Raw genomic sequence first — 68,168 nt, 5'->3', positions numbered from 1 at the left:
AAAAGGTGTAGTTCCTGTTAAAAGGGTGTAGTTCATGTAGGAAAGGGTGTAGTCTTCCTGTAGAATAGAAAAGGGAATAGAAAAGGGTGTAGTTCCTGTAGAAAGGGTGTAGTTCCTGTAGAAAAAGGGTGTAGTTCCTGTTGGTCTGGGTGTAGTAGGAAAGGGTGTAGTTCCTGTAGAAAGGGTGTAGTTCCTGTAGAAAGGGAGTAGCTCCTGTAGGAAAGGGTGTATTAGGAAAAGGTGTAGTTCCTGTAGGAAAGGGTGTACTTCCTGTAGAAAGGGTGTAGTTCCTGTAGGAAAAGGTGTCGTTCCTGTTAAAAGGGTGTAGTTCATGTAGGAAAGGGTGTAGTCTTCCTGTAGAATAGAAAAGGGTGTAGTTCCTGTAGAAAAAGGGTGTAGTTCCTGTTGGTCAGGGTGTAGTAGGAAAGGGTGTAGTTCCTGTAGAAAGGGTGCAGTTCCTGTAGGAAAGGGTGTAGCTCCTGTAGGAAAGGGTGTAGTAGGGAAGGTGTAGCTCCTGTAGGAAAGGGTGTACTTCCTGTAGGAAAGGTTGTAGTTCCTGTAGAATAGAAAAGGGAGTTCCTGTAGAAAAGGTGTAATTCCTGTACAAAAGGGTGTAGTTCCTGTAGAATAGACAAGGGTGTAGTTCCTGTAGAAAAGGCGTAGTTCCTGTAGGAAAAGGTGTAGTTCCTGTAGAAAGGGTGCAGTTCCTGTAGGAAAAGGGTGTAGTTCCTGTTGGTCTGGGTGTAGTAGGAAAGGGTGCAGTTCCTGTAGGAAAGGTTGTAGTCTACCTGTAGAATAGAAAAGGGTGTAGTTCCTGTAGAAAGGGTGTCACTCCTGTACAAAAGGGTGTAGTTCCTGTAGGAAAAGGGTGTAGTTCCTGTAGAAAATGGTGTAGTTCCTGTAGGAAAAGGGTGTAGTTCCTGTAGGAAAGGATGTAGTAGGAAAGGGTGTAGTTCCTGTAGGAAAGGGTGTAGTTCCTGTAGGAAAGGGTGCAGTTCCTGTAGGAAAGGGTGTAGTAGAAAGGGTGTAGTTCCTGTAGGAAAGGGTGTAGTTCCTGTAGGAAAGGGTGTAGTAGAAAGGGTGTAGTTCCTGTAGGAAAGGGTGTAGTTCCTGTAGGAAAGGTTGTAGTAGAAAGGGTGTAGTTCCTGTAGGAAAGGGTGCAGTCTTCCTGCAGCGGAAGAGGCAGCTGTTCCTCTGGGAAATCCAGTGCAGGAAAAGCCGTGCCGGTGTCCCAAAACCCCAGATTATACCCAGGTAGGAATGCTTGGCTCCTCCCTCTGGGCCGAGCATCTCCCAGTGGGACGTTACAGCTCTTATCAGTCAGGCAGTGACACTCAGTAGCCCGTTATCAGCAGATGTCTCCCCTGAGGGAGGACTGATTGTGGAAGAGATAAGGAAAACTGCCCACGAGACAACTTCCGCACAGGTGGCAAATGGATACATCTTGTTTTTCAGTCTGGGACATCTCCATGGGAAGCAGCAGCCGGGCTCAGCCCCCACCCCCGGCCCTCAGGTGACATCCACAGGTGATTCCTCAGGTGACACTCTCAGGTGACGCCCTCAGGTGATTCCTCAGGTGGTTCCCCTCAAGTGACACCCTCAGGTGACATCCTTGGGTGACATCCTCAGGTGGTTCCTTCAGGTGATTCCTCAGGTGATTCCTCAGGTGATTCCCCTCAAGTGACACCCTCAGGTGACATCCTTGGGTGATTCCTCAGGTGATTCCTCAGGTGATTCCTCAGGTGACATCCTCAGGTGACGTCCTTTGGTAATTCCTCAGGTGATTCCCCTCGTGACATCCTCAGGTGACATCCTCAGGTGACGTCCTTGGGTGATTCCTCAGGTGATTCCTCAGGTGATTCCTCAGGTGACATCCTCAGGTGGTTCCTCAGGTGGTTCCTCAGGTGATTCCTCAGGTGATTCCTCAGGTGATTCCTCAGGTGACATCCTCAGGTGACATCCTCAGGTGACATCCTCAGGTGATTCCTCAGGTGATTCCTCAGGTGACGCCCTTGAGCTGCAAAGTCCCCGGGATGTCCCCTCCTCCCCAGCCCCAATTCCTCACCCAAAACCCAAATAAAAACCCTGAATTCCCATCACAGCTTCGCTCCCAAATCCCGGGAAAAAAGGAGCCAAAAAAGGCGGCAAAAATGACGGCATTCTAAGGAAAAAAAAATCAATTTTTTACAATTGGATTTCTCCCATCTGTGCCAGACAAATCCTGGGAAAAAGGAGGGAAAACGACAGCATTCCGGGCAAAAAAAATCATTTTTTTATAGCTGGATTTCTCCTGTCCATGCCAGACAAATCCCAGGAAAAAAGGAGGGAAAAATTATGGCATTCCAAGGAAAAAAAACCTCATTTTTTACAACCCGATTTCTCCCGTCCATGCCAGACAAAGCACCAGCTCCTCTCCCAGGTATTTCTTGGAAGCTGGAAATGCTCCCAGCTGCCAGATTGGGCTGTTTGGCCCCAAAAAATTCCCGTATCCACAATTTGGGAAGGTGAAATCTGGGAGAGGCCCCCAGATTCTAATGCTAATTCTAATTCTAATTCTAATTCTAATTCTAATTCTAATTCTAATTTCTTCTCGTTTCTCAGCTTAATGAACAGGTTGCCTGAGAACATATTTTATTCATTTTCCCGGGGAAAATTGAGTTTTCCTGACCTCTTTTTTTTGGCAAGAATGACAATTTCAGCAAATTGGGGAGAAATTGAAAGCATCTGCGGCGGGAAAAAAAAAAACCAACAACTTTGGGACAAAAGGACAGTGGAGCTGGGCAAGCAAGAAATGGGAATTTTCAGCAGTGGGAGATGCCCCAAATTGATTTTTTTCTCCTCAAAATAAACAGTGGATGAAGGTGCCTCCTAATGGGCTCATTTTGGGTGGATTTAAGTGGATGGAAATCAGCTTTTCTTTCCATTTGGGTGCATTGACAATCAAGGAGCCAGGGAATTATTTAGAATAGGAAAGGGAAAAAAAAAACCCTAAAAAGGGGAAAAAATGCATTTCTGTTAGAAATAACACACCGAGCAGAAACTGAATTTAATTCCTATTTAATGCGGGACAGTGTCCTTGGGGAAAATAATTCAAACACGCTCCAAATTAGGTGCATTTATTCCATAAAACTTGAGTTGTAGGAATGGGATTTTCACGATTTTTCCATGAGAATCAGGATATTAAAGGAAAAAAGTCTCAATTCTACATCAAAATGTGAAAAAACTTGATAAGAAATGCAGTTTTGATGGGGTTCCCATGGGATTTCCCACAGTTCTGCCCTGGTTCCTGAAGGTCCTGTTGGCACAGCTTTGGGGTCGGGGCATTTTGGGGTTGGGCACGGCATCACAAATCCCAAATCCTGCATTCCGAATCCCGAATCCCACATCCTGCATCCCACACCCCAAATCCTGCACCCCAAATCACACATCCTAAATCCCGTATCCCAAATCCCAAATCTTAAATCCCGAACCCCGAACCCCAAATTCTAAATCCTGCATTCCAAATCCCACACCCCAAATCCCACATCCCAAATTCCACATCCCTTCTCCTGCGTCCTGCATCCCGCACCCCAAACCCCTCATCCCAAATCTCACACCCCAAATCCCACACACCAAATCCCTCATCCTGCACCCCAGATCCCAAATCCCTCACCCCAAATCCCTGATCCGAAATCGTGCATCCCACACCCCAAATCCTTCACCCCAAATCCCACATCCTCATCCCACACCCCAAATCTCAATCCCGCACCCCAAATCCCACGGCCCACACCCCAAATCCCAAACCCCTCACCCCATATCCCACACCTGCACCCCGAATCCCACACCGCAAATCCCAAACCCCTCACCCCAAATCCCACACCCCAAATCCCAATCCCCTCACCCCATATCCCACACCCCAAATCCCAATCCCCTCACCCCAAATCCCACACCCCAAATCCCAAACCCCTCACCCCATATCCCACACCCGCACCCCAAATCCCACACCGCAAATCCCAAACCCCTCACCCCAAATCCCACACCCCAAATCCCAAACCCCTCACACCATATCCCACACCTGCACCCCGAATCCCACACCGCAAATCCCAAACCCCTCACCCCATATCCCACACCCCAAATCCCAATCCCCTCACCCCATATCCCACACCCTGCACCCCAAACCCCTCACCCCATATCCCACACCCCAAATCCCAAACCCCTCACCCCATATCCCACACCCGCACCCCAAATCCCACACCACAAATCCCAAACCCCTCACCCCAAATCCCACACCCCAAATCCCAAACCCCTCACCCCAAATCCCACACCCCAAATCCCAATCCCCTCACCCCATATCCCACACCCCAAATCCCAATCCCCTCACCCCATATCCCACACCCGCACCCCGAATCCCACACCGCAGATCCCAAACCCCTCACCCCAAATCCCACACCCCAAATCCCAAACCCCTCACCCCGCACCCGCCGTTCCCGCAGCTCTGGCGCTCATTAGCGGCTCCTCATTTCCATGAATCCCGGGAACAGGGCTCAAACCAGCCCCGGCTCGGAGCGATCAAAACAAATCCGCGCGACATGAAAGCGCCGGGGTTGAGGCAGAGGTGAGCAGCTCCAGGAGCGATTCCCACACTTTCATCCCTGTTTTTTCCCTTCCTCTCCAGCATTTCTCGCCAAGCGGTGGAGCTCAGGCGGGGATTTGATGGCTCGGAGATCTGAGGGCTCGGCTGTCAGGGGATGCTCCGCGTTTAGCATCGGTAATCAACCCCGGCGCTGCCGCTTTTCCCATCGCAGAGAGCCCAGAATCCCTCCCAAAGCAATCTCCCAAAGCAATCCCAAAATCCCACCCAAAGCAATCCCAAAATCCATCCCAAAGCAAACCCAAAATCCATCCCAATGTCTATCCCAAAGCAAACCCAAAATCCCACCCAAAGCAAACCCAAAACCCATCCCAAAATCCATCCCAATATCCATCCCAAAGCAATCTCAAAATCCCACCCAAAGCAATCCCAAAGCAAACTCAAAATCCATCCCAAAGCAATCCCAAAATCCATCCCAAAGCAAACCCAAAATCCATCCCAATATCCATCCCAAAGCAATCTCGAAATCCCTCCCAAAGCAATCCCAAAACAATCCCAAAATCCCTCCCAAAGCAATCCCAAAACAATCCCAAAATCCACCCAAAGCAATCCCAAAACCCATCCCAAACTCCATCCCAATATGCATCCCAAAGCAAACCCAAAATCCATCCCAATATCCATCCCAAAGCAATCTCGAAATCCCTCCTAAAGCAATCCCAAAATTGGTCCCAAAGCAATCCCAAAATCCTTCCCAAAGCAATCCCAAAATATATCCCAAAGCAAACCCAAAATCCATCCCAAAATCCCTCCCAAAGCAATCTCAAAATCCCTCCCAAAATTCCTCCCAAAGCAATCCCAAAATTGGTCCCAAAGCAATCCCAAAATTGGTCCCAAAGCAATCCCAAAATTGGTTGATTTCCAGGTTGAGAAAAAGGGTTGGGAAGGGCTGGTATTTGGGATTTGCCAGATCCCGGGAAAAGCCAAAGCAAGATGCTGACTCAGCAGGGATTGGCCTCTTTTGGGTGGGAATTCCATGCTGGGAAAAGCCCAATATTCCCTGCAATTTTTCTTTTCTCGGCGGTCAAACCTTTCTCCAGTGGTTTAAATCCCAGGAAGAGATTTTTGAACATTTCTACCGATCAAAAAATGTCCATTCCCCCTCTGCTGCTTGGATTGTTTCCGTGAGTTACACCCACGGAAGTTTTTCCCACCAGGAGCTCTGCTGGGACAGAAAAGCCGGGAAAGGGAAAGAAGGAACAGCAGGAATATTTCGTTACAGAATTCCAGACTGGTTTGGGTGGGAAGGGACCTTAAAGTCACCTCGTTCCAGCCCTGCCATGCACAGCCACACTTTCCACCATCCCAGGGACACTTGCAGGGACGGGGCAGCCACGGCTCCCCTGGGAATTCCATCCCAGACAGGAATTCCACCCCAAAATCCCAGCGAAATCTCCATATTCCAGCTCCAACCCGTTAAAGCTGGAATTTTAAGCTCGAATCCTTCCCTGCTCGCAACTCCGAGATCCCAAAGCGCCTCTTGGCTGCGGGGGGAGTTTTATGGAGCTGGAATCCCGTTTATGGCTGGAATTGCCATTGAGGCTTTGATGAGGACGGCTGACGGACGGGGGACCTTTCCTTAATTTCCTTAATTCTGCTTAATTGGCCGTGGCTTCATTGTGCCCTGTGCAGCGAGAGCTCGTTAGGGCACTAACAAAGAAAGGGAGGGAGGAAATCAGAGCAGAGCCAAGGAAGGGATGCGTGGAGAGGCTCCGGGAGCCGAGATCGGCACCTGGGCGCTCGTTCCCGCTCGGAAAACGCCAGGAATGATGGATGGAGGCACTTACGAGCACACTGACAGCAATCAAGGGGGCGATCCATCCCGGCGCTGGCGGAATTCCAGCGGCTCGGCCTCGCGCTGCGCCGCGGGAAAGGCTCCGAGGGATCTGGGGAGCGCGGTGGGAAGTGTGAGCCCAAAGGACTGGATTCTGCTCCCGTTGGACACATTCCATGGGATGGAAGCTGTGGATTCTGCTCCTGTTGGACACATTCCATGGGATGGAAGTTCTGGATTCTGCTCCTGTTGGACACATTCCATGGGATGGAAGTTCTGGATTCTGCTCCCATTTGACACATTCCATGGGGTGGAAGTTCTGGATTCTGCTCCCGTTGGACACATTCCATGGGATGGAAGTTCTGGATTCTGCTCCCGTTGGAGCCGTTCCATGGGACGGAAGTTCTGGATTCTGCTCCCATTGGACACATTCCGTGGGATGGAAGTTCTGGATTCTGCTCCCGTTGGACACATTCCATGGGATGGAAGTTCTGGATTCTGCTCCCGTTGGACACATTCCATGGGATGGAAGTTCTGGATTCTGCTCCCGTTGGACACATTCCATGGGATGGAAGTTCTGGATTCTGCTCCCGTTGGACACATTCCATGGGATGGAAGTTCTGGATTCTGCTCCCGTTGGAGCCGTTCCATGGGATGGAAGTTCTGGATTCTGCTCCCATTGGACACATTCCATGGGATGGAAGTTCTGGATTCTGCTCCCGTTGGACACGTTCCATGGGATGGAAGTTCTGGATTCTGCTCCCGTTGGAGCCGTTCCATGGGATGGAAGTTCTGGATTTTGCTCCCGTTGGACACATTCCATGGGATGGAAGTTCTGGATTCTGCTCCCGTTGGACACATTCCATGGGATGGAAGTTCTGGATTCTGCTCCCGTTGGACACATTCCATGGGATGGAAGTTCTGGATTCTGCTCCCGTTGGACACATTCCATGGGATGGAAGTTCTGGATTCTGCTCCCGTTGGACACATTCCATGGGATGGAAGTTCTGGATTCTGCTCCCGTTGGACACATTCCATGGGATGGAAGTTCTGGATTCTGCTCCCGTTGGACACATTCCATGGGATGGAAGTTCTGGATTCTGCTCCCGTTGGACACATTCCATGGGATGGAAGTTCTGGATTCTGCTCCCGTTGGAGCCGTTCCATGGGATGGAAGTTCTGGATTCTGCTCCCATTGGACACATTCCATGGGATGGAAGTTCTGGATTCTGCTCCCGTTGGACACGTTCCATGGGATGGAAGTTCTGGATTCTGCTCCCGTTGGACACATTCCATGGGATGGAAGTTCTGGATTCTGCTCCCGTTGGAGCCATTCCATGGGATGGAAGTTCTGGATTCTGCTCCCGTTGGAGCCGTTCCATGGGATGGAAGTTCTGGATTCTGCTCCCGTTGGACACATTCCATGGGATGGAATTTCTGAATTCTGCTCCTGTTGGACACATTCCATGGGATGGAAGTTCTGGATTCTGCTCCCGTTGGAGCCGTTCCATGGGATGGAAGTTCTGGATTCTGCTCCCGTTGGACACATTCCATGGGATGGAAGTTCTGGATTCTGCTCCCATTTGACACATTCCATGGGATGGAATTTCTGAATTCTGCTCCTGTTGGACACATTCCATGGGATGGAAGTTCTGGATTCTGCTCCCATTTGACACATTCCATGGGATGGAAGCTGTGGATTCTGCTCCTGTTGGACACATTCCATGGGATGGAAGTTCTGGATTCTGCTCCCATTGGACACATTCCATGGGATGGAAGTTCTGGATTCTGCTCCCATTGGACACATTCCATGGGATGGAAGTTCTGGATTCTGCTCCCGTTGGACACATTCCATGGGATGGAAGTTCTGGATTCTGCTCCCATTGGACACATTCCATGGGATGGAAGTTCTGGATTCTGCTCCCGTTGGAGCCGTTCCATGGGATGGAAGTTCTGGGAAGCAGCAGCGCCTCGGCACAGCCAAACCCAAGCCAGGAGCTGCTCAGGGTAAAGAACAAACATCACCCTGAGCTTGTTCCAGGAAAACGCCAGATCCCAGCCTCTGGAAAAGCTCGGGAAAGGCTCAAAGGGAGGTCACAGGGACTGGCAGGGGGTGCAGGGGGGGAAGTGCAGCTCCGTTTGGGGCTGGATCTGCTGATTTCTCCCAGGATGAGAGGGAACGGCCTCAGCTGTGCCAGGTGGGACATCTGCAGGGATTTCTCCATGGAAAACGTTGTTAGGCACTGCTGGGGGGGTTTGGAGTCCCCCTCCCTGGGGGTGTCCCAGGAATGCCAGCGGCACTCAGAGCTCCGGGCTGGGGACAAGGTCAGACCTGGTGACCTTGGAGAGTTTTCCAACCTCAGTGATTCCACGATTCGCTTCCGTGATTCCACGATTCCCTTCCATGGTTCCACATGGCCACCCTGCCACGGCCACCCTGGCAGGGACCTTTTCTGGGCCCCTCAGTTTGGGAAGGACGTTGAGATGCTCGAGCGCTTCCAGAGGAGGCAACGAGGCCGGTGAGGGGCTGGGAACACAAACCCCGTGAGGAACGGCTGAGGGAGCTGGGGGTGCTCAGCCTGGAGAAAAGGACACTCAGGGGTGACCTCTAAACTCCCTGAGAGGTGGCTCTGCTCAGGTGGGCTTGGGCTCTTTCTCCAGGAACTGACAGAACCAGAGGTCACATTCTCAAGAGAAATACACGTTGGATATTGGGAAAAAGTTTTTCACGCAAAAGGTGATGAAGTTCTGGAATGTTCTGCCCGTGGAGGTGGTGGAGCCACCATCCCTGGGTGTGTTTAACAAAGCCTGGGTGTGGCACTGGGTGCCAGGGGTCAGTTCAGGTGTTGGGGCTGGGTTGGACTTGATGATCTTGAAGGTCTCTTCCAACTTGTGATTCTGGGAATTCTGGGAATTTTGGGAATTCCCAGGGACAGGGCAGGGGGTGCAGTCACCATCCCTGGGTGTGTTTAACAAAGCCTGGGTGTGGCACTGGGTGCCAGGGGTCAGTTCAGGTGTTGGGGCTGGGTTGGACTCGATGATCTTGAAGGTCTCTTCCAACTTGTGATTCTGGGAATTCTGGGAATTTTGGGAATTCCCAGGGACAGGGCAGGGGGTGCAGTCACCATCCCTGGGTGTGTTTAACAAAGCCTGGGTGTGGCACTGGGTGCCAGGGGTCAGTTCAGGTGTTGGAGCTGGGTTGGACTCGATGATCTTGAAGGTCTCTTCCAACCCGGTGATTCTGTGATTTCCAGCGTCCCCTCCTCGGCTCCGGAGCGCAGCTCAGCCGTTTCCTCCCCGCCTCCCATCTGCCACCAAACCCCACCTGCTCCTCCGCTCCGGCTCTCAGGTACAAAGCAGCACAAGCACTTTGTAATTTAGTTGAAAGAAAGGAGGTATTTTCTTTTTAATCCCCTAAACGCCACCTTTATTTTTTCCTGCAAAGCGCCAAATCTCGCAGATTTCTTCTTTTTTTTTTTTACTTCTTTTTTTAATTTTTTTTTAACTTTAGAGGAGAAATTAATGCACGGAACAAAACAGCAGAGAGAACAAAGAGGAGAGGGTTTGTTTGTCCCCAGCAAAGGCTGCAGATGACAGCCACACGCCCGGCCACCGCAGGTACGGCACCAGATTCGCACGGCTTTGTCTCCTGCCTTTGATGCCTCAAATTAGAATGCGCCGGAGGACGGTAATTAAAAAAAAAAAACAAAAAAAACCAAATCCTGAGAACCACTTGGCTTTTTGCTTTCGGATCCCTCCTGCCTCCAGGTTTAACCCTGTGAGGGATCTGACTGGGAATGGCTTTTCCGTGGGAGCTGTGGCTGCTCCAGCCCTGGAATGTCCAAGCAGCCTGGGATGGTGGGAGGCGTCCTTGGGGGTGGCTTTGAGGTCCCTCCCAACCCAAACCACTCCAGGATTCCGTGATCAAGGGAACAGGGCATGGACTGAGCCAATTCCCACTCTCCAGGTCGCCCCATTGCCATGGGGGTGTGATCCCTCCCAGCATCGCCTCTGCTCCTCTCCTCCGCCTCTGAGACCAAGATAAGGATGCAGAGAGCATCTCTGGGGCAATTCCCTGCGGGAATTCCACCAGGAGATCAAAGCACGCAGATTTTGGGGGTCTGGTGGTGCTGCAGGAGGAATGGGGGTGCAGGAGCAGGTGCAGCTCACAGGGAGAGGACTCCAAAGGGCTCATTAAAGCCCCTCTGACTTGTGGGAATGTTGGCATCCATTCCCAGCCCCAATTCCTGCTCAGAGCAAAGTGCTCCAGCCCTGATCCCAATTCCTGCCACCCCTGATCCCAATTCCTGCTCAGAACAAACTGTTCCAATTCCTGCCACCCCTGATCCCAATTCCTGCTCAGAACAAACTGTTCCAATTCCTGCCACCCCTGATCCCAATTCCTGCCACCCCTGATCCCAATTCCTGCCACCCCTGATCCCAATTCCTGCTCAGAGCAAACTGCTCCAGCCCTGATCCCAATTCCTGCCACCCCTGATCCCAATTCCTGCTCAGAGCAAACTGCTCCAGCCCTGATCCCAATTCCTGCCAGCCCTGATCCCAATTCCTGCTCAGAACAAACTGCTGCAGCCCTGATCCCAATTCCTGCTCAGAGCAAACTGCTCCAGCCCTGATCCCAATTCCTGCCAGCCCTGATCCCAATTCCTGCCACTCCAGATCCCAATTCCTGCTCAGAACAAGCTGTTCCAGCCCTGATCCCAATTCCTGCTCAGAGCAAACTGCTCCAGCCCTGATCCCAATTCCTGCCAGCCCTGATCCCAATTCCTGCTCAGAGCAAACTGCTCCACCCCTGATCCCAATTCCTGCCAGCCCTGATCCCAATTCCTGCCCAGAACAAGCTGCTCCAGCCCCGATCACGGGCAGCTAATTGGGATCTCAGCTAACGAGCACCAACCCACCCAGGAAATCAGAGCCCCCGAAGCCGGAGCGGAGCAGAAATCAGTCCCCGCTCTCCCCTCGCTGATCCCGTGGCAGATCCGGGGGGTCCGGCCAAGTTCAGGGACGTGGCAGCGTCCCCTGGTGCTTCGTGGAGCGCAGATCCCGTCTCTTCCCTAATTATCCCCCCCGGGAATGCGCTGGAGTAAACACTCCACAACTCCGCTCGGTAATTTATGCGCCTGCTGCTTTTGTGTTTCAGAACAAGCTGGGCCCTTTCTTGTTGTTGGGGGTTTTTTTTTGTGCTTTTTTTTTTTTTTTTTTTTTTTTTTTTGGGCTTTTTTTTTTTTCAATTTAATTGCTTGATGAAAAGTCCCATCAGTGCTGTCAGCACGAATGATGTCCCCAAATAAGGGATGCCCACCTGGCACCAAATGGCAGAGCGGGAATTGGGGCCCACAAAGGGGCAGGGGGAGGGAGGGGGGCACGAGGTGACCCCCAAAGCCACTCCCAGTGCTGGAAGAGGGCTGGGCTGGTGGCAATGATGCCATCCCCGCCCTTGGCAGCAATTCCCAGACCATCCCAGGTCCCTGTGGATGGGTTTCAGCCCAGCCATGGGCAGGGTGTCCTGCCAGGATGACAAATGTCACACAAATGTCACACAAATGTCACTCCCAGCCCCTCCCCAGCCCCCTAAAACCAAACCCCAGCTCCGGGCTGGGCTCCGTGTGCTGGGAACAGATCCCAGCCCAAGCCTCACTTCCCAGTCAGGCTCATGGCAAAAAAAAAAAAAAAAAAAAGGCAGAAAAAAGACGTGAAGAAAAGCAAAATCCCTGAATCAAATCTCTTAATAATAAACCCCAAGAAGGATTCTGAGTTTGTTTTCCTTTTGTGCTGCACCAGCAGCAGGATGAGGATTCATTAATTTGCTGTCTCTGTGCTGGGATTATTCCCGAGGTTTTTGGCTGCATTGCCACGGGTGATTTTTGGAACAGGTGCATCCTCCTCACAGGCAGCACCGATAATTGATTTGTCATTATTAGGGAGATAATTTACTTAAACTCGGTATCAGGCCCTGATTCCAGCCTGGGATTAGTGCAGCCTGATCAGATTAGAGGAGACTCTGCCAGGCCTGGGTGCTTCCAGGCCAGGAGCTGGGGCCTTGGAGCAAAAGGGTTTTGTGTAAAAAATTATCTTAAAAATTATCTTTAAAATCATCCCGGAGTGTGGGACAATTCCCCAGCTGCTCCCTGCTCACTCCCTGGGTGAATCCTGGCAGGATTCCTCCTTGACCCGAGCATCCACGTGCTTCTCCAACACGCCAGACCCCAAAGGAGCGACCCCAAATTGGGTTTTGGGGAGTTTTGCTGGATTCTCGTTGTTTTGCAGCTCACTCACAGAACTGCGCCCCCTCCCACTGACCAGAGCCCCCGGGCAGCTCCAGCTCCACCCCAGGCCCATTTCCATCCTTCAGCCTCTTCCAAAACCCCCCGGAAGGGACAGGAGGGGCAGGAGGGGCTGCTCGGGAGAGGAGTGTGGGCAGAGGGGGATGCTCAGAAGAAACAACCTCCTCCTGCTCTTCTTCTTCCTCCTCTTCCTCCTTCCCCTTCTCCTCCTCCTTCTCCCCTTCTCCTCTTCCTCCTTCTCCGTCCCCTTCTCCCTCTGCGTCTCCTTCTCCCTCTCCTCCTCCTTCCATCCTCCTTTCCCTCCTCCTCCTCTTCCTTCCCCTTCTTCTTCCCCTTCCCCTTCTCCTCATTCCCCTCCTCCTCTTCCTCCTTCTTCTCCTCCTCCTTCTCCTTCTCCTCCTCCTCCTCCTCTTCCTCCTTCTTCTCCTCCTCCTTCTCCTTCTCCTCCTCCTCCTCCTTCTCCTTCTCCTTCTCCTTCTCCTTCTCCTTCTCCTTCTCCTTCTCCTTCTCCTTCTCCTTCTCCTTCTCCTTCTCCTTCTCCTTCTCCTCCTCCTCCTCCTCCTCCTCCTCCTCCTCCTCCTCCTTCTCCTTCTCCTTCTCCTTCTCCTTCTCCTTCTCCTTCTGTTCCTACTTCTATTTCTCCCTCTCCCTCTTCTTCTCTTCCTTCTCCTCCTCCTCCCTCTCCTCCTCCTTCTCTTCCTCCTCCTCCTTCTCCTTCATCTCCTCCTCCTCCCTCCCTCTCTTCTCCCTCTTCTCCTCCTCCTCCTCCTCCTCCTCACCTGGCCTCCCCCGCCACCCGCGGCGAGCCCGGGGCCGCCCGGCGCTGACAAAGACGTTGTTTAGCAGCTTGTCAGAGCTGTAAATTGGCCGAGCAGCGGAGCCGTTTGCATTCTCCACGGGGCTTGAACTGAGAATTAAACAGCGGCAGCAACTGCTGCTGCTGCCTGATGGAGCAAATCAATTCTCCCTCCTCCTCCTCCTCCTCCTCCTCCTCCTCCTCGTCGTCCTCCTCGCGGCCCGGATTCAGGAGGGCAGGATTTGCCAGGCAGTCCTTGAGGGCCGGCGCAAAAAGGCAGAGAGAGATCAGGGCAATTAACCTGAAAGGCCCCAGGAGAGCGAGAGAGGAGGAGGAGATCGGGGTGGGGGGGAAACTCGGGATGCGAGCCCTCCATCTGTCCGCGCGCTGCTTTAATTGATCCGCGAGTCAATCACGGCAGCGGCGGCTTCTCCTCAAAGCAAACACGGGCAGGGCGGTGACACGGGGACACCGGGGACAGCCAGGCTGCCACCCCCGCCAGCAGGTGACCCTGGGACGTTTGGGAGCGGGGTAACGACTGCAGAGAAATTGGGGGAGCGGGTCCTCCCCGCGGTGAGGAGTGTGGGTGACCCCGCGGGTGTGGAGCTGGCATGGGGACACCGGCTGGGTTTTGTCACCTCCCGAGAGCCGCTCGCCGTGTCGCCAGCCAGCACCGCGGGCTGCTCCCCGCCTGGATCGGGAGGATCCGTGCCATCCGTAGCCAGCCTAACCCGGCTCCTCGGGGAGGCCCTGAGGGATCCCCGGGCAGCAGAGCACGGCCAGGCCGCTCCTGCAGCTCCTGCAGCACCCCCGAGGCCGGGGCAGCCCCGCCGACCTCGCCCAACATTGGCGACGCTTCCCTGGATCCCCACCCCTCGCGGCTTCTCCTCCCTTCCTCAGCTCCCAAATTCCCGTTTTACTCCCTCGGGGCCTCGCAGCTGCTCAGGTGAGGCAGAGCAGCACATCCAGGCGGGAGGGGCTGGGGGAGCTGCCCACATCCCTGATCGTCCCACATTCTCCAGGATTCATCCCTGATATCTCCAATATTCCCACATTCTCCAGGATTCATCCCTGATATCTCCACTATTCCCACATTCTCCAGGATTCATCCCACATCCCTGATATTCCCACATTCTCCAGGATTCATCCCTGATATCTCCAATATTCCCACATTCTCGAGGATTCATCCCACATCCCTGATATTCCCACATTCTCCAGGATTCATCCCTGATATCTCCAATATTCCCACATTCTCGAGGATTCATCCCACATCCCTGATATTCCCACATTCTCCAGGATTCATCCCATATCCCTGATATTCCCACATTCTCCAGGATTCATCCCTGATATCTCCAATATTCCCACATTCTCCAGGATTCATCCCTGATATCTCCAATATTCCCACATTCTCCAGGATTCATCCCATATCCCTGATATTCCCACATTCTCCAGGAGTTCACCCCACATCCCTGCTATTCCCACATCCCCGATATTCCCACCTTCTCCAGGAGTTCATCCCCGCCATCCCCAGGGAGGAACCTCAGCCTCATCCCTGGAAGTGCCCGAGCCCGGCTGGGATCAGCCTGGGATCGCGGCCGGGTTTGGGATGGGATTATCCTTGAGGCCTCTCCCAGCCCAAGCCATTCCAGGATTCCCTTTCCCTCCCGCCAGCCCCACAGACCCCCCCTCCCTCATTCCCCACGCCCCCGCCCATTTTGGGGGGCGCAGCCCGCCCTGCCCCGCCCCAAACCCCGCTCATCCCCAGGATCCCAAATCCCTGATCCCGCTCGCCGTCTGCTTTGCGCGGGCGCGGGGGAAGGAGCGGAGCTGCAAACATCCCCCTTCTTTTAAAATAAAGCCAGAAAAGCACCCAAAGCCCGCGCGGCGCCCTCGGCGGAGCTCTCCGCCTCTCGGATTTCCCTTCACAGGACGATTCTGCGCTTGCAGCCGGCTCCGGGAGCTGGTTTTGTTCCTGCGAGCGCCGCGCACGCTGGAATTCCGCTGCTCCCGGAGAGCCCCGAGGCGCGGGGAGGTTCCCGCTGATTCACCCGGGATGGGGCGGCGCAGGCGGCGGCTTTTCCCTGCTCCGGGATGTGCCGGACGGAGACACTTCCACGCCTTTTGGAGCCCTCTCCAGCCCTTCCCAACCTGGCTGCCGGGACCCTGCCCAGCCCAGCTGCTTTGCGTCCCAAAAAAAATCCGGTTTGCACCTTTACCCCCCAGCCTGGACATGGATAACAATGCAGCTCCAACAATATTTCCTGATCCCGAGGGACTGAGGGCACTGGGATATCTCCCCTCATTCTCAGGCTGGGAGGAGAGGCTGGATCAGATCCCAAGGGATTGGAGCACTGGGATATCTGCCCTCATTCCCCCTCATTCCTGGGCTGGGAGGAGAGTCTGGATCAGATCCTGAGGGATTGGAGCACTGGGATATCTCCCCTGATTCCGGGACTGAGAGCAGAGCCTGGATCAGATCCCAAGGGATTGGAGCACTGGGATATCTGCCCTCATTCCCCCTCATTCCCGGGCTGGGAGGAGAGGCTGGATCAGATCCTGAGGGATTTGGAGCACTGGGATATCTCCCCTCATTCCGGGCTGGGAGGAGAGTCTGGATCAGATCCTGAGGGATTTGGAGCACTGGGATATCTCCCCTTATTCCGGGGCTGGGAGGAGAGTCTGGATCAGATCCGGAGGGATTTGGAGCACTGGGATATCTGCCCTCATTCCCGGGCTGGGAGGAGAGTCTGGATCAGATCCGGAGGGATTGGGAGCACTGGGATATCTCCCCTGATTCCGGGACTGAGAGCAGAGTCTGGATCAGATCCGGAGGGATTGGAGCACTGGGATATCTGCCCTCATTCCGGGCTGGGAGGAGAGCCTGGATCAGATCCTGAGGGATTGGGAGCACTGGGATATCTGCCCTCATTCCGGGGCTGGGAGGAGAGTCTGGATCAGATCCGGAGGGATGGGGAGCACTGGGATATCTGCCCTCATTCTGGGACTGAGAGCAGAGCCTGGATCAGATCCCAAGGGATTGGAGCACTGGGATATCTCCCCTCATTCCCGGGCTGGGAGGAGAGTCTGGATCAGATCCTGAGGGATTGGAGCACTGGGATATCTGCCCTCATTCCCGGGCTGGCAGCAGAGGCCGGATCCCATCCCAGGCCATTGTGCCGCGATGAAAGGAGCAATCAGCAGCTGAAAGGAGCAATCACCGCCTGCCGCCTCCTCTGCGCCATCCCTGTGGGGTCTCGGCCTCCCGGAGCAGCTCTGTGGGGTTTGCTCTGCCCCAGAGCCCGGCCCGATCCCTCTCCCTCTTTCCCTCCTCCTCCAACTGCCGCTCCTCATCTCCATCCCAGCCGAGATCTCCAAGGCGAGGAACCGGAGCGAGAATCCTTCCTTCTGTTGTCGCTACAACGTTTGGCACCGATCTTCTCTGTCCTTCAGGTGTTCCGGGCATTGATTTTGCATCAGCTGCCTCTCCCTCGGCTCTGGGGCCCGATAAGATCGCGCAGAGCCCCGGAGAGCTCCGGAGCGGCTCCGGGGCAGCACCATTAGGGCCGGGAGAAGCGACAGCTCCAGCCAGCGACCCTAAAAGCGACCCCAAAACAGATAAAGGTTCTAACAAGACTCGGAGAGGTGGAAACGTCTCCCTGTGCCTCTCGGGAAGGGAAGGGAAGGGAAGGGAAGGGAAGGGAAGGGAAGGGAAGGGAAGGGAAGGGAAGGGAAGGGAAGGGAAGGGAAGGGAAGGGAAGGGAAGGGAAGGGAAGGGAAGGGAAGGGAAGGGCTGGAGAAGCGCTCAGCCCCTCTGGCTCCAGGGTTTTCTCCCTCTTGGAGAGGGGAGGATTGAGTCCGCGAAATTTATGGGGTAGATATAGAATGATGGCTCGATGGAGGTTTGGGGGCTGTGTGTGAAAATCCGTGTAATTCCAGCCCTCAGGAATGGCCGGGGGAGGCTTTCCAGGGATTCCCAGCCACAGATCTTGACTAGAACACCCCCCAGATAAACCCCACGGATCCCGAACCCCACAATTCCCACCCCAAGCTGCAACCCGAGCATGTCCCAGACCCGAGCCTGGATTACCGAGCGGATCCAAGCCCAGCTTGCCAAGACTCCCAAATCCCCATCCTGGAGCAGGATCCTCCCAAATCCCCATCCTGGAGCAGGAGGAATCTCCCAAATCCTCATCCTGGATCAGAATCCTCCCAAATCCCCATCCTGGACTGGGACCCTCCCACATCCCCATCCTGGAGCAGGAGGAATCTCCCACATCCCCATCCTGGAGCAGGAAGAATCTCCCAAATCCCCATCCTGGAGCAGGAGGAATCTCCCAAATCCCCATCCTGGATCAGGATCCTTCCAAGTCCCCATCCTGGAGCAGGACGGTCCCAAATCTCCATCCTGGAGCAGCAAAACCATCCCAAATCCTCATTCTGGATTGGGATCCTCCCAAATCCCCCTCCTGGAGCAGGAGGAACTTCCCAAATCCCCCTCCTGGAGCAGGATGGTCCCGAATCCCCTCCCTGTTCCCTGGGCCGGGGGAAATGCGGGATGCGGCTTTGGGCTGGGGCTGCAGGAGGGGTTTTGTTCTCCTGAGCGCATCCCCGGGGCCAGCGGGAAGAATTCCAGCCCGGAGCGATTCCAGCTCCCAGAGGAGCTCCTGAATCCCTTCCCCGGATTTCTCCCCGCATCCCTCCCTGTGCGCGACTGACTCCTGCCACCTAGCGCTGCTCCCGGCCCCAAATCCCGCAAATCCCGCAATTCCTGCACTTCCCGCAAATCCCTCAATTCCTGCAAATCCCGCAATTCCTGCAAATCCTGCAATTCCTGCACTTCCCATAAATCCCGCAATTCCTGCAATTTCCACAATTCCCGCACTTCCTGCAAATCCCGCAATTCCTGCAAATCCTGCAATTCCTGCACTTCCCATAAATCCCGCAATTCCTGCAATTTCCACAATTCCTGCACTTCCTGCAAATCCCGCATTTCCGGCAATTTCCACAATTCCCGCACTTCCCGCAAATCCCGCAATTCCTGCAATTTCCACAATTCCTGCACTTCCTGCAAATCCCGCATTTCCGGCAATTTCCACAATTCCCGCACTTCCCGCAAATCCCGCAATTCCTGCAATTTCCACAATTCCTGCACTTCCTGCAAATCCCGCATTTCCGGCAATTTCCACAATTCCCGCACTTCCCGCAAATCCCGCAATTCCTGCAATTTCCACCGGAGGGGACAGCGCGGGCTCGGGGCTGCCTGCGACGGGGAGCACAGGGACCCCAAACCCCGCTGGGCGACCCCAAACCCCACTGGGTGATCCCAAACACACCTGGGGGATCCCAAATCTGGATGGGTGACCCCCAAACCCAGCTGGGTGATCCCAAATCCACCTGGGTGACCCCAAATCTGGTTGGGTGATCCCAAATCCACCTGGGTGACCCCAAACCCAGCTGGGTGACCCCAAATCCACCTGGGTGATCCCAAATCCAGCTGGGTGACCCCAAATCTGGTTGGGTGATCCCAAATGCGACTGGGTGACCCCAAATCCAGCTGGGTGACCCCAAACCCACCTGGGTGACCCCAAACCCACCTGTGTGACCCCCACTGACACCCCCACCATCGGGATGCTCCTCCCCATCCCAAGCCATCCCTCTCCAGGTGCTTTTCCAGGATAAGCGGGACCATTGGGTAAATTCGTTATTGACTGCACCACATTAGGCCGCAGGTTTTTTTCGGACTTTCATGGCAACAGGAATAATAAAAATGCACTTTGTGCTGCTGGATTTATGGGTTCGTAAAGCAGCTTTGGTGCCCCCCTGGGAACGCGGGGATTAGAGGGGCATTAAACACCTCCAGCGAAAATTCCGCTCGGGTGAGAAGGGGGGAATTCAAGGGCGAGGAGTGAAAATAGGAGTTTAATTTATTATCAAAGGCATAAAAGCCTCGTAAAAAAAAAAAAAAAAAATATATATATATATATAAAAAACTTCTCGCCAGGCAGGAGGAATCCATAATCCCACTGCTTGTGGATTCTGCCTGCACGGAGGAAAAGCGGGATCAAAACGTGAGGGGGAGAGCGGAAAATTCGGGGGAAAAAAACTCGTGAGCACCAACCCCTCCTCCCTCCCAGCCAAACCGATCTTCCTCCAGAGCGGGGGAGAATTCCAGCCGGGAAATTCCTGGATTTCCAGCACAGCTCTGTGCTGCGGCAGGAGGGGGGTGACAAAGGCCCCCAGGTGTCCCCAGGTGTCCCCAGGTGTCACCACAGCCGTGTTTCATTTCTCCCCGACGCCTTGTCCGGCACCGGGATCACTCTGCTCTTCTAAACCATCCCATTTTTGGGAATTTGGGCTGAAGAGCAAACCTGCGAGGGAGTTTTGTTCCCGTAAGGAATCGCTTCCCGTGGGAGCTGAGCCATAAATCCCATAAATCCTCCCGGAGCCTCTGCTCGGGGCTGAAATCCCTGTCCCTGCAGCCGCTGATCCCACCCCAATCCCGAGGAGTTATTTGGGATTTCTGGAGCAGCCTGGCGCTCCCCACAAAGCGCTTCAGGATCCGCCGCTCCCACCCGAGCCCAGGTGTTCAATCCCGCTTTTCCACGGATTGCAGCAAAAGGAGAAATTAATGGGGAGGTTTTTTCCATCCATCCTGAATCCCGCTGGTGCCACAGCCCGGAATTCCTCCCTCGTTCCCCCTGCAGCGTTTTGATGCCGTTTTCCCCCCTCTCCTTTGGCGAGGAGCCCTCGGAGAAGTTTTCCCAGGACAAACCCACGCCTGGTTTACAAACCCCTGGCTCGAGCCCTAATTAATCCTCGGGGGGCACTGAAGGCTCGGAAAGGCTCCGAGCAGCTTGAGTTATCCAAGGAGAAGCCAATAAACACCCCCGGGGACGGGCAGAGCTGTTAAACACCCCGTAAATCTCCCGGCAGGAACATTCCCTGCTCCTCCCGAAACCAGCCTGGCTTGGGAATCCCCTCCAGGCTGGGATTCCATTCCTTCCTTTTATTTTCCTTTTCCTTTTCCTTTTCCTTTTCCTTTTCCTTTTTCCTTTTCCTTTTCCTTTTCCTTTTCCTTTTCCTTTTCCTTTTCCTTTTCCTTTTCCTTTTCCTTTTCCTCTTCCTCTTCCTTTTCCTTTTCCTTTTCCTTTTCCTTTTCCTTTTCCTTTTCCTTTTCCTTTTCCTTTTCCTTTTCCTTTTCCTTTTCCCTTTCCTTTTCCTTTTCCTTTTCCTTTTCCTTTTCCTTTTCGGGAGAGGATGAGGCTGGACTTCAGGAGAGGATGAGGCTGGAATTCAGGAGAGAAGGGGCTGGACTTCAGGAGAGGATAGGGCTGGAATTCGGGAGAGGATGGAGCTGGAATTCGGGAGAGGATGAGGCTGGAATTCGGGAGAGGATGAGGCTGGACTTCAGGAGAGGATAGGGCTGGAATTCGGGAGAGGATGGAGCTGGAATTCGGGAGAGGATGAGGCTGGAATTCGGGAGAGGATGGGGCTGGAATTCAGGAGAGGATGGGGCTGGAATTCGGGAGAGGATGGGGCTGGAATTCAGGAGAGGATGGGGCAGGAATTCGGGAGAGGATGGGGCTGGAATTCGGGAGAGGATGGGGCTGGAATTCAGGAGAGGATGGGGCTGGAATTCAGGAGAGAAGGGGCTGGAATTCAGGAGAGGATGGGGCTGGAATTCAGGAGAGAAGGGGCTGGAATTCAGGAGGGGATGGGGCTGGAATTCAGGAGAGGATGGGGCTGGAATTCCGCACGTTCCAAACGGCACCAGCAGCCTCTGGCGGACGAGGCGGGCCCTGCAGCGGAGCCCGGTTTTATTTAATAAAGCTCCAGGTGAGTGCTGGGACTGGGCTGGGATGGGAAATTCTGGAGCATCCCTCCTTTCCCAGGGATGGGAATTTCAGCTCTCCTGCCTCTCTGGCCCAGGCTGGGCTTAAATCAAGCCGAAACCGGCTTAAAGGGCTCTGGAGAATCAGCAGAGAGGAAAATCTGCTCAGGGTTTGGCTGTGATTTAGTGAGACCGCCTCAAAGCCGTGTTTACGCAGGGCCGGGCTCAATAAATCCCGGAATTACTGCTCCTCTTTAGGCGTGATTTAAGTCGCTTTAACGGCTTCGAATTTGCAGCGGTGCAGCCAAAAGGGTTTTTCACAGCCAGGTGAGGGAATTGAGCAAACCCCAAAGTGTCCCAGCAGCCCCCCAAACTCGGGATGTTCCCGCTCCAGCCCCCAAATTCATCCCCGTGGATGATTTTAACCCAATTCCAGCGTCCTGTGTCGGAGCTGGGGTAAATCCTCATTTCCCGAGCTCTCCTCCCGTGGAACAAGGATTTCATCCGGCATGGAGAGGGCTGGGAATCCTGGAATGGGGTGGGAAGAGCCTCAAAACTCATCCAGCTCCAGCCCGGGGACACCTCCCGCTGTCCCAGGGTGATGTGGGCGCATCTCCCTCCTCCAGCTCCGGGATGAATTATTTAAGTCCCGGAGAATGCAGCAGCTCTGCTGAATTATTGAGGAGGATTTGGATCTGGAGGCCGATGGAGCAGAAGCACGGAACACCCGTGGGGAAATCCAGGCCCTTTTCCTGCTGATTTTTCCCTGGAAAGCAGCAGGAGGGAGGCCTGAGCTGTCCTGGGGTGAATCCGGGCAGGCAGAGCCAGGCAGGCGGAATGGAGATAAGAATTGCACAAGTGGTGAGTAATGAGAGGAGGAGGAGGAGGAGGAGGAGGAAAAGGCTGAGAAGGAAAAGGAGAGAAAACTTCAGAGCCCCTGGAGTGGGATGATACTGGGGTCAGGATATCTCACCCACTGATAATCCTATTTTTGACCCAAATGTGACACCTGGATTGGGGTGAAAAGTTTGGGATATCTCACCCACTGATATTCCCATTTCTGACCCAAATGTGACACCAGGATTGGGATGAAAAGTTTGGGATATCTCACGCACTGATATTCCCATTTCTGACCCAAATGTGACACCTGGATTGGGATGAAAAGTTTGGGATATCTCACGCACTGATATTCCCATTTCTGACCCAAATGTGACACCAGGATTGGGATGAAAAGTTTGGGATATCTCACCCACTGATGATAACCCCATTTCTCACCCCAGATGTGACACCTGACTTCAGCTCCCTCCTGCATTTTGGGATCCCACCTTTCTCCCATGAGATTCCACCCCTCAGCTCCCTCTCCAGACCAGGAGCAGGATTTTGGAGTAAATTTGGAGCAGGATTTTGGAGCAGGATTTTGGAGCAGGATTTTGGAGCAGGATTTTGAAGCAGGATTTTGGAGCAGGATTTTGGAGTAAATTTGGAGCAGGATTTGGAGCAGGATTTTGGAGCAGGATTTTGGAGCAGGATTTTGGAGCAGATTTGGAGCAGGATTTGGAGCAGATTTGGAGCAGGATTTGGAGCAGGATTTGGAGCAGGATTTTGGAACATGATTTTGGAGCAGGATTTTGGAGCAGATTTGGAGCAGGATTTTGAAGCAGGATTTTGGAGCAGGATTTTGGAGCAGATTTGGAGCAGGATTTTGGAGCAGGATTTTGGAACATGATTTTGGAGCAGGATTTGGGAGCAGATTTGGAACAGGGTTTAGAGCAGGATTTTGGAGCAGATTTGGAGCAGGATTTGGAACATGATTTTGGAGCAGGGTTTGGAGCAGATTTGGAGCAGGGTTTAGAGCAGGATTTTGGAGCAGGATTTTGGAGCAGATTTGGAGCAGGATTTTGGAGCAGGGTTTGGAGCAGATTTGGAGCAGGATTTTGGAGCAGGATTTTGGAGCAGGATTTGGGAGCAGGATTTTGGAGCAGGATTTGGGAGCAGGATTTTGGAACATGATTTTGGAGCAGGACTTTGGAGCAGATTTGGAGCAGGGTTTAGAGCAGGATTTTGGAGCAGGATTTTGGAGCAGGATTTGGAGCAGGATTTGGAGCAGGGTTTGGAGCAGATTTGGAGCAGGATTTTGGAGCAGGATTTTGAAGCAGCATTTTGGAGCAGGATTTTGGAGCAGATTTGGAGCAGGATTTTGGAGCAGGATTTAGAGCAGGATTTTGGAGCAGGGTTTGGAGCAGGATTTGGAGCAGGATTTTGGAACATGATTTTGGAGCAGGATTTTGGAGCAGATTTGGAGCAGGATTTGGAGCAGGATTTTGGAGCAGGATTTTGAAGCAGGATTTTGAAGCAGGATTTTGGGGCAGGATTTTGGAGCAGGATTTGGAGCAGGATTTTGGAGAAGTGGGAGAGGAAATATCAATCTACCTCGGAGGAGGGGATGGCAGTTGATTTCCTCTGGATTTTTTCTCACAACCTTTCGAGGGTTAGTTGTGATTTTTTTTTTTTTTTTGGCTGGGATTGGAAGCAGAGCTGCTTCTCAGGGCTCCAGGAACGGGAGCTGGGTGCAAAGCCTGGCCTAAGTAGGCGGGAACTCCCTGGGAATGCTGCATGGATTTCCCAGAGAAGCCGTGGCTGGCCCTGGACCCCTGGCAGTGCCCAGGCCAGGCTGGACGGGTTGGGACAGTGGGAGAGGTCCCTGCCCATGGAATTGGATATTTAAGGTCCCTTCCAGCCCAAACCATTCTGGGATTGTTCTGGGTGAGGTTTTACCCCAAATTACAGAGGTGGGAGCTTCCTTTCCTGTGGGATGGACACGCTCCGAGGGGATGGAGGGGATGGATTCCCTCCTCCACCCCGACCAGAACAAGAATTACCCATGGGCCTGGCTCAAATCCCTTTGTGCAGCACAATGGGGACAAAATCCCGGGATATCAGCTGGTGGCAGCGGGGCTGAGCTCATGAATATTGCCAGTCCTAAAGCAGAGCCCTCAGCAATCCCAAAGACACATCCCAGTCCTGAAACCCCAAATCCCTGCTCTGACACCTCCGGGAAGGCTCAGGCTTTGGGACCAGCCTTTGGGATCAGCCTTTGGGGTTAGGTTTTGGGATCAGCCTTTGGGATCAGACTTGGGGATCACTCTTTGGATCAGCCTTTGGGATCAGCCTTTGGGATCAGCCTTTGGGCTCAGGCTTTGGGCTCAGCCTTTGGGCTCAGCCTTTGGATCAGGCTTTGGGACCAGCCATTGGGATCAGTCTTTGGGCTCAGGCTTTGGGATCAGCCTTTGGGGTTAGGTTTTGGGATCAGCCTTTGGGCTCAGCCTTTGGGATTAGCCTTTGGATCAGCCTTTGGGATCAGCCTTTGGATCACCCTTTGGATCAGGTTTTGGGATCAGCCTTTGGGCTCAGCCTTAGGGATCAGCCTTTGGGCTCAGGCTTTGGGGATCAGCCTTTGGGCTCAGCCTTTGGGATCAGCCTTTGGGATCAGCCTTTGGGATCAGCCTTTGGGATCAGCCTTTGGGCTCAGCCTTAGGGATTAGCCTTTGGATCAGCCTTTGGGATCAGCCTTTGGGCTCAGCCTTTGGGATCAGCCTTTGGGCTCAGGCTTTGGATCAGGCTTTGGGATCAGCCTTTGGGATCAGCCTTTGGGATCAGGCTTTGGGATCAGCCTTTGGGCTCAGCCTTTGGATCAGGCTTTGGGATCAGCCTTTGGATCAGCCTTTGGGATCAGCCTTTGGGCTCAGGCTTTGGGATCAGCCTTTGGGCAGCCCCACAGCCGCTTTCTCCCCGCTTGGAAGGGAAATTCCCATCCCCGTGGTTTTGGGAAGCAAACCCACCCTCCAAACCAGGAGAGCTGTGACAGCCCCGTGTGACCCCCCCTGCCCAGCCCCAGGGGATGCCCCTTCCCCGTCCCCCCAGCCCTTCCCACCCCACATCCCGTGCCCGGATCTGTTGAAAATCCAGGCGGAAAAATCAAGGCGCCGTTTATTTCCCTGCCACCCCCGGGTGCCATCGGAGCCCTCCAGCCCCGCGGAGCCTTTGGAGGTTTTGTTTCCTTTTCCAGCCTCTGCCTCACTCCTCCGATCTTCCCTCACGGCTCTGTGGGGGAAAAAGTCATTAAATACACACCTACTTCTTGCTTTTATCACTGATCTGATTATCTTGTAATTCCCTCCCCGAGCAGCAAACGAGTGTGAACCGAGTTCTATCCAATTTCAGCGGATTTGTAAAGAATCTGGGAGTGGGGAAAGAAAGGAAAAAAAAAAATAAAGAGAGGGGGGGAAATCCTGTCTTTGTCATTTCTGCTTTTCCTTTATACTGAAATATAAGGGATTTTATTCCACGTAGCCATGCAAATCCACTTAGGGCTGCGTCCAGGGGGATGGAGGAAGGAGGGGTGGAAGGGAAGAGGGAGGGACTCGCTCCACACCTGAGCCACTCCCGGAGCTGCCAGACCTGAGCCAGGCCCGGGAACTTTTCCCTGCCTGAATTCCCTGCAGGGAAAGCAATCACCCGTGGCTCACGCCCCGTTTGCAGCCAAAGGACAAAAAGTGGATTATTGTGATTTTTTTTTTTTTTTTTTTTTTTTTGGTTGTGGGTTTTTTTGTTGTTGGATTTTTTTGGTTTTTTTGGGGTTTTTTTTTGGTTTGTTTTTTTTTTTTTTGTGGCTGGGTTTTGCTGGAGGAATTTTTAAGCAGTTAAAACGTGGAATGTTTGCCGGGGGGATTTTCACAACAGGTCAGGCCCCACCACGGGGAAATCCAGGTGGATTCAGGGAGGCATTTCAGGACCTGGCCTTCACCCCACGCTCCTCAGGAACCCAAACCTCCCCCGGGATCCTTCCCAGTTCCTCTCCGGGGCTCCCCTGCCCTGGGAAGGCTTCCAGGTGACTCGGCAGGTGAAGCAACACGGCGGCGGCGGCGGCGGCTGCGGGGGAGGACGCGGCACCCGGGGCGAGCTCCGACACGACTGGGATGGGATGGATGGGATCCACGGGATCCATGGGATGGGATCCATGGGATGGGATCAGTGGGATGGGATCCATGGGATCCATGGGATGGGATGGGATGAGATCCATGGGATGGGATCCATGAGATGGGATGGAATTGGATCCATGGGATGGGATGGAATGGGATCCATGGGATGGGATGGGATCCATGGGATCCATGGGATGGGATCCATGGGATGGGATCAGTGGGATGGGATCCATGGGATCCATGGGATGGGATGAGATCCATGGGATGGGATCCATGAGATGGGATGGAATTGGATCCATGGGATGGGATGGAATGGGATCCATGGGATGGGATGGGATCCATGGGATGGGATGGAATTGGATCCATGGATGGGATCCATGGGATCCATGGGATGGGATCAGTGGGATGGGATCCATGGGATCCATGGGATGGGATGGGATGAGATCCATGGGATAGGATCCATGAGATGGGATGGGATGGGATCCATGGGATGGGATGGGATGGGATCAGTGAGATGGGATTCATGGGATGGGATCCATGGGATGGGATGGGATGGGATGGGATGGGATGGGATGGGATCAGTGGGATGGGATCAATGGGATGGGATGGGATCCATGGGATGGGATGGATGGGGCAGCCGGGCAGGATGACTTCCAGCCCAGAGGAGCCAGCAAGGGTGAATTCCAGCCCAGAGGAGCTGGGGATGGTGAATTCCAGCCCAGAGGAGCTGGGGATGGTGAATTCCAGCCCAGAGGAGCTGGGGATGGTGAATTCCAGCCTGGAAGAGCTGGGGATGGTGAATTCCAGCCCAGAGGAGCTGGGGATGGTGAATTCCAGCCCAGAGGAGCTGGGGATGGTGACTTCCAGCCCAGAGGAGCTGGGGATGGTGACTTCCAGCCCAGAGGAGCTGGGGATGGTGAATTCCAGCCTGGGAAGAGCTGGGGATGGTGACTTCCAGCCCAGAGGAGCTGGGGATGGTGACTTCCAGCCCAGAGGAGTCAGGCAGGGCAAGTTCCAGCCCAGAGGAGCCGAGCACATCCTCGGGGACAGCCAAGGGACAGCCAGGGGACACCGCGGGGCTCTTCCCCCGACCCCCTCACGGTGGCACAACTGCTGAGCCCCCAGCCCGGAGGATTCCTGGGAGCTGCCGCTGGCCCGGCCGGAGCGGATCCCTCCTGCTTGTGGTTTGCCACAGGAGCACGGAGCCGGCTGAAAATGAATCCTCACTTCCCACGTGCAGTCCTGCTGAGCCCTCTGTGCTCACGTGAATTCCCTTTCTTCTTCCTCTCCTCCTCCTTCTCTTCCTCCTCCTCCTCCTTCCCCTTCCTCTCCTCCTCCTTCTCTTCCTCCTCCTCCTCCTTCTCCTTCCTCTCCTCCTCCTTCTGTTCCTACTTCTATTTCTCCCTCTCCTCCTCCTTCTCTTCCTCCTCCTCCTCCTTCTCCTTCATCTCCTCCTCCTCCCTCCCTCTCTTCTCCCTCTTCTCCTCCTCCTTTTCCTTCTTTCTTCTCCCCCTCCCTCTCCTCCTCTCCTTCCTCTTCCTCCCTTCACTTCGGAGCTCCCAAAATATCCCATTCCAGCCGCGGGGCTGTGGGAGCGCGGCTCAGCCCAGCAGAGACACCGAGGGAGCTGCCAGGAAACGGCGTCCAAAAAAAGGCAGGGGGGTGGATCTCGTCTGCCGAGGGGCAGCGCCATCAATCCCATAAATCCCACCAATCCCATAAATCCCAGCCCCGCAGGACCCTTCCCGCTCCTGTCAGACCCCGGGAGGGCAGGGCTGGGTTGGGGTCACGCCTCCCGCCCGGTCCTGGGGCGCTGGCCCGGCTCCCACTGGGGGAGCGCAGCAAATCCCAGTGCTGAGCTCCTCGGGCTGTGCCGGAGGCTGGAGATCCATCCGTGGGACACCGTGCCAATCCCATGGGACACCATGATCCCAATCCATGGGACACCATGATCCCAATCCCTTGGGACACCATGATCCCAAACCATGGGACACCATGATCCCAATCCCTTGGGACACCCATGATCCCAATCCCTTGGGACAACCGTGATCCCAAAACCATAGGACACCGTGATCCCAACCCATGGGACACCACAATCCCGACCCATGGGACACCATGATCCCAAACCATGGGACACCATGATCCCAAACCATGGGACACAATGATCCCAACCCATGGGACAACATGATCCCAAACCATGGGACACAATGATCCCAACCCATGGGACACCATGATCCCAATCCCTTGGGACACCGTGATCCCAACCCATGGGACACCATGATCCCAACCCATGGGGCACCATGATCCCAATCCCTTGGGACACCATGATCCCAATCCCTTGGGACACCATGATCCCAACCCATGGGACACCACAATCCCGACCCATGGGACACCGTGATCCCAACCCCCATGGGACACCATGATCCCAAACCATGGGACACCACGATCCCAAACCATGGGACACCATGATCCCAAACCATGGGACACCATGATCCCAACCCTTGGGACACCATGATCCCAACCCATGGGACACCATGATCCCAACCCATGGGACACCATGATCCCAATCCCTTGGGACACCATGCCAACCCCGTAGGACACGATAATCCCAATCCCACAGAACACCATCCCAATCCCTTGGGCACCCAGCAGCCCAGGGTGAGACTGAACGGGAATCCTGGGCTGGAATGGGGGATCCTGGGCTGGAATGGGGGATCCTGGGCTGGAATGGGGATCCTGGGCTGGAATGGGGATCCTGGGCTGGAATGGGGGATCCTGGGCTGGAATGGGGATCCCGGCTGGAAAGGGGGATCCTGGGCTGGAATGGGGATCCTGGGCTGGAATGGGGGATCCTGGGCTGGAATGGGGATCCCGGGCTGGAAAGGGGGATCCTGGGCTGGAATGGGGGATCCTGGGCTGGAATGGGGATCCTGGGCTGGAATGGGGGATCCTTGGTTGGAATGAGGGATCCTTGGTTGGAATGGGGGATCCTTGGTTGGAATGGGGGATCCTGGGCTGGAATGGGGGATCCTGGGCTGGAATGGGGATCCCGGGCTGGAAAGGGGGATCCTGTTCCGGCTCGGGCGATCCTCCCTCCCCGCATACCGGACCGGGCCGCTCCGTGCCCGGGACAAGCCCAGATGTGCCCGGGACAAGCCCAGATGTGCCCGGGACAAGCCCAGATGTGCCGCCAGCTGCCCGGCGGATTCCTGAGCGCTGCGTCAGCGCCCCGGCCCCCGCGCGGGGCAGGCGGAAAACTCCGGGCAGGAAAATTCCGGGCAGGGGGAAGGATGGCGAACACCCCCCACCAGGGGCCGGTGGGCAGGGACGGAAGGGACGTGGCGATGTCGCTGCACCTCCAGCCCTGTTCCAGGCTGCCAGCGAGCAACGGAAGGACACGGAGCCTGGAAAAACCAGGAGCAGGACAGACCTCACCTGCGGCCACGCACAACCTGCTTGGGCGACAGAAATCGGGGCCCAGTCCGAGTGGATTTAGCCGAGACGTCCAGCGAGCCCAGGAGGGGTCAGGTCCCCCTTGGAGCAGCAGTTCCAGCGCCCCGGGCGGGTTGCCGGCGGTCACAGGCCCCGGGATCGTGTCCCTGCTGGTGCCACCGGGAGCGGCTGTGGCGTGAGCCGGGCACAGCCCAGGCCGGGATTTTGGAGCCTCCGCTCAAAGTCCTCGCAGCGAATCAGGCAGAACAGGAACTTCAGCCCGGACCTTTCGCGGCCGGGCGGGCTCCTGGCTGCTCCGCCAGCCTCGGCTCCGGTCCCGCAGAGCTTCCCGAGGCGCCGGAGCCGAGCCCAGCGCCGGCGGAGCCCGGATCCACCCGCGGGCCCCTCTCCCTCCGCATCTGAGCAGAACCCCTCGCTCCTGCCCCAGCCGCGGCCCGGGGCGCGGAGGAGGGGCCGGGGGCGCAGAGGAGGGGCCGGGGGCCGGCGCACAAAGCCGGGGGCTGCGCCGGGGCGGGCCCGGTGCGCGGTGCGCGGGGTCGAGGCTCCTCCTCCGCCGCCGCGCCGGGGGATGCTGCGGCCGGGCCGGCTCCGGGAGCCCCCGCGGAGCCCCGCGCCGAGCCGAGGAGCCAGCGGCCACCCGAGGTGGGCACGGGGGGACACCGGGGGGCCGTGCCCGGGGGGGCTCCGGGCAGGGCCACGGAAGGGACGCGCGGGGGAAGCGCTGGCGGCACCGGGGGACGCTGCCCGGGGAGCTGCGGGGACACTGACGGGACACCCAGGGGACCCGGAGGGGCTGAGATGCGCGGTCGGGGCTCCCCACAGTGCGATGGCTTCGGGGTGACCCCCCGCGCCGGGCACGGCGGCGTCGGGGATGCCCCGCACCGGCCCTTTCCCGGCCCGGCACCGTGGCGACCGGGCTCGGGGCTCGGGGACAGGGCTCGGGCTCGGTCACGAAGGGTCAGGGTCGCCCCGGGAGAGCGGCCGGACTCGCCCCCGTTGCCGGCTCCCATCCCTCTGGCCGCTCGGAGCCGCCCGCGGCTCCCCCGGGGCTCCGCTCTGGCTTTTCGCTTCCCTCTGAAGTCTGGCAAACTTCTTTTCACACGGCAGCGAGAAAATTCTGCCTGTTCAGCACCTCGGTGCGGGCTGCCTCAGGTTACAGAGCCCCGCAGTGCCGGGCCAGGAGGGGAAGGAAGGGAAGGAGCGGATGCCTTTGGTTTGTTGTCATCAGCTCGGAGCCATCCCGGCGAGGGGCTGCCTGCTCCTGCAGGAATTCTTCGCCGCTGGAGCTGCGCGGGCAGGGCCGGGTGCGTGGGAGGGGAGGAAGGAGCGCGGGGGCCGCGCCTGGCGCGGGCAGCGGGGACCCCTGCGGGAAACGCCAACCGCGCCGGGATGGATGCGGCAGCTCCGTCCCGCCGCCTCTGGAAGGGGTCCGGCCTTTCCTGGGGCCACGAGGGGTGGCGGGGCTGCCCCCGCTCCGGGCCGGCTTCTGCAGCCCGGGGAAGGCGTGGGAGGGAGCTCAGAGCTGCCCGGGGGGCCGCGCAGCTCCCGCGGGTGCCCGCGCAGCTCCTGGAAAAGCCGGGGATTAATCTCGCCTGGAAAAGCGGCGCTGGAGAGCTGCCACGGCCAGAGTCAGCGCCGGGCTGGCACCGCTCCGCCGGTGACACCGGGGGCTCGGGGACAGACCCGCACGGTGCCGGTGCTCCGCGGGGTGGCCGAGCACGGGGACAGGTCCCGGCAGGCGACATTCCCGTCCTGGCACGCGGCATTCCCGTCCTTGCTGAGCCACCTGAGCGCCGCTTGCACCGTGACACTCCCGGAGGGGCCCGGGCTCTCCCTCCTGCTTCAGGGGTCTTTCCCACGGGGCAGGTCCCCCCTCCCGCGTGGAAGGAGGGTCCCACACCCACGAGAGGGCCCGGGGTCGTGCGGGACCCCCAGTGCTGATCCCCCCCCTACCCCGGGGATGTGCTCCCATCGCTCGGTCCCGGCTGCAGGGGTGGCACAGCTGCATCCCTGCCGTGCATCCCTGTCACCCGGCGAGCTGGGCTCGGTTTCCTGCTGTCCCCTTGTGCCACCACCCCCCCCCCCCCCTCTCCCCGTGGCTGCCCCGTCCAGCAGAGCCGAGCCCGGGGCACCCCCTTGGCCTGAGGGGTTTCTGTCTCTCTCCTGCGCTCACAGTGGGGCCGGGGAGCTTCTCCTCCCCCGTGCGCCTCGGGGAGCCAGGAGGGACCAGCGCTGGCCCCATTTTTGGGGGCAGGCCCGTGCGTTTCCACAGGAGCCCCCCCACGGCTGCCCAAATCCTCCCCAGAGCTCCCCTTCCGCGCCGGAGGCTGCGGCGAGCAGAAAACGAGCAGGGAAGAAAAAAAAAAAAAAACAAAAAAAAAAAACTCCTCCACCATCAACCAGACACCGATTTGCCTTCCCTGGGAAGCTCTGCCAGGGATTCCCGTCCAGCCCAGCCTCGCACAGGGTCACCCTCTGTCCCCTGCGTGTGTCCCCGTGCCCCCAGCCAGGCTTTTCCAGTGTCACACTCTGTCCCCTGCGCGTGTCCAGCTCACCCCCGCGCCCCCAGCCAGGTTTTCCCGAGGCTGCGGAGCCGCTCCGCCCAGGCCATTAATTACCAGGGTCATTAATGAACGGCACAAAGAGAGCTGGAAGTGCGAAATCCTCGCAATCGGCGTTGGGGGCAATTAATGGCAGCTGCAAAAGCGCACTCAGCCGCACAATCGCGGCTCCGGGGATGCTCCCGGCCCCCGCTGCGGGACTCCCTGGCCCCCCCCCGAGCCCCCAGCTGTGCCCGGCTGAGCCCTCCCTGGCACGGCGGGGCTGCCGAATCGGGCCGGAGCCGCTCCGTCCCTCCCACCCGTTAGTCACCGCTCCTGGCAGGCAGCGCTGCCGAGGGGGGGGGAGGCGAAGGCAGGCGAGGCTCAGGCAGCAAAATGAGAGTTCCAGAGCAGCCCAGAGCCCCCCCGGCTGGGGGGGGGGGGGCTGCCAGGGCTGCGTTCCCGTGCCCAGGCGTGCGGGGCAGGAGGGGCAGCGGGAGATGCTGCGCTGTGGAGGGGGCAGGGATCTGTCGCAGGGGGCTGCCCCTCCTCCTGCACCCCTGGCTCTCTCCTCGGCCCCAAATCCCTCTTTTCCCTCTCTGGGAAAGGGGAAAGGCTCTGGGAAAGGGGAAAGGCTCTGTCTGCAGCGGGCAGGTCCAGTCATGCTCAGGTGAGGCATCCTCGGCACGCAGAGATGGGCAGCGCAGAGCCGGGCCCGGGGCAGGAATCTGATCCTTGGCACCATCCCCAAAATCCCCGAGAGCCAGAGCCGAGCTCCAGGGGCCCTTCCCGGGACACCGAGTCACCCAGGGCCACCGGCAGAGCTCGGTGCCTGCGCTGCGTGGCCAAGTGTGAAACTGTAGTAGCACTGCAGCTATTCCGGGAGCTGCTGCTAAACCTGCTGCAAAACCTGCTGCTAAAACCGCTCCTAAAACTGCTCCTGGAGCAGCCCAGCCTGGCAGAGACGCGGCTGTGGCCCCGCGTGGCTCCGTGGCAGAGCCGTGGCACCTTCATCCTGCGGGGCTCAGGGAAAGCTCAGCCCCCAGAGGAAATTTGGAGGGGTTTTTTTTCCTGTCCCCCCTGACCACTGGCGTGTTTATAAATATCCCTCTCTCCTGGGAGGCCCCAAATCCACCCCCTGCCTGATTTATTCGGTGTTTCTCGCTCGCCAGCTGCCCTTGGGGGGGGATTTTTCCAGGAGCTGCAGAGCAGCAGGAAAGGAGCAAGGCCGGGAGTGGGCAGGAGCCTTGGGCAAGGTTTCCATTCGGGATTAGTTAAAAATAGCAGGGAATGCACAAAGATTCGGCACGTGGCTCACCGAGGCTTTCCCTGCTGCAAGCCAGGGTTTTGTGCTGCTCCCTGGGCTGGGAGAAACCCACGCGAGCAGCAAGGCCGAGCAGTTCCAGGATTTTTTGGGTTTTTTTTTGTGGGAAGCCCTGAATTCCCTGGATTTGGGGAGCCAAATCCTGCGGAAGGAGCTGCACGAGCAGCGCTGGGGTTCCTGCAGCAGCAAACGTGCAGCTCTGGGGTTCCTGCAGCACCAAACGTGCAGCTCTGCCTCCGGCGCCCCTGCAGCATTCCCAGCCAGACCTTCCTCTTCTTCCTCCTCTTCCTCACGGCCAGGACTTTTCCCGCTGGGCTGAAATATTCCCGTTTATCCCCTCGTGGCAGCAGCAGGCCCCAGCCGAGGCAGCTCCTGCCTGAAGGGAGTTTTTTATCATTTCTGGGAGAGCCTGGTCCCCGAGCTCCGGCTCTGGGAGGAGGGAGGATCCTCCGAGGCCTGGGAGAGGGAGAGGACGCAGCTGGGAGGTCCCGGGAAAGGAAAACCTCCCAAAAAATCCCTGCTGCCATCCCAAGGTGTCCCCTCGGAGTTCTCCCAGCTCTCCTGCATGCAGGGCTGTGGATTTGGCCCCTTGCCCAAGCCAAGATCAGAGGTTCCAGCTCGGGATCCAGGAACACTTGGATCTTGAACTGCCCCTTTTTCCAGCGGCCGTCTCCTCCTGCTCCTCCCAGTTTTCGGAACAACTCAGTGACATCTCCGTGAGCCACTTAGGGAAGAGCTCCTTTAAAGGTTAATTAAATATTCCCTGCAACTTTGATGCACATTTCCCTGTTGGGAGAGCTGCTCTATTTGGCAGCCAGGCATTAAAGGGGTGGATTTCACCACGGGCCAAGTCGGGAAAAGAGAGGGAGAGGAAAATGGGAAGCGAGAGCTGAATTTGCCTTTTTTTTTTTTTTTTTTTTCCTCTTCTGCTGCTGCATTGGAGCATCGGGATGGGATGTGACACTCTGGGAAGCAGGAGAGGAGCTGGGGATGAGGAGACAGCGGCAGCAGATGCTCCTCACAGCGAGGACCGAGCTTGGCTCCTCATCAAGGAGCACAAGTTGCCTTTCCTCAGCTCTGAGCGCCAGGCAGGGCACAAAAATCCCCAAATTTAGATGAGCCGGGTGTAACTGGTACCACAGACAGGGAAGGGCAGCACAGGAGGAATCACAGCAAAGCCCAGCCTAGACCTGGCACCGGGTTTAGTTTGAGGGAGGGTCTTTAGGCCCTGCCTGGGAGAGGTTTTCCCTCTGACTCTCAGTTTCCTCAGGCTGGGGCAGAGATTTGGGGGTTTCAGCTGCTGCCAGGGCCGGTGACTCCCCCTCCTGTTTCTCAGGCCCGTGGCTGAAGGAAAAAGCCCCAAACCAGCCCAATTCCAGCCCAATTCCAGCCCTTGTGCCCCCGTTCCTGGCCGTCCCCAGGGCACAGGGAGGAGGGGACAGCAGAGGGTGGCCCCGTGCCCCTCAGGGTGCCCATCTGAGCCCAGCAAGCCCAAATTTGCTTTGTGGTCCCCAGAGAGGCCAGGAGGTGCCCAAAGTGGCCCTGAGAGGGGGGTGAAGGAGCAGAGAGGGCACCCGGAGGGGGGTGGGTGGGCTGGCTGCTGTGGCCACCAGGAGCAAAGGGGGGCAGTGCCAGGGGGGCAATGCCAGCCCTGCTGCTCCTGGCTGCTTTTCAGCCAGCTCGGGAGAGGGGGAGAGACAATAAAAGGCGCGGAGATTGCAAACACAGCCCGGTCTCCATGGCAGCCTGAGCACCGCTGCTAAATTTTGCCTGTACATGGAGAGGATGCTGCTCCCCTCCTGCGCCTGGGGGAGTTGTGCAGCACAAAGAGCCTCGGCCCAGGCACTTCCTGCAGGTTTTGGGGGGCTCGGTGCCTCGTGGAAGGAGCCCTTGGTGCCAGCACCTCGTTCCACGCTGAGGGAAACGGGTTTGCTGTCCCTCATCCCGCTTTTATCCATAATTAAAGGGGTGAGGCCACGTGAGCAGCCCGTGGAAGCGGAAAGCTGGGAGGAGAAGTATTTCGGGCTCATGCCGAGTTACACCAAGTCCCTGCTATTTTTAGCCGGACAGACAAAGCCTTCCCATCAGGCAGAGCCCGGGGATGCGGCGGGGGAGGCTGCGGGACCCCCAGCCCCGCCGGGCTCGGTGCTGGCCGGGCAGGAATTCAGGGATCCATCCCGGAGCCGGGAATGTCAGCTCCCAGCGCGGCAGATTGTGCGGGGCAGGCTCGGGAAGAGAAGCGGCTCCCGAGTGAAAGCCGGGCTCAGCTGTCACCACCCCGGCACCACCTGCCAGCCCCAGACGGCTCCCGAAGTATCCCGAAATATCCCAAAATATCCCCCTCCCCCGTGCCGGGGGGGCGGGCAGGAGGGGCCGCCCCACACCTGCAGGGACAGCACCTCAGGCGAGGTGTCCCCTTCGGGGGACGGGGTTCCCTGTCCCCCCCAGCATCCCCGGGAGGCCAAATTGTCCCCAAACTTGGCGCTGCGGCTGCTCCCCACGGCTCGAGGCACGGGAGGGGGTGAATCCCCCGGGGTGAATTCCTGGGGCGCCACTGTCACCCTTCAGGTGTCCCCCAGACCAAAGCAGGGAGCGGGCGTTTCTGCCTTGCCAATTAGCAGGGCTCTAATTGCCGTCTCAGTCGCTCATTAGTGCGAAAAGCCAGATGCTGGGAGGAATTACGGGAGCTGAAAGGATCTTTCTCTCCGCCCCAGGAATATTTAACGGTGTCTCACACGCGTTCCCTTTGTAGCCGAGCATGACTGATGTGGCTCGTGTGGGTGCTCTGTGAATCACCGAGCTCCCAAAGCCCGGCGACGGCAGCGGGGACGGAACTGGGCAGCTCTGGGTGGCACCGGGAGGGTCTGGCACGTGGTGGAGCCGGGGCTGCCAGCTGGGTGGGGGGCTGGAGTGGATTTAACCCAAAAAAAAAGAGGGAGGAGGAATCGGGGTTCTGCTCTCACATCGCGGCTGAGGGCTGCTCACACAAATGCTGGTGTTGGGAGGATGGAGAAGAGCAGGTGACCGAGCAAGGTGGGTAGAGCAGGGATCTCCAAGCTCCTGGGATGTTCCCAGGCTGCTCTGCATCCCGGAGGGAGCATCCATCCCGTGGGGCAGCTGGGAGCAGGGCTCAGGCAGGGGCAGGGGCCGGGGCTGTGCCCAGCCCAGCTCCCGGCAATGCCCCGATTTTTCCGGGCTCTGCAGCTGCGTGGGGACAGCTTGGGGAGGGGGTTTGGCCTCCAGAAATCCCTCCTGGCTCAGGGGCAGCTCCAGGGCTGGCCTGGGAGCAGCAGATTCCCAAGCTGAGCTTTGGGGACACGGTTCCACGGCTGGCAAGGCGGGAGGTGACGATGTTCAGTCCCTCATCGCTCACCACCTGCTGGCACCCCAATCCGCTCTGGGGTCCCAGAATGTCCTGAGCTGGGAGGGACCCACAGGGATCGGAGTCCCAGCCCTGGCCCTGCGCTGACACCCCAAAATCCCATCCCTGGAGCAGCCTCGGGGCCGTGGCGGTGCCCACCACCCTGTTGGGGCAGAACCTTTCCCAGCCCAGGCCTCCCCTCAGCCCGTGACTCCCTGCAGGATCCCGGGGGGTTCCATCGCAGGGGATTCTGGCGCTGGCTGGACCTTTAACTGCCCCCTTTTCCCAGCCAGACCTTCCTCTTCTTCCTCCTCTTCCTCACGGCCAGGACTTGCCCCGCTGGGCTGAAATATTCCCGTTTATCCCCTCGTGGCAGCAGCAGGCCCCAGCCGAGGCAGCTCCTGCCTGAAGGGAGTTTTTTAATCATTTCTGGGAGAGCCTGGTCCCCGAGGAGCTCTGGGAGGAGGGAGGGTTTGTTTGCTCTCAGGGTTTGTGTCACCCCCACGTGCCCCGGGGGGGCTGCGGGGCAGAGAGGAGAGGAGCAGATCCCCTCTCTGGGCCGGGGATTTGCTGGGAGCCAACAGGAGGCTCCGCAGCCGCGGGACGCTGCTGACACCGATTTTCTGCGGGCGTTGAGCAATCGCCCGCGGGCAGGGCCGGGAGCCTCTCCCGGCGTGGCACCCCCGGAGCCCGTCCCGCCTCTGAATCACCGCTGACCGCACAAACCCCCCCCTGCCCTGCCCCGAACGCCGCTCGGAGCCGCCCACGTCCCGCCGGGGATGGTTCCACCCTGCCGGCTTTGGGCACATCCCGGCCGGGAGCCGCGCCTCGGTCCCTCCTTGGCTGTCCGCGGCTCCTGCAAGGCGCTGCCCAAAGCTGCTGCCGAATTCAGCCCTGATTTTTGGCTTTCTGAGCGACCTTGGCCTGAGCCACCCTCCCGCAGGAACTGGTGCGATGCAAATTGCTGGTTTTTTCTTTCTTTTTTTTTCCCTTTTTTTTTTTTTTCTTTCCTTTTTCGGATTTTTTTTCCCTTTTTTCTGCCTTTTTTTTTTTTTTTTGGCCTTTCCCCCCCTCCTTTTTTTTTTTTTTTTTTTTTCTTTTTTTGGCCTTTTTTCCGCCTTTTTTTCCTGCCTTTTTTTGGCCTTTTCCCCCTTTTTTTTAGTTGGTTTTTTTTTCTTTTTTTGGGCCTTTTTCCGCCTTTTTTTCCTTTTTTTTTTTTTCCTGCCTTTTTTTGGCCTTTTCCCCCCTTTTTTTGTTTTTGTTTTTTTTTTTTTTTCTTTTCTTTTTTGGGGCCTTTTTTCCGCCTTTTTTTTTTTTGCCTTTTTTTTTTTTTTTTTTTTTTTGTGGTTTGTTTTTTGCTGTTTTTGGGCCTTTTTTCCGCTGTTTTTTTTTTTTTTTTGTGTGTGGTATGTTTTTTTTTGTGTGTGGTTTTTTTTTTTTTTTTGTGTTTCTTTTTTTTTTTTTTTTTTTTTTTTTTTTTGCTTTTCAGCAATCGCACCTTCACCCCGCAGGCCTGCAGCTGCCAGGGCACTCCGGGGCAGAGCCACACTGGCACGGAGCCCACCCAGCCCCTGGCAGAGCCACCGCGAATTCTCCCGGTGCTCACTGACAGGACACGAAGTGTGCAGGACTCCCGGGCCAGTCGAGTGCCTGGAACGTGTCATCGAGGCGGGTTATTCTTCTCGAGTGTCCCCCCCACCACCCCCCGCCCGCTAATGGCAAATCGGGGCGGAACACGCGCAGAGCGCTTTGTGCCGGCCCGCGATCAAAACCAGCGCGGTGGATGGCGCTGACAGAGCGGGGACAATGGTGGCAGTGAATGAAAACCTTGTCGTGGGGCCCCGAGGCACAAAGGAGCGCCGCGAGGCCGGCGCCTGCCCCGGCAGGGGCTGAATTCGGCCCCAGCAGCGCCGGGAGGGGCTCGGCCACGGGCTGGGGGCTGCCGTTCGTCTGGGGGGGGCAAAAAGAGCGGGGTTTGGAGAGTAAAAATCAGTTTGGGGGGCAAAAAGAGCGGGGTTTGGAGAGTAAAAATCAGTTTGGGGGGCAAAAAGAGCGGGGTTTGGAGAGTAAAAATCAGTTTGGGGAGTAAAAGGAGCAGGGTTTGGAGAGTAAAAATCAGTTTGGGGAGTAAAAGGAGCAGGGTTTGGAGAGTAAAAATCAGTTTGGAGAGTAAAAGCAGCAGGGTTTGAAGAGTAAAAGCAGCAGGGTTTGGAGAGTAAAACCAGCAGGGTTTGGAGAGTAAAAATCAGTTTGGGGAGCAAAAGGAGCGGGGTTTGGAGAGTAAAAGCAGCAGGATTTGGGGAGTAAAACCAGCAGGATTTGGGTAGTAAAACCAGCAGGGTTTGGGGAGTAAAACCAGCAGGGTTTGGAGAGTAAAGATTAGTTTGGGGAGCAAAAGGAGCAGGGTTTGGAGAGTAAAAGCAGCAGGATTTGGGGAGTAAAACCAGCAGGGTTTGGAGAGTAAAAAACAGTTTGGGGAGTAAAAGCAGCAGGGTTTGAAGAGTAAAAAGAGCAGGGTTTGGAGAGTAAAATCAGTTTGGGGGGCAAAAAGAGCGGGGTTTGGAGAGTAAAAATCAGTTTGGGGAGTAAAACCAGCAGGGTTTGGAGAGTAAAAATCAGTTTGGGGAGTAAAAGGAGCAGGGTTTGGAGAGTAAAATCAGTTTGGGGGGCAAAAAGAGCAGGGTTTGGAGAGTAAAAATCATTTTAGGGAGTAAAACCAGCAGGGTTTGGAGAGTAAAAATCAGTTTGGGGAGTAAAACCAGCAGGATTTGGAGAGTAAAACCAGCAGGGTTTGGAGAGTAAAGTCGGCAGGGTTTGGAGAGCAAAAGGAGCAGGGTTTGGAGGGCTAGAAGACCAGGGTTTGGAGAGTAAAAAGAGCAGCGTTTGGAGAGTAAAAGCAGGGTTTGGAGGGCAAAAAGAGCAGGGTTAGGGGAGCCCGGCCCCAGCTGGGCGCAGGGAGAGCAGCAGGAGCTGGAGCTGAGCCGGGCAGTTGCTCTCACACAGCCCAGGGGGGTTCAGCAGCGTTTGGGGGTGCTGGAGGCTCAGTCCGGGTTTAGTGCCGCTCCCAGGCCCAGCTCCAAGCCATTCCCTTCACTAAAGCCCAACTCGGATGCTCCAGGCAGCACTTTTCGCCGTGGAAATGCCCGGTTTCCCCCTCCAGGGCCACATTCCCGGTGTCCCCAAGCCCCAGATGGCCGGGTGGGACACGGGCACAGCGCCTGGCAGCGCTCGAGGGAAAGAGGAAGGCTCAGGGCTCTTGGCAGCTGCTCCGCGCTATCCGTGCATCTCCCAACAAACACCCAAATGTGTGGGAGCATCTGCACGGCGAGGATGAATAATAATCCAGGAGGGAAAACGCGGGGGCGAGAGCTCGCGGGGAAGAAGGAAGCGCTGGCATTCCAGAGCTTGGGGGGGGAAGAACAGGATCGGCAGGGAGCAGGGAGCGGAGCGGCTCGGCGGGGAAAGCAGGGCTCCTGCCAGGGGCACTGCTCGGGAAGGCGCAGGGAAAGGGGCAAAGCTTCAAAGGCTGAGCGAGATAAGATTGAGGGAGATAAGACTGAATTCCGGGGGGAAGGAGGCAGGGGAGAGCGGCGCTCCCACGTGCGGGGTAGGCATGACTGCGGGGATGAGATGCCATTCATTTTTTTCCCCCCCCACCTCTCTCTCCGCACAAGCCCGAGTGGGTGAATCCACGTGTTCTCCCCCATCCCGGGGTTCAGCCCGCGCTGTTGGTCGGGATCTGCCCCCCCAGGACCCCCCCACGCCCCCAGGCGCTGCTCTGGGTGATCTCCACCGTGACCATCCCGGGGTTCCCTGATCCAGGGGGAGCTGGAAGCGCCTGGCAGGGTCACAGACCTGCTCGGGGAGGGGACACGGGGCTCGTGCTGCTGCCACCACCGTGGCGGTGCCGGCAGGAGACCCTTGAGAGGCTCGTCTGCTGCAGGCACGGAGCGACAGCGACGGGGACACGCTGCTCGCGTCGTCTCTGGCTCTCTGAGCTCGCTAATTAATCGCGGTAATCACCTTCGGGGCTCTGGGGACATCGCGGGACCCGCCGAGGACACCGTGACCCCCCCGCAGCTCCAGTCACCCCCTCACTGCGGGGGGACTCTCAGGTCACAGCTCGGACTCGATCTCCAGGGCCTTTTCTTCTAATTCTGTGGTTTGGTGACCTCTGGCCGTGTCACACCCCTCAGGCCCCCAGTGCTCTCCAGCTGTGCTCCCCCTGTCCAGCTGTGCTCCCCCTCTCCAGCTGTGCTCCCCCTCTCCAGCTGTGCACCCCCACCTTCACTCCCTGCACTCTCAGGGTCATTTCCATTTATTTTTTTACGCTTCACAAGATCCCTGCTCTGACCCAGCCCGACTCCCAACGCCCTTAAATCCCCAACCCCGATGTATCCACGCAGTTCTCCCGTGGGAATGTCCGCGGTGCCGGGGTTTGGTGGCTCAGCAAACCCCCCCTGGCTCCCTGCAGGGCCTCAGCGCCCCTGCACGTCACACAGGGAAGGTGCTGAACGAGGAAAAGGGACGGCTCTGACCCTTTTTGGGGTCCTGTGCCCTCCCAGCTCCGCTGGCTCCAGGGCTTTCCTCTTTTTGCCGTCGCTGCCCGTGAATTCCAACTCCCCCACGGCTTTCAAAGCGTTCATTTTTTAAGAGGGAAGGAGAAGGAAAACGTGCCCAACCCTCTCGGGCGTGCGTGGGAGGGCTGGGGTTGATGGAGACGCCTCCTGCCAAGGAGCTGGAAAGTCCCAGCGCTGCCTCCCCCCTTCTCCCATCTCCCACAGGCCCCCAAAAATCCACGGGCGCGTCTGCCCGAGGGGACAGCGAGCGGCTCCGGCCGCTTCAGGGGCTCAAAGCCGCGGGTGCGTGCGGACCCCCCCGGGTGGAAAATAAATGTACAGGGACGTGTCACAAACAAATGTACAGGGCTGAGCTGAGCTGAGCGCTGCCCGGGGCCGCTGCGGCCGCAGGTGGCACCTGTGTCATTGTCACAGCGCCTTCCACCGCCCCGCAGGCACCGGCACGGTGGGGGGACACTTGTGGGGACACTTGTGGGGACAGTTGTGGGGGCAATTGTGGGGGCAATTGTGGGGACAATTGTGGGGGGCAGTTGTGGGGACACTTGTGGGGACAGTTGTGGGGGCAGTTGTGGGGGGCAATTGTGGGGACAATTATGGGGGCAATTGTGGGGGGCAGTTGTGGGGACAATTGTGGGGGACAATTATGGGGGCAATTATGGGGGCAATTGTGGGGACACTTGTGGGGGCAGTTGTGGGGACAATTGTCGGGGCAGTTGTGGGGACAATTGTGGGGACAATTGTCGGGGCAGTTGTGGGGTCAATTGTGGGGGCAGTTGTGGGGACAATTGTGGGGGCAATTGTGGGGGCAATTGTGGGGACAGTTGTGGGGACAGTTGTGGGGACAATTGTGGGGGCAATTGTGGGGACAATTGTGGGGACAATTGTGGGGGACAATTGTGGGGATAATTGTGGGGACAATTGTGGGGACAGTTGTGGGGACACTTGTGGGGGCAGTTGTGGGGGCAGTTGTGGGGACAATTGTGGGGGCAATTATCGCGTTCCCCGCGGCGATCCCTCCCCTCCTCCTCTTCCCAAAGCTTGTGCCGTATCAGCAGCGTCCCGGCAGCCGCTCGGGCCTTTCTCGCTTCCCTTAATCTCCCAAAAATGGATCTGGGGATTAGGCGGGCGCTCCGTCTTCCCCGCGCCGCTTCATCCGCGCCGGTCCTCGGGGCACGGCGAGAGGAAAACAGACAAAAGTGAGGGATGAGCGCGGGTGGGGCTGGGAGCGGCCGGGAATGGGAAAAGGGGTGGGAAAAGAAGAGGGGGGAAAGAGAGGAGTGGGAAAAGAGAGGAGAGGAGAGGGGAAAGAGAAGGGGAAAAAAAAGGAATGGTTAAAGGGGAGTGGGAAAAGAAGAGTGGGAAGAGAGAGAAGGGGGAAAATAGGAGTGGAAAAACAGGAGCGGGAAAAGAAAGGAGGGGGAAAAGAGAGAAGGGGGAAAAGAGAGGAATGGGAAAAGAGAGGAGTGGGAAAAGAGAAGGGGAAAAAAAAGGAATGGTTAAAGAGGAGTGGGAAAAGAGAGAAGGGGGAAAAGAGTGGAGTGGGAAAAGAGAGAAGGGGGAAAAAAGGGGTGGAAAAACAGGACTGGGAAAAGAGGGGTGGGAAGAGTGGGAAAAGAGAAGTGGGAAAACAGGAATGAGAAAACAGGAGTTGGAAAAGAGGAGTGGGAAAACAGGAGAGTGGGGAAAGAGGAGAGTGGGGAAACAGAGGCCTGACTCTGGGACTGAGGATGGGGCAGGGAGGAGGCCCTGGCACAGCGTTCCTGCACCCCCTCCACCACCCAACCCTCTCCCACCCCCAATTTAACGCCCAGATTCCTGCTTGGACCACGGGAACTCGGCCTGGAGAGCTCCGGAGAGGGCTGGAGCACCCAGCGGGAGCTCTGAGCTGTTCCAAACACAGCACGGAGCAGAAACCTTCCCTCCCCTCCTCCTCCAGTGCAAACAGGACCCAGATCATTTTATTTACCTGCCTTCCCTCTCCTCCCAGCTAATTATCGAGATGGATCTGCGTCCCCATTAGAGCCGAGTGTCGCAGAGGCCACCAGGAGCTGGGGCTTTATTTTATTTCTATTTTTCCCCTCACAACAAAGCGGATGAGCAGAGAGCGCCGCGTGCCTCTGATGGCAGCGCTCACGGGGCCTCTCGTCCCCTCGAGTGCCAGGGCCATTAACGCTAATTAAGCCTCGCCGAGCCCTTTTCAGGCGGGTTTAGAGGAGCGCTGGGATGCGGAGAGGGATCCGGGAGCGCCGGGGATGCGGGAGAGGCTGTGGAGCCGGGATGTGTCCAGGAACGAGCAGGAGGTGCTGGTTGGGATTACACCTGCCAGGCACCTAAAAATCGCCACCAACCCCTTTTCCTCCTCAGGGCATTTTTCGAGAACTTTCCTGGCTTTATCCAGGATGGATAAAAATCCATTTTAATTCATGACATATTTAATAAAAGCCATTAAAATTCGTAATAAATTAAAGCCATTCAAAGCCATTTCCTGGCTTTATCCAGCTTCTCCCAAGCACGGAGTCCCAGCCGGAGCCTGGCCGGTGCCCGGCCACCCTCTGGGGGAAGAACCTTTCCCTGAAGCCCAGCTGGAATGGGATGTGCCCCCCTGGCACTGTCCCGTCCCTGTCGCACAGAGCTCGGCGCTGTCCCCCCACAATTGTCCCCCCGCAGTGTCTCCCCTCACACCCCCAAACCGCGGAGCTCTGCCACCCTTCCCCGGGTGGCTTCTCCCGGCTCACGCCGTGTCCCCGTGTCCCCAGGCTCGCCGCTCCCGGCCGCACCGCGGGCTCTGCTATGATCTGTCGGCGCCGGGAGCAGCATGGGCAGCGTCAGCAGCCTCATCTCCGGCCACAGCTTCCACAGCAAGCACTGCCGCGCCTCCCAGTACAAGCTCCGCAAGTCCTCGCACCTGAAAAAGCTCAACCGCTACTCGGACGGGCTGCTCCGCTTCGGCTTCTCGCAGGACTCCGGCCACAAGTCCGGCTCCAAGAGCAGCAAGAATGAGGATTTCTTTTACATCAAGGTCAGCCAGAAGTCGCACGGCTCGCACCGGCCGGACTACACCGCCCTGGGCGGCGGCGAGCTGGGCGTGCCCGCCGGCACCAGCGGGCTGGACTTCGGGACGCCCACGCCGCAGAAGCTGATGCCCTTCCCCAGCCAGCTGGAGGTGGTGAGTGGGGAAAAGCGGCCCTGGGAGCGGGGGGATGTCCCACCGGAGCCCTCCTGTCCCCAAAGCGTCCGCAGGTGCCACCGCGGGGTTGTGTCGGCTGCGGTCCGTGAGGAAGCTCAGGGGCAGCTGGGGGCACTCTGCCGCCTCTGCTTCTGGGAGTTCGGATCCGCAATACGGCCCGAAGGATTCGGGGCCCTTTCATTTCCAAACCCAGCCGTTTTAGCCGGCAGCTTCCCCCCCCGCGAGCGTCCCCGCGAGCCCTCGGGGGACTGTCCCACCACGGGGGTGCTGTCCCGGGGGGGCAGGAGGGGCGGGAGGGCAGGCTCGGTGCTGATGCTCGGTGCTGATGCTCGGTGCTGACGCTCGGTGCTGATGCTCGGTGCTGATGCTCGGTGCTGATGCTCGGTGCTGACGCTCGGTGCTGACGGGCTCTGCTCTCCCCGGCAGGGCGGGGACAAGCCGCTGCCTCGTCCCACGGCTTTCAAGCCGGTGCTGCCGCGCTCCGGGGCCATCCTGCACTCGTCCCCCGAGAGCGGGGGGCCCCTGGCCCAGCAGCTGCACCCCCCGGAGAAGGCCAAGGAGCAGGAGCTGCGGCCGCTGCCGTGCTCGGGGGGCCTGTCCGACTCCGGCCGCAACTCCATGTCCAGCCTGCCCACGCACAGCACCAGCAGCAGCTACCAGCTGGAGCCCCTGGTCACCCCCATGGGCCCCATCAGCCGCTTCGGGGGCTCTGCCCACAACATCCTGCAGTGTGCCATCATCCAGGACAGCAACATGATGAGCCTCAAGGCCATGTCCTTCTCCGACGGCGGCAACAAGATCCTGAACCCCGGCAAGGCCCCCCAGCACCGCCCCGCCGCCGAGAAAAGCGTCTGCGTGCGCTCGCCCATCTCCACGGATGAATCCACCATCCAGGAGCTGGAGCAGAAGCTGCTGGAGAGGGAGGGCGAGCTGCAGGAGCTGCAGTCGAGCTTCGAGGAGAAGGAAATCAGCTCCTGCCAGGCCTACGAGGAGAAGCAGCGGCGCTGCAAGGAGGAGCTGGAGGGGCTGAAGCAGAAGTGCAACAGCAAACTCAAGCAAACCTCGCAGAAAACGCAGCGGACGCAGCAGGTGCTGCACCTGCAGGTGTTCCAGCTGCAGCAGGAGAAGCAGCAGCTGCGGGAGGAGCTGGAGAAGCTCATGAAGGAGCAGAACCTGCTGGAGACCAAGCTGAGGTCCTACGAGAAGGAGAAGACCAGCTTTGCCCCGGCGCTGGAGGAGACGCAGTGGGAGGTGAGAGGCAGAAGGGGGACGCGGAGGGGGAGAGCCCCGAACCCCCCAGCCCTTCCCAGGCTGTGGGGAATGGATGTGAAATGCCAGCAGAGCCCCCGGGCTGTCCCCAGGGCAGTGGGGTTGAGGCTCTCGCTGCCCCCCTGAACCTTCCCCTCACCCAAGGGAACAGGCACAGCACAAACCCCCTCAGGCATTAAAATAACCCGGCATTCCCGGCCTCCAGCCCGGGTTTTCCTGCCCCACAGGGGCTGTAAAAGCTGCCTTGCCACAAGGAAATAGGAATTCCTTGGGCTTGCCATGGCTGTTGGTTAGGGAGCAGTAAAACCTTCCACTCTCTGCTTAAGGTTAATTTACTCACTCCTTGGTATCGCCGAGCAAACACCGTTAATCTGCTGGAAATTCCAACGTTTAGTAAGAGGTATATTCATTATAAATGAATATTAATAATAAATAATAGCGTGTCATATTATTTAATGTAATATTAATTATAAATAATAATTGCAATTAAATTAGAATTATAAAGAATAGTGGTAAAAAAGTTGAATTGAGGGTCTCCACACGCTGCACCCCAGCGCACACGGGGTACCCCGGGCTTTCCCCGCGGTCCAGCCCTAACTCAGGTGTTCACCCCCCCCCAAGGTGTGCCAGAAATCCGGGGAGATCTCGCTGCTGAAGCAGCAGCTGAAGGAGTCGCAGACCGAGCTCACCACCAAGACCACGGAGATCCTGAGCCTGAAGGCGCAGCTGAAGGAGGTGAGGCTGAAGATGGAGGGGCTGGAGATGAAGACCCAGGAGCTGGAGGTGTCGCTGCGCACCAAGGCCATGGAGCTGGAGGTGTGCGAGAACGAGCTGCAGCGCAAGAAGAACGAGTCGGAGCTGCTGCGGGAGAAGGTGAACCTGCTGGAGCAGGAGATCCTGGAGCTGCGCTCCGAGCTGGCCGTGCTCCGGGAGCAGCTCAGCGAGGCCCGCGAGGGGCCCCGGCCGGGCGGGGACGATGCCCAGGCCCTGCAGGGGCAGCTGGAGCGGCTGCGGGCGGAGCTGAAGGCGGAGCGCGACAACAACGAGCAGATGAGCTGCAGCTTCCAGCACGAGCGGCAGACGTGGAAGGAGGAGAAGGAGAAGGTGATCCACTACCAGAAGCAGCTGCAGCAGAGCTACCTGCACATGTACAAGAGGAACCAGAGCCTGGAGAAGATGCTGCAGCAGCTGGCGGCGGGCGAGGACGGCAAGGAGCCCATCGAGCTGGAGATCCCCGGCGCCGACGTCCCCTACGAGGACATCATCGCCACCGAGATCTGAGCCGCTGTCCCCTCCCGAGACGCTCCCGTGCAGCCGAGCCGAGCCGTGTCCCCCCGTCCCTCCGTCGTGTTCCAGAGGTGACCAAGCCACTCGTGCCAATGGTGACGTGCCCGCAGCTCCCCCGCCCCGGCACCGCCCCGGCGCTGCCCCCTCTGCCCCCGAGGAGGGCAGGGATCAGCACTCCAGGGAATTCTCTGCCATTCCGTGCCCAGCGCCCAGGGGTGCTCTGCTCCAGGCTTGGGGAACCCGGCCTGGGGGTGGCACAGCCCCAGGGATGGCCCAGCACCGTCCTGCCTGCTGATGGTGGCAGGATTCAGCCCCAGTGTGTGCCCAGCTGCCAGGATGGCCCAGCACAGTCCTGCCCGCTGCCCACGACAGGAATCAGCCCCAGCTCCCTGGAGGAAGCTCCCACTCCTCCTCACCCTCCGTCTGTGGGAGCACAGAGCCGCCTCCTGCCACCGCCACACCCGCCCTGCCAGCCCGTGAGGAGGTCCCCACCTGCTCACACCCCCCTGGTGCAGCCCAACCTCCTGAAATCACCCCAAAATCACCCCGAAATCCATGTTCAGTCCGAGCACAGCCCGCCCTGCACCGCTCCCACGGCCCCCACAGCCCTCCCGGCACTCCCAGCTCCCACGGACTCCGTCCCTTTTCTGGCTGCCGCACAGCAGCTGCACCCAGGAATTCACAGGAATGTCCCAGCCATGGCCTGACCAAGGAATGGGGTTTGTGTTCACCCCACGGCCCCCTGCACTCGCTAGGGCTGTCCCTCCGGGGACCCCCGGCTGCCTTATCTCCTCCCGTGCCCCGATCCCGCGGGATCCGGCCAAGGGGAGCTGGTTAAACACCCCAAACCAACCACTTCCACCTTAATTTCTACCCCAGCTCTTAAAAGTTCCTCCTGCCACCAGCGAGTGGCTCCACAGATGATGAGGTGGCGCTGCTGGTGACCCTCGTGTCCCCCTGGGTGGGGAGGGAACCAGCAGGACCCAGTTTGTGGGGTGGGGGGCTCCAGCCGAGACCCCTCTGTGCCAGTGCAATGATATTTTTGCTGCAATTATTTATCCACTGCCCCATTCCAGGGCTCCTGGGGGGGGGGTTCTTGCACAATCCCAATGCCGCCAATTCGGCCACGGGCTCCGAGCTGTGCAAAATTCCGCGTCCCTCGTGCCACTCCGGCCTGGAAAGGTGACACACAGGAACCAGTCTGTGCCTTCTGCGCCCGGCCCTGAGCACCCCAAACCACTGCCCCAGCTCTCCCGGCTGGGCCTGGCACTGCCCAGACTGTCCTGGCACTGCCCAATTGGGTCTGGCACTGCCCAGCCTGTCCTGGCACTGCCCAGCTGGGTCTGGCACTGCCCAGCTGGGCCTGGCACTGCCCAGCCTGTCCTGGCACTGCCCAGTTGGGTCTGGCACTGCCCAGCTGGGCCTGGCACTGCCCAGCCTGTCCTGGCACTGCCCAGTCTGTCCTGGCACTGCCCAGCTGGGCCTGGCACTGCCCAGCCTGTCCTGGCACTGCCCAGCCGGGTCTGGCACTGCCCAGCCTGTCCTGGCACTGCCCAATTGGGTCTGGCACTGCCCAGCCTGTCCTGGCACTGCCCAGCTGGGTCTGGCACTGCCCAGCCTGTCCTGGCACTGCCCAATTGGGTCTGGCACTGCCCAGCCTGTCCTGGCACTGCCCAGCTGGGTCTGGCACTGCCCAGCCTGTCCTGGCACTGCCCAGCCAGTCCTGGCACTGCCCAGTTGGGTCTGGCACTGCCCAGCTGGGCCTGGCACTGCCCAGTCTGTCCTGGCACTGCCCAGCTGGGCCTGGCACTGCCCAGTCTGTCCTGGCACTGCCCAGCCGGGTCTGGCACTGCCCAGCCTGTCCTGGCACTGCCCAGCCTGTCCTGGCACTGCCCAGCCAGTCCTGGCACTGCCCAGTCTGTCCTGGCACTGCCCAGCCGGGTCTGGCACTGCTCAGTCTGTCCTGGCACTGCCCAGCTGGGTCTGGCACTGCCCAGTCTGTCCTGGCACTGCCCAGCTGAGTTTGGCACTGTCCAGCTGGTCCTGGCACTGCCCAGCCGGGTCTGGCACTGCCCACCTGGACCTGGCACTGCCCAGCTCGGCCTGGTGCTGGCACAAGCGATGCTCACCCCTGGCCCGCTGGAAAAGCCAACCTCGGGCTCCTGCGGGTGCCCCCCGGGGCCAGCCCCTGCCCAATCCCTGCCCAATTCCTGCCCTGTCCCTGCCCAATCCCTGCCCAATCTCTGCCCTGTCCCTGCCCAATTCCTGCCCTGTCCCTGCCCAATCTCTGCCCATTCCCTGCCCAATTCCTGCCCAATCCCTGCCCTGTCCCTGCCCAATTCCTGCCCTGTCCCTGCCCAATCTCTACCCTGTCCCTGCCCATTCCCTGCCCAATCCCTGCCCAATCTCTGCCCAATTCCTGCCCTGTCCCTGCCCAATTCCTGCCCAATCTCTGCCCTGTCCCTGCCCAATCCCTGCCCAATTCCTGCCCAATCCCTGCCCTGTCCCTGCCCAATCCCTGCCCAATCTCTGCCCAATCTCTACCCTGTCCCTGCCCAATTCCTGCCCTGTCCCTGCCCAATCCCTGCCCTGTCCCTGCCCAATCTCTGCCCGGTCCCTGCCCGGCCCCACCGAAGGATGTTTTGGGAAGCTGCAGGACCAGGGCCGGGATTTTGTGCATCCCCCGAAATGAGCACAGCCCCGGGCAGGGCTCCGTGCCCGGAGCCGAGGGGAGCCGAGCCCGTGCCAACCCCCCCGTCCCGGCAATGCCCCGCTCCCGCTGGCCTCGGTGGCACCGTCCCTGTCCCCAGCCGTGTCCCCTCGGCCCCGTGTCCCCCCAGCTCTGTGATGTGATCTCCAGAGGCCTCGCCGTGCTGCCTTTGCACAACTGCGCTGTGTGTGCCCGTCGCATTCCAGGTGTGTCGCTCCAGGCCGCGGCCTGGACAGAGAATTATTTTTCTGCAGTTTTTTTTGTTTTGTTTAATTTTTTTTTTTTTTTGATGTTCTTTCTGGTGACTGATGTAAACTACTGGTTAATTTTATGTTTTTATTTATAAATAAATTTTTTAAAACTTCCCCCAGCCTCTCTCTCTGCGGGTGCTCTGGGGATTTTCCATGCCTGAGCCACCAGAATTTATCACAGCCCACCAGAGTCCCCTCTGGGGACATCCTTGCACCTGGCCCTGCTTTTTCCAGCCCGGAGTTATCTCTGCTCTGCAGCTGGGATAACCCGAGCACGGAGAAGCAGGGATTGGGCTCGGGGAGCTCAGGGAGAGTGGGATAATCCACCCGGCCCCGCTGCCAGCCTGAGCCCCCCGACTCTGCAGGGGGGCCTGGTTTTCACCCTGAGCCCATCCCCAGCATCCCTGATCCTGAGGAGATCCAGGAAAACAATTCCCGAGGGAGAGGTGAAGCCTGGCTGCTGGAACCAACCCGAGGTTGTATTTTGACTATTTCAGTTGTTTTGCTCCAAACCAAATCAACTCCACCAAAAAAAAAAAAAAAAAAAAAAACCAACAAAACAGCGTGGAGGAGGCAAAGGGGGAGGTTGGGGAGCAGAAAAATGGGGAGAACTCTCCAATTTCAGGAAATTCTGCTCATTCTGCCCCATCTGGCTGTACCCACGAGGCAGGGGCAGGATCTGAGCACCCCAAAAAGGCACCTGGCACCTGCTGCAGCTTTCCAGGGAAATCTTGGCTGTGCTCCCGCTGCCCCAGGAGAGAGGGAAATTGATTTTTAGAGTTTGTTTATTTTTAGTTTATTTTGGAACTGCTGGGGAGGGAAGGGACAGGAAAACCCCTCTGTGCCCTGAGGGTCCCTCCTGTCACAGTCACCCCAGCCCGGCCGGGGGTGCAGCCCAGCCCTTCCCAGCCCTTCTTTCCCAGGAATCCAGGCCAAGGGAGCAGCAAGGAGAGCCCTGAGCTCCCAGTTCTGCCCGGGAGGATTCCCAGGGGACATCTCTGTCCCTTAAGAGGCCACAACCCCGCTCAGCAGCAGCAGGAGGATCGAGGGCAGGTCCAGGAGGGACAGCAGCATCCCTGAGGGCACAAACACCCCAGGGAATTCTTAGGAACACCCAGGGAAGCCAAAACCTCATCCCTGCAGACCCAAAATTGAAGCCCTGAGGGCCCTGGGCTGCTTCTCCTGAAAAGCAGGTGATGGTCCTGCCTCTTTTCCAGCAAACTCCTCCTGAAGCTGTGGCTGAGCTGTGCCAGCCTTGGCACAAAGCTGGCAGGGAAGAGCTCCAGGATGTGAACTGCTCCTGTCCTGGGAGAGCTCCAGGATGTGAGCTGCTCCTGTCCTGGGAGAGCTCCTGGATGTGAACTGCTCCTGTCCTGGGAGAGCTCCAGGATGTGAACTGCTCCTGGGAGAGCTCCAGGGTGTGAACTGCTCCTGTCCTGGGAGAGTTCCAGGATGTGAGCTGCTCCTGGGAGAGCTCCAGGATGTGAACTGCTCCTGGGATAGCTCCAGGATGTGAGCTGCTCCTGTCCTGGGATAGCTCCAGGATGTGAACTGCTCCTGGGAGAACCCCAGGATGTGAGCTGCTCCTGGGAGAGCTCCAGGATGTGAACTGCTCCTGGGAGAATCCCAGGATGTGAGCTGCTCCTGTCCTGGGAGAGCTCCTGGATGTGAGCTGCTCCTGTCCTGGGAGAGCTCCTGGATGTGAGCTGCTCCTGCCTGGGAGAGCTCCAGGGTGTGAACTGCTCCTGTCCTGGGAGAGCTCCAGGATGTGAACTGCTCCTGGGAGAGCTCCTGGATGTGAACTGCCCCTGTCCTGGGAGAGCTCCAGGATGTGAACTGCTCCTGGGAGAGCTCCAGGGTGTGAGCTGCTCCTGTCCTGGGAGAACCCCAGGGTGTGAGCTGCTCCTGGGAGAGCTCCAGGATGTGAACTGCTCCTGGGATAGCTCCAGGATGTGAACTGCTCCTGGGAGAGCTCCAGGATGTGAACTGCTCCTGGGATAGCTCCAGGATGTGAGCTGCTCCTGTCCTGGGAGAGCTCCAGGATGTGAGCTGCTCCTGGGATAGCTCCAGGATGTGAGCTGCCCCTGTCCTGGGATAGCTCCAGGATGTGAACTGCCCCTGTCCTGGGAGAGCTCCAGGATGTGAACTGCCCCTGTCCGTCCTGGGATAGCTCCAGGATGTGAGCTGCTACTGGGAGAACCCCAGGATGTGAACTGCTCCTGGGAGAGCTCCAGGGTGTGAGCTGCTCCAGGATGTGAGCTGCTCCTGTCCTGGGAGAGCTCCAGGATGTGAACTGCTCCTGGGAGAGCTCCAGGATGTGAGCTGCTCCTGGGAGAGCTCCAGGGTGTGAGCTGCTCCTGGGAGAACCCCAGGATGTGAGCTGCTCCTGGGAGAGCTCCAGGATGTGAACTGCTCCTGTCCTGGGAGAGCTCCAGGATGTGAGCTGCTCCTGTCCTGGGAGAACCCCAGGGTGTGAACTGCTCCTGTCCTAAGAGAGCCCCAGGATTGCTGGACCCTGCTCCTGGAGCAGGAAGGAGCAGCAAGGCCAGAAAATCCCAGGGGAAAATCATTCCCTGGTGACAGGCAGAGCTCCCTCAGGGACGGGTTCAGCAGGAGCAGGGGCTGAGGCAGCCAGGCTGGTTTTTGGGGAGCAAAAGGGAGAACGAGTCCAGCCGGAGCACCCCCCGGGCCGGGGGTCCCTGCTCTGCTCCAGCCCCGCTGCAGCTGCCGCAGGAGCAGCGCGATCGTTGGGCTAATGAGCGCATGCAAATCAGCCCCGGACGGAGAAAAGCCGATTTGCATCTCCTTTAAACGCCCCGGTGGCACCGCACGCGTGTCTGGCTGTGTGCCAGAGGCAGCCCTAAACACAAACCCGAACCCGAACTCAACCCCAATCCCAATCCCAACCCCTCCTCCGCGGCGCTGGCTGGGACGGGGAATTGGACGGAGCCACCTCGCGCTCGCAGGGCCGGGTTTGGTGCGCAAAAAGCCGCTTTTGATGTGCAAATGAACCCCGGCCGCTCTGGCCACCAGCCTGGTGCTGGCCCTGCCTCGCATCTGCCACCGGCCCGGAGCCCCCGGGGCAGGAGGGACCCGCCCGGGCTGTCCCCTCCCCTCCCCTCCCCAGCGAGGGGACAGCTGGCGTGTGCCCGCGGCAGGGACCGGCTGCCATCCCTCGGCGAGAGGCTGAGCCCCCGGGCGGTGCTCGTTACTCATTATGGGATCAAAAATCTGAATTAGAAAAGCAGCCGGCCTGGAAACGCCCGGCAGCGGCAGCTGGGAGAGCAGCACGGCCCTTTGAGCCGGTACCTGCTGTCCCCTGTCCCCAGCCGTGCCAGGAGCTGTCACAGCACTGCCAGGGACAGACGGACAGCCCCAAGGCCTTTGTTCATCCCGCAGCACTGAGCAGCTCGCGGGGAAACGCTGTGCTGAGCGCCGGGGGCTGCAGAGAGGGGAAACCAAAGCTGGGTTTGGTTTGTTCATTCCTGGTTCTGTCCGTTCCCAGGTTTGTTCATTCCCACGTTTTCCATTCCTGGGTTTGGTTTGGCCATTCCTGGGTTTGTCTGTTCCTAGGTTTGTTCATTCCCACGTTTTCCATTCCTGGGTTTGGTTTGGCCATTCCTGGGTTTGTCTGTTCCTAGGTTTGTTCATTCCCACGTTTTCCATTCCTGGGTTTGGTTTGTTCATTCCTGGTTCTGTCCGTTCCCAGGTTTGTTCATTCCCACGTTTTCCATTCCTGGGTTTGGTTTGGCCATTCCTGGTTCTGTCCGTTCCCAGGTTTGTTCATTCCCACGTTTTCCATTCCTGGGTTTGGTTTGTTCATTCCTGGTTTTGGTCATTCCTGGGCTTGCCATTCCTGGGTTTGGTTTGTTCATTCCCAGGTTTGACTTAATCATTCCTGGTTTGGTCATTCCTGCTTTTGGTTTATTCCTGGTTTGCCCATTCCTGGGTTTGGTTTGCCCATTCCCGGGTTTGTTCATTCCCACGTTTTCCATTCCTGTGTTTGATTTGTTCATTCCTGGTTTTGGTCATTCCAGGTTTGGTCATTCCTGGGTTTGACTTGGTCTTTTCTGGGTTTGCCATTCGTGGGTTTAATTTGTTCATTCCTGGTTTTGGTCATTCCAGGTTTGGTCATTCCTGGGTCTGCCATTCCTGGGTTTGGTTTGTTCATTCCTGGATTTGCCCATTCCTGGGTTTGTTCATTCATACATTTTCCATTCCTGGGTTTGATTTGTACATTCCTGGTTTTGTCCATTCCTGGTTTGGTTTGTTCATTCCCGGTTTTGTTCATTTCCAGGTTTGACTTGGTCATTCTTGCTTTTGTTCATTCCCGGGTTTGCCCAGGTCGTTCCTGCGTTTGTTCATTCCTGGTTTGGTCACTCCTGGGTTTGGTTTGGTCATTCCTGTGTTTGCCAGTCCCGGGTTTGTTCATTCCTGGGTTTGGTTTGTTCATTCCTGCGTTTGCCCATTCCCGGGTTTGGTTTGTTCATTCCTGCATTTGTCCATTCCCACGTTTGCCATTCCTGGGTTTGTTCATTCCTGGTTTGGGCATTCCTGTGTTTGCCAGTCCCGGGTTTGTTCACTCCTGGGTTTGATTTGGTCATTCCTGCATTTGCCCATTCCCACGTTTGCCATTCCCAGGTTTGTTCATTCCTGGTTTGGTCACTCCTGCATTTGTCCATTCCCACGTTTGCCATTCCTGGGTTTGGTTTGTTCATTCCTGCATTTGTCCATTCCCACGTTTGCCATTCCTGGGTTTGGTTTGTTCATTCCTGGTTTGGTCACTCCTGCATTTGTCCATTCCCACGTTTGCCATTCCTGGGTTTGGTTTGTTCATTCCTGCATTTGCTCATCCCCACGTTTGCCATTCCTGGGTTTGGTTTGTTCACTCCTGGGCTTGCCCAATCCTGGTTTTCCAGATCCCTGTGCCAGGCTCAGGCTGTCCCCACCTGGGACAGGGTCTGTCCTAACCCTGGAACGTGCCCAGGGCTGAGGAGGGGGCTGGGCTCACGCACTGACCCCCCCATCCCACTGCTGATCATATCCAAAACCCCAGCCAAAGTGGGGCCTAAAGCTCAATTTCCAGGAGTTTAAGGTTTCCAAGCCTCCCCCAGCAGAGGGAGGGAGGTGAGGACAGAGGGATCACATTCCCTGCACATTCCTGCAAAGCCTTGCCCCGTGACTGAGGCTGAAGGTCAGACCCTCCTCCTCCTCAGCCACCAGCTCCAGGGACAATGTGGGGGTGGCTCCGGTGACCCTTAATCCTCACTGAAGCTGTTCCATCCCCATTCCCTGGGGACAGGAAGAGCCTGCTGAACAGCCCAAGTGATTTTTCACCCCCAGAATCACCGAAGCTGCCCTTTGTTCAACACCTTCCATATTTAATTTATTTAGAGATTCTCTACATTAAAGTGTTTTCATGCCAACGCTTCCGCCCTCCCAGCCTGACCTCGGGAAAAAGAGACTGGACACAGCTTTGGGTGGAATGCACTGGAATAAAGTTGCTGCTGCAGCCACAGAGAACACGGAACAAACCAGAGAACTGCACATGGAGACACTGGGAAAGCTGGAATTAGCACATTCCAGTCATGTTAGCACCTTCCCAGACGGGCCTGAAGGCGTGCAGGGAGGTGCAACATGCTCTGCTGAGCCAGACCAGAGCTCAGACTACAGGAAAGCCTGGAAAAAGCATGGAATTGTGCCAGCAGCAGCAGCAGCAGTGGGCCCGGAGCCTCGGCTGAACCCGTTGGAAAAGGAACAACACGGAATTGCCCAGCCAGGATTGCAGAGTTTGGGAATGCTGAGCTCGGGGCTGAGGCAAATCTGTGCCTGGAGTGCAAACCACAACAGCTCCAGCCACGGCACGGGCCCGGCGCACCTGGAGCAGGTCTGAAATATCCTTTCTCACTTTAAAAGCTGCCTTTTTCATTAACTCCTGTTGCCTTGTGTGTGTACAGGCCGTGGTTTAAAAGCTGAGCTCACACCAGCACACCTGGGCCAGGTTTTAGGTTGGTTTTCACCTCTCAGGATCCCCTTCAGCAGCAGCACAAAGCCTTGAACCACCAACAGCTGTGGTGACACTGCTGAGCCCAGACTGAGCTGCTGGTTCTGTCTGGCATCTCCAGAATCCAACCAAAACAGGGTGAAGGAGGAAATTTACTCTGCAAACTTCAATTTAAAAGCTGTAATTCAGTAATTAAGCTTCATCCTGCTACTTTCAGGTAACACCTCACTGGCCTTTGTCCTCTGAAAGGACAAGGACTTTTCCACCTTTGCTGGTGGGGAAGTCCCCAGTGTCACCCCCACACCCTCATTTCACACAAACCTTTCAGAATGGTTAAAAACCTGCATTTTTCACCAAGGAATGTTGTCCTGCAAGTCACCATTTCCTCCTTCACGTTTTCTAACCCATGGTTTCAAAGCGAAGGTTTGCAATTTCTGGTCATGCTCAGCCCCGAGAACCCCACAAAAGGCTCATTTCAAACCCCAACACCTCGTGGTGGCTATTGCATGTTTTTCAGAGCATCCTCCTGGAGATGCAGGCTGTGGGAGAAGGGATATTTTCCAAGCTGCTCTCAGCGGGAACGCTGCCACAAGCGTCACCTGCTGCTGGTTGGAGCTGGGAGGGCGACAGGGGAACACCAACACATGGAAAAGGAAACCAAACCACGGAGCAGGGGCACGGGGAGCCGGGCTAGTGCTTGGCATCCCGAGGGTAGAACTCGGCCAGCGTGCTCTGGGGGATCCTCTTGAGCATCTCCTTGGGGAAGATCCTGAGCAGCTGCCAGCCGATGTCCAGGGTCTCGAACACCGTGCGGTTCTCGTAGGGCCCTGCAGGGAGGGACAGCGCGGGGCACGCGTGGGGCAGGGAGTGCCACAGGGAAATGCCCTGGGATGAGCCCTGCCCCGCTGGGAGCTGCTGCCATCCTTACCCTGAGCAATGAAGTTCTTCTCAAACTTCTGCAGGAACTCCAGGTACAGGAGATCGTCCGAGGTCAGGGCTTCCTCCCCCACCACGGCCTTCATGGCCTGCACGTCCTTGCCGATGGCGTAGCAGGCGTACTGCGAGGGGAACGGGGCTCAGGGAGCCTGGCGTGGCCGACAGGGCCCTCAAACATCACCTCATCCCAGCCCTGCCACGGCAGGGACACCTCCCACTGTCCCAGCTTATCCCAGCCTGGCCTTGGGCACTGCAGGGATGCAGAGGCAGCCACAGCTGCTCTGGGAATTCCAGCCCAGCCCCTCCTCGCCCTCACAGCCAGGAATTCCTTCTCAATACCCCACCTAACCCTGCCCTCTGGCAGTGGGAAGCCATTCCCTGTGTCCTGTCCCTCCATCCCTCGTCCCCAGTCCCTCTCCAGCTCTCCTGGAGCCCCTTCAGGCTCTGAGCTCTCCCTGGAGCCTTCTCCTCTCCAGGTGAGCACCCCCAGCTCAGCTGTTCCCTCCTCTCTGATCATCCACAACTCCTCTTCAAACTCAAAACCTCTCACTGAACACTCAAGGCATTAAAGCAGCCTCAGGAACGTTCTGGACCCCAACTGATGCAGGCTGGGCAGCCAAGGGTGTGCTGGAGAGGGGTTTTGTACCCACCAGCTGGTTGGACACATCCGCGTGGTCCTTCCTGGTCATGCCCTCGCCGATGGCCGACTTCATCAGCCGGGACAGGGAGGGCAGGACGTTGATGGGGGGGTAAATCTGGGGGAAAACACCCAGAATTAACTGGAATCCTTAAAGAATTACAATAACCCTAAGCACCTCGTGAGCACTGAGGCACACACCTGCCTGTTGTGCAGCTGCCTGTCCACGTAGATCTGTCCCTCAGTGATGTATCCAGTCAAGTCAGGGATGGGATGAGTAATATCTGTGGGGAAAAAAAAAATTTTTGAACATTTTCAGCCCTTTCATATCCATTTTAGCACTGAGGTGCAGCTTTTTGTTGCCAGGTGACTTCAGCAATTATTCCCTCCACAAATCCCAAGCGCTCTTGGATTTGAGCTACGAGCACCAAGCCTGAGCCCTCAAAAGCCAAAGCATTTTTAAAAGAAGGCAGCCAAAACCTGGAATGGGAAGGGAACCGAAAGGCCACAGGACTCCTGTGCTGCTGTGTGCCCCCAAGGCAGCTCTTGGAAGGCTCCCTGGCTGTGACTCACCGTCGTTGGGCATGGTGAGGATGGGGATCTGGGTGATGGAGCCGTTCCTGCCCTCCACGCGCCCGGCGCGCTCGTAGATGGTGGCCAGGTCAGTGTACATGTAGCCAGGGAAGCCACGGCGCCCAGGCACCTCCTCCCGAGCTGCTGACACCTGGGGCAGCCACAAAAACATTCCCAGGGAGTCAGATCCAGCCCAGGGAGCTGCTGTCTGCACTGGGCACTTCAAGTGCAGCCACACAAACCCCCCCTCAGGTATTTGCCAGCATAGCCATGAAAGGACAAGGAAAATCCAGAATTAGGGTGTCAAACTGCTGATTTATGGAATTATGGCGTGGTTTGGGTTGGAAAGAAACTTCAATATCAGCCAGTCCCATCCCTGCCATGCCAGGAACACCTCCCACTGTCCCAGGTTGCTCCAAGCCCTGTCCAACCTGGCCTTGGACACTTCCAGGGGTGGAACTGCCACCAGTGAAATAAAACCCAGCCAACCAAGGATCAGCTAAAATCCTCACCGGCTGCTCCCAACCATCCCAATGAACATTAACTCCAACAGCTTGAGCAGCAGCTCGGCTCCTCACTTCACAGCACCCCTTTCTGCCAACAAACACGTTAATTAACACCTTAACGAGCACACACCTCTCGGAGAGCCTCGGCGTAGGAGCTCATGTCCGTCAGGATGACCAGCACGTGCTTCTCACACTGGTAGGCCAGGAACTCGGCCGTGGTCAGGGCCAGGCGGGGCGTGATGATGCGCTCGATGCTGCAACACAACCCTGCTGTCACCTGCCAGGGACACCTGGGAGCCACACGGGGCTGCCAGGCAGCACCTGCAGCAGCAGCGCTGCACCTGCAGCTCCAGCACTACACCTGGAGCTCCAGCATTGCACCTGGAGCAGCATTTTTGCTGCAGCACCACCAGTGCACTCGGAGCTCCACCACCAGCACTGCACCTGCAGCTCCAGCACCAGCACTGCACCTGGAGCAGCATTTTTGCTGCAGCACCACCAGTGCACGCAGAGCTCCAGCATTGCACCTGCAGCTCCTCCAGCATTGCACCTGCAGCTCCTCCAGCACTGCACCTGCAGCTCCAGCACTGCACCTGGAGCAGCATTTTAGCTGCAGCACCACCAGTGCACCCAGAGCTCCACCACCAGCATTGCACCTGCAGCTCCTCCAGCATTGCACCTGCAGCTCTAGCATTGCACCTGGAGCAGCATTTTAGCTCCAGCAGCAGCACTGCACCTGGAGCTCCTCCAGCATTGCACCTGGAGCTCCACCACCAGCACTGCATCCAGAGCTCCTCCAGCATTGCACCTGGAGCTCCTCCAGCATTGCACCTGGAGCTCCACCACCAGCACTGCATCCAGAGCTCCTCCAGCATTGCACCTGGAGCTCCAGCATTGCACCTGGAGCAGCATTTTAGCTCCAGCACCAGCACTGCACCTGGAGCTCCTCCAGCATTGCACCTGGAGCTCCTCCAGCATTGCACCTGCAGCAGCATTTTAGCTGCAGCTCCAGCACTGCACCTGCAGCTCCACCACCAGCATCTCACTCGCAGCGTTGCAGCCACCAAACCCCACCACAAGTGGCACCTGCACGAAGCCCCACACAAGGCTCCATCCCCCCCCAGGTGGTTTGCTGTCCCCCCCCTCAGGGAGTGGCCACTCACGTGGGGTCGTTGGCCAGGTTCAGGAACAGGCACACGTTGTCCATGGAGCCGTTCTCCTCGAAGTCTGACTTGAAGAACCGAGCGGTTTCCATGTTCACCTAAAGCACAGTTCTGGGTTCAACTTGGCACGTTTCCCAGCCAATTAAGGGCTGACGAGCTCATTAATAACCCACAGCAAAGATCTCCATCCATCAGGTTCCTCTATGCTCCCAGAGTCAGCAATTTCTGGAATTCCAGGCTGGAGATCAAGTCTGAGCCACTCGATCCTGACCACGCTTTGTTAAATTCATGGAATGGTTTGGGTGGGAAGGGACCCCAAAAACCCTTCCAGTGCCATGGGCAGGGACACCTCCCACTATCCCAGGGTGCTCCAAGCCTCATCCAACCTTGGACACTTGCAGGGATGGGGCAGCCATGGCTTCTCTGGGCAGCCTGTTCCAGAGGCAGATTCCAGCCTTTGGGATTTTCACCCATTCTTTAATTCCACACACACAAAAGCTGCTCAGGCTTCAGCCACTCTCAGAATCTCTCAGTGATTTCTCCAGCCCCGCCCTCCCCCAGCACTCTGGGCTCACCCCCATGGCAGCAAAGACGATGGCAAAGTTCTCCTCGCTGTAATCCATCACATCTTTGGATTTCTTCACCAAGCCAGCCTGGCGACAGATCTGAGCTGCAATCTAGGCAAGAAATAGTCCAGGGTTTGCACCCGATGCTGTTCCACAGCCCAGAATTCAATTTACTCCTGGCTCCCACCAGGTTTAGAGCAGCTCTGAGGCCTCACCTCGTTGTGGGGCAGCCCAGCAGCTGAGAAAATGGGGATTTTCTGGCCCCTGGCAATACTGTTCATGCCATCTATGGCAGAAATGCCAGTCTGGATCATCTCCTCTGGATAGATCCGACACTGGGGGTTGATTGGCTGGCCTGTGGGATTTTTGGAGAGAACACAATGTCACTCCCTGCACGTGCTGGGAGCTTTATCAAACACCCTGATAAATGGGTACAAGCCCCACTGTGACACCAACAGATCTTTAGCTGCTCCTGGTCACACCTGAGCCTTTCAGAGCCCAAGACTCTGGTGTTAAATTTTCATATCAGTGGTAAGAATGATCTAAAACCCTGCCAGGTTATCAGCATTTCACCTTTAGGTATTGTAGAATTAAGTTTACAAATGACAAAGAGCATCTTGCAAACATTGCAGAAATTTTTCTGCTCCCTCATCTCCCTGCACTTGGGTAATTTAATTAATTAGAATTTAATGCCATACACATACTCAAAATTGAAAAGAGGCCCCTCCCAAGTTAGATCTTGTGTTCTCAAGCAAATATATAAATTCAGAAAGCTGAAACACACCAGGTTTGGCTTTACTCCCCTTCAGAAAAGGATTAAGAACAAACCCATGATGTCCAAGAAATCCTCAGCCAAGACAATGGGGCCTCTGTCTATGGGTTTTCCTGATCCATTGAACACTCTGCCTGTAGGAAACAGCAATAAAAATGAGAATTATTGTGAAAAGCAGTTAACTTTGGATAAATCTGTTCACTGCTCAGGTAAATCCTCACCCAGCATGTCCTCCGAGACCGGGGTTCGCAGGATGTCCCCGGTGAACTCACAGGAGGTTTTCTTGGCATCAATCCCTGAAGTGCCTTCAAATACCTGCAAATGCAGCAAGAAAAATAAAAATAAACCACAGGACAGAAGTTTTGTGCTTCACAAAGTAAACCCTGAATGCTGCTTCACCTGCAGCCCCCAGGGCACAAAGCAGGAGCTGCTCTGGAAAGGGCTTCAAGAGAAAACACCACAAAGCCCTGCTTTAAAAAAAAATCATGAATTCCATCAGCAACAACCACCAAACCTGGAGCAACTCCTTTGATCTCAAGCGTTTCCCCCTGCCAAGCTCTTCAGGTGCAATAATAATGTGAACAAGAAACAGGTTTTTAGGAGAAATACCAGCACCCACTCGGCACAGGGCTGATCTGGAATCCAACACTGCAAATTCCAGGGGATTCCTTTAATCCAGCAGCAAAGGAATCCACCCCCAGGGGGGTGGAAATAAATCCAGGAGGGGTGGAAATAAATCCAGGAGGGGGGTGGAAATAAATCCAGGAGGGGGGTGGAAATAAATCCAGGAGGGGTGGAAAGAAATCCAAGGGGGGATGGAAATGAAAATGTCACTGAGCACTGTCAGAAATCTCCTAAAATTATCGATGCCACCTGCACTGGGAACGAGCAGGTGATTTGTTGTTTTCATTGAAAAAGAATTCATCTCCAGGCAGGTTTGATTTGGTTTGGGGCTCATCCTGACTAATCAGTGATGGGAAAAGAGCCTCCTGCTCCTACCTGAACCACAGCTTTGGAGCCACTGACTTCCAGCACCTGCCCACTCCTCCTGGTGCCGTCGGGCAGGGTCAGGTGCACGATCTCGGCGTACCTGGGGAACTGAGGGAGGAGGGAAAGCGTTAAACTCCAGCCAGCAAACAAAAATCACCAGCTCCCAACCTGGAAACAACTCGGTTTTTAAGAATAATTTCATCATCAGAACCAAACTCCTGCCCAGGATATTAAATCTCCCAGGTTAAAGGCATTTTTATGGGAATAAATTATATTTGCATGGTTGGAGCTGCCAGAATCAGTTCCAAAAACTCCAAATAGTGGCAGAAAGCCCCAGTGCAGCCTCTGACAAGAAGAAAAACCTGCAGCAGTTTTGACCTTAAGAGCATCCTGAAAAGAAGCCAGGAGTGTCCACAGCTTCCTTTTCCAGAGCACTGGTGTGGAAACAGAAAGGTCAAGAACACAGCAAAGAGCTTCACTTCAGCCTGGAATTTCATCAGCATTCCAGGGGTTTGGTAAAACTCAAACTCTGCTTCTTTTCTTTCCCCAAAAACTCCCCCTTTCCTCCAGCCTTAGAGGAATTTCCACACTCCCATTCGTCCCAGCAGTCAGAAACGTATCAAAATGGCTCTGGGGAATTTCCCAGCAACCTTTCCCAGCTTTTCCTGGCAACTCTCCCTCCAAAATCTCCATCAACAGGTGAGAATTTACCTTAACCTGGTCCAGGATAACCAGGGGCCCGTTCACACCCGACACGGTTTTGTAGGCTGCAAAAAACACAAGGCAGGAGTCAGGCCCTTCCTCAGGAACATCCCATTTTCCACCTCATCCCTTCCCACATCCCATTTTCCACTCCATCCCTTCCCACATCCCATTCCATCCCTTATGCCAGGCTCAGATTTGGGGCTCGATTTCTGTTTATTAGGAACTCCACAGGAAGGATTAGGGACAGGATTGGGTGTCCAGCATTTTTCCTGCTCCTGGGGATGACACTGCTGTGATCCCACTATTTCCTTCTCCATTAGAGGAATTCCTGAAGCATTTTTCCTGCTGCTGGAGATGACACCGACATAATCCCAGTGTTTTCCTCTTGAGCATTTTTCCTGAATTCCTGGAGCATTTTTCCTGCTCCTGGAGGTGACACTGATGTGATCCCAGTGTTTTCCTCTCCAGCATTTTTCCTGCTCCTGGAGGTGACACCGACATAATCCCATTGTTTCCCTCTCCAGCATTTTTCCTGCTCCTGGAGGTGACACTGACATAATCCCAGTGTTTTCCTCTTCAGCATTTTTCCTGCTCCTGGAGGTGACACCGACATAATCCCAGTGTTTTCCTCTCCAGCATTTTTCCTGCTGCTGGAGATGACACTGGTGTGATCCCAGTGTTTTCCTCTCCAGCATTTTTCCTGCTCCTGGAGGTGACACTGGTGTGATCCCAGTGTTTCTTCTCCATGACAGGAATTCCCTGCTCAGGCTGGAGGGGTTTTGGGGCACCCTGGGACAGCAGAAGGTGTCCCCGTGGCAGGGGTGGCACTGGGTCCCTTCCAACCCAAACCATTCCATGACTGTGGGATTCCAAGGCAGGATTCTGCTGCCAGCTGAGGGCAGAAGCAGCAGCTGGGGCTGTTCCTCACCGCTCCAAAGGACGGGACACGGGAGTGGGGCCAGCCAGGATCCCAAATCCCAGCAGGGAAGCCCCAGGTGCTGACAGAGCTGAAACTGTGGCAAGGTCAGCGCGGAGCAGCAATGATGAAACTGCTCCGGCTCAGCAGAGCTCGGCTTAAAGCCCTGAACTCAGCTTTACCCCTCAAACCCTCCTGAGCACGGCTGTGCCCGGAGCACCGAGAGGCACCCGCCGGCATCGGCGAGGAGAGCGCGGCTCCGAGGGCTTGGGAACGGGAACGGGACTGGGAATGGGAACTGGGAATGGGAACGGGAACTGGGAATAGCATTGGGAACAGCATTGGGAACTGGGAATGGGATCGGCAACTGGGAACTGGGAATGGGAACGGGACTGGCATTGGGATTGGGAATGGGAACTGGGAATGGCATTGGGAACGGGAATGGGAATGGGAACGGGACTGGCATTGGGAATGGGACTGGCATTGGGAATGGGAACGGGAGTGGGAATGGGAACGGGATCGGGAACTGGGAACAGCAACAGGAAATAGGATCAGGAACTGGAAACAGCAACAGGGAATGGGATTGGGAACTGGGAATGGGACTGGGAACTGAGAATGGGATCGGGAACTGGAAACAGCAACAGGGAATAGGATCGGGAACTGGGAATGGGATTGGGAACTGGGAATGGGATCGGGAACTGGGAACTGGGAATGGGAACGGGACTGGCATTGGGATTGGGAATGGGAACTGGGAATGGCATTGGGAACGGGATTGGGAATGGGAACGGGACTGGCATTGGGAATGAGAATGGGAGTGGGAATGGGAACGGGAGTGGGAACTGGGAATGGGATCGGCAACTGGGAATGGCAACAGGGAATAGGATCGGGAACTGGAAACAGCAACAGGGAATGGGATTGGGAACTGGGAATGGGAACTGGGAACAGGACTGGGAACTGAGAATGGGATCGGGAACTGGGAACAGCAACAGGGAATGGGATCGGGAACTGGAAATGGGATCGGGAACTGGAAACAGCAACAGGGAATGGGACTGGGAATGGGATTGGGAATGGGAGCAGCAACAGGGAATGAGATTGGGAACTGGGAATGGGAACTGGAAATGGGATTGGGAACAGGGAACGGCAACAGGGAATGAGATTGGGAACTGGGAATGGGATTGGGAACTGGGAATGGGAACGGCAATAGGGAATGGGATAATCTGGAATGGGAATGGGATCTAGGGAATGAGATAAGTAACAGGGAATGGTATTGGGATATAGGGATTGGTAACAGGGAAGGGGATTGGGATACAGGGAATGGGGCTGGGATAATCAGGAATGGGATTGACAACCAGGATATAGGGAATGGGGCCAGGACAACCTGGAATGGGAACGGGATATAGGGAATGGGATAATCAGGAATGGGACTGGGAACCAGGAAAAGGATATAGGGAATGGGAACCAGGAATGTGGCCAGGATATAGGGAACAGGGAATGGGAATCAGGAATGGGATTGGCAACAGGGAATAGGAAATAGGGGATGGGATTGGGATATAGGGAATGGGGAAATGGGAGCCAGGATATAGGGAATGGAGAAGTTGACCCTGAGCGAGGCATTCCACGTGGAAAAGCTGACCCCGAGTGAGGCATTTCATGTGGAAAAGCTGACCCTGAGTGAGGCATTTCTCATGGAAAAGCTGACCCTGAGTGAGGCATTCCACCCCGTGACTGTCTCATGAGTTCTCCTTCCCCAATCAGCCCCTCGGGCACTTCCATGACAAACCAAAAGCAACCCGGCACATTTCCCAGCCCCAGAATCTCCACGGAAAACCCTGGAGTCACCCTGGCTCCAGCCCTGCCAGAAGCCTCTGCTCCGGAGCAAAGGCCTGGAGCTGCAGGGATGGGTTTGGCTTCCAAACCTAGCGGAGATTCCCAAAGGATCCGCGAGCCAGGAGCTGCTGGGCAGCGCCTTGCAGGGCCCGGTGCTATTTAGGACCCAGGAAAAGCCATTTCGTGTAACTGCAGCCAGAGGAAAACACCTTCACGCGCTCTGCTCTCTGCCCACCGCGCTGCCACAAAGGGATTTAACCAAAGGCCTGCATTTCCCCTTTTCCACCCGATTTCGCAATTCAGCGTTAAAGAGCAGACTCCATCCCACCCCCACCACGTCCAGCTCCCGGAACAAACCCCGGCGTTCCGGGAGGGCCGTGTCCGCAGCGGGCTGGGCCGCCCGGTTTAATTACGGCGTTAATTACAGCCCGAGCTGCTCTGAGGAGGGGGGGGGGGCGATCCGGCGCTGCGGCCTGGCCGGGACCGCGGCCCCCGAGGCGGGCGGATCCCCCCTTCCCGCAGCCCCCCGGGTTCCCCCCGCACGTCCCGCACTCACTGAGGCGCGGCTGGGATAGGAAGTCGCGGGTCAGGGCCGCCGCCTGCTCGCGGGGCCCGCCGGGCCCGGCGCCGTTCACGGCCCCGCGCAGCGCCCGCACCGCCGCCATGTTGGACCGGCTGCTGAGGGGGCGGGCGCGCATGCGCTGTTATAGAGCGGAGGGGGGCACGCCCAGTGACGCACGGGGGACCGCCCATGCACGCACGGGACACGCCCGCCGGCGGAGAGGGGCGGGGCCGGAGCTGTCCCAGGTCCTGAAAGGGAAAAGGAAAAGGAAAAGGAAAAGGAAAAGGAAAAGGAAAAGGAAAAGGAAAAGGAAAAGGAAAAAGGAAAAGGAAAAGGAAAAGGAAAATGGAAAAGGAAAAGGAAAAGGAAAAGGAAAAGGAAAAGGAAAAGGAAAAGGAAAAGGAAAAGGAAAAGGAGGAAATGGAGGAGGAAGAGGAAACGGAAGAGGTTAAAGGATAAGAATAAAAAATTTGAAAAGTCAAACGGGGGAAGGTATGAGGAAAAAGGGCAAGAGAAAAGAGGAAGAGGAATATAAGGTAAAGGAAAGAAGAAAAATAATTTGAAAAAATTAAAGCAATAAGAGATGGAAAAATAGCATCTAGAGTAGAGGGAAAGGGAAAGGGAAAGGGAAAGGGAAAGGGAAAGGGAAAGGGAAAGGGAAAGGGAAAGGGAAAGGGAAAGGGAAAGGGAAAGGGAAAGGGAAAGGGAAAGGAAAGGAAAGGAAAGGAAAGGAAAGGAAAGGAAAGGAAAGGAAAGGAAAGGAAAGGAAAGGAAAGGAAAGGAAAGGAAAGGAAAGGAAAGGTGCGGGAGAATCGGGCTCCTTCCCGGCCCGGCAGCTCCGGGCTCCCTCAGCAGATGGTGCTGCTGCCCCGCTCATGCCCCGCCTCGGCTCCGCACACCGGGAGAGCGATTTCCAGCCCCGGCCGCTCAATTCTCCGCTCCTGAAATCCATTTAAAGGCTTCGAGTCCCGCTCTAATGCTCGCCCAGGGAATTCCCGGGCAGGATGTTCTCATCTGCCGTTATTGGCGATGGTCTGGGGCCGGGCAGGAGCAGACAAACGGCCCCCGCGGCACATTTATGTGCCAGCGGAGGAAAGGTGAATATATTTAGGATTTATTCCCTCTCCCTGCAGTAAATCTCCATGTCCTGGGTGAAGGATGGCGCCGTTTTGGGGTTTGAAAGGGAAATCACGGAGCCAAGTGTCAGAAGCTTAGGAAAACAGAAATGATGGAAGGACAGAGAGAGCCCCCGCTGCAAAACCTCGCCAGGCCTGGGGGATCCAGCTCTGCCAGGGAGGAACCAGCTGGGAAAAGCCCGGGAGAGCATCCCATGGGCTGGAGGCAGCCCTGAGGTCAGCAGGGACCGAAACCGGTCGGTCCCAACATCCCCCAGAGCGCAAAAATCCCAGGCCAGGTGCCCCAATCCAGGCGGGAATCCTGGTGCTCCAAAATCCTGGCGCTGATTCCCAGGCCAGGTACCCCAATCCAGGTGGGAACCCCAGTGCTCCGAAATCCTGGCGCTGATTCCCAGGCCAGGAATCCAGGCGGGAATCCTGGTGCTCCGAAATCCTGGCGCTGATTCCCAGGCCAGGTACCCCGATCCAGGCGGGAATCCTGGTGCTCCAAAATCCTGGCGCTGATTCCCAGGCCAGGAATCCAGGCGGGAATCCTGGTGCTCCGAAATCCTGGTGCTCCGAAATCCCGGGATTCCCGGCTCAGGTGCCCTGACCCCAGCTGGAT

General features: G+C 57.0%; 3 protein-coding genes and 1 long non-coding RNA gene across 5 annotated transcripts in view; 1 reads left to right on the top strand and 3 right to left on the bottom strand.

The window, feature by feature from the left end:
- XPO7 (exportin 7) overlaps positions 1 to 4,745 on the bottom strand; it is a 33,249-nt gene extending 28,504 nt beyond the window's left edge. Inside the window, exons 1-4 of the mRNA XM_054000474.1 lie at positions 4,665 to 4,745; positions 606 to 788; positions 268 to 354; positions 1 to 57 (exon numbers count right to left, since the gene is read on the bottom strand). The exon at positions 1 to 57 is cut by the window's left edge and continues 53 nt beyond it. Coding sequence (XP_053856449.1) covers positions 1 to 57; positions 268 to 354; positions 606 to 788; positions 4,665 to 4,745 — 408 coding nt within the window. The remainder of the gene's footprint in view (positions 58 to 267; positions 355 to 605; positions 789 to 4,664) is intronic.
- Positions 4,746 to 25,305: 20,560 nt separating this feature from the next.
- Positions 25,306 to 30,219, bottom strand: LOC128820158 (uncharacterized). The gene is made up of 2 exons (XR_008440842.1): positions 29,745 to 30,219; positions 25,306 to 25,431 (listed from the first exon to the last, which is right to left on the bottom strand). It is a non-coding gene; the product is annotated as an uncharacterized LOC128820158 (long non-coding RNA).
- A 118-nt stretch (positions 30,220 to 30,337) lies between these two features.
- LZTS1 (leucine zipper tumor suppressor 1) lies at positions 30,338 to 48,859 on the top strand. 2 transcript variants are annotated; one of them, XM_054000691.1, is made up of 4 exons: positions 30,338 to 30,404; positions 44,324 to 44,733; positions 45,181 to 46,005; positions 46,645 to 48,859. In XM_054000691.1, exons 2-4 carry the CDS (start codon positions 44,383 to 44,385, stop codon positions 47,302 to 47,304), a joined length of 1,836 nt encoding a protein of 611 aa, XP_053856666.1. In that variant the 5' UTR covers positions 30,338 to 30,404; positions 44,324 to 44,382; the 3' UTR covers positions 47,305 to 48,859. The 2 variants fall into 2 exon arrangements, with proteins under 2 accessions (XP_053856666.1, XP_053856667.1); XM_054000692.1 differs by lacking the exon at positions 30,338 to 30,404 and having other exon boundaries at positions 44,319 to 44,733.
- A 6,772-nt stretch (positions 48,860 to 55,631) lies between these two features.
- On the bottom strand, positions 55,632 to 66,565 carry ATP6V1B2 (ATPase H+ transporting V1 subunit B2). The gene is made up of 14 exons (XM_054000699.1): positions 66,423 to 66,565; positions 63,130 to 63,185; positions 62,428 to 62,526; positions 61,650 to 61,743; positions 61,485 to 61,562; positions 60,872 to 61,011; positions 60,666 to 60,767; positions 60,091 to 60,188; positions 59,058 to 59,181; positions 58,422 to 58,572; positions 58,050 to 58,132; positions 57,862 to 57,966; positions 57,204 to 57,333; positions 55,632 to 57,102 (listed from the first exon to the last, which is right to left on the bottom strand). Exons 1-14 carry the CDS (start codon positions 66,562 to 66,564, stop codon positions 56,966 to 56,968), a joined length of 1,539 nt encoding a protein of 512 aa, XP_053856674.1. The 5' UTR covers position 66,565; the 3' UTR covers positions 55,632 to 56,965.
- Between the last annotated feature and the right edge of the window lie 1,603 nt (positions 66,566 to 68,168).

This window comes from Vidua macroura, chromosome 28, assembly GCF_024509145.1.
Source record: "Vidua macroura isolate BioBank_ID:100142 chromosome 28, ASM2450914v1, whole genome shotgun sequence".
NCBI classification, from domain to species: Eukaryota; Metazoa; Chordata; class Aves; order Passeriformes; family Viduidae; genus Vidua; species Vidua macroura.
This window is presented reverse-complemented; position numbering and strand designations above follow the sequence as displayed.

What these genes read in the sequence shown, in the direction of transcription:
- LZTS1 (XM_054000691.1), top strand. Translation starts at nt 44,383, where the DNA reads ATGGGCAGCGTCAGCAGCCTCATCTCCGGCCACAGCTTCCACAGCAAG. An exon ending in TCCCCAGCCAGCTGGAGGTG is followed by an intron (nt 44,734 to 45,180) that starts GTGAGTGGGGAA and finishes TCTCCCCGGCAG; the next exon opens with GGCGGGGACAAGCCGCTGCC. An exon ending in TGGAGGAGACGCAGTGGGAG is followed by an intron (nt 46,006 to 46,644) that starts GTGAGAGGCAGA and finishes CCCCCCCCCAAG; the next exon opens with GTGTGCCAGAAATCCGGGGA.
- ATP6V1B2 (XM_054000699.1), bottom strand. Translation starts at nt 66,564, where the DNA reads ATGCGCGCCCGCCCCCTCAGCAGCCGGTCCAACATGGCGGCGGTGCGG. An exon ending in TTATCCTGGACCAGGTTAAG is followed by an intron (nt 62,527 to 63,129) that starts GTAAATTCTCAC and finishes CTCCTCCCTCAG; the next exon opens with TTCCCCAGGTACGCCGAGAT. An exon ending in CCTCACCATGCCCAACGACG is followed by an intron (nt 58,133 to 58,421) that starts GTGAGTCACAGC and finishes TTTTCCCCACAG; the next exon opens with ATATTACTCATCCCATCCCT.